The sequence below is a fragment of the Tetrao urogallus genome (genome assembly GCF_951394365.1).
Source record: "Tetrao urogallus genome assembly, chromosome: 5".
In the NCBI taxonomy this organism is placed as follows: Eukaryota; Metazoa; Chordata; class Aves; order Galliformes; family Phasianidae; genus Tetrao; species Tetrao urogallus.
The window spans coordinates 17,606,781-17,678,869 of NC_136818.1; the positions used below are offsets into that span (position 1 = coordinate 17,606,781).

Sequence of the window (72,089 nt, forward strand, 5' to 3'; positions counted from 1 at the left end):
AAAAGAATCTCTTGGTAATCTTATAAATCAGATATTTAAAAAAATGTAAATTTGCTACCATGCAAAAATGAGTGAGAATTTCTTTTAAATCTACACACAGAGATCATTAGTACCTTGGACCCTAGAAAGCTATACTAATAAGAGAAGGGTAGGTGTGCCTAACGTGGTGATACAAACTTTGGACCTACTACAATTTTGTAAACACAACTGGTAGCCTAATAAAGGTGGATTTTCAATCACCTAAGTAACACCATTGTAGCTAAGGGCTCTATTCTACGACTTTTTTCCCTGCTGATATATTTCTTTATTCTCTAATTCTCAGCTTAGTATGATGACTTCACGGGATACACTGCTCTACTGCACTCAAAGAAGACTTGGCTTTGCCCTGCTTTCCAAGCAATATTTAGGTAGCTGCATTTAGTGAAAAGAGAAGTTAAAATGAAATTGCACGGATAGCTATGCGGGAACGCAATAAAATTCAATATAGAAAAATATACATCCAATTCTACAGTTATGTTTGAAATATCTTCTCCCAATGACTAATGCAGAGGAAATGCAGTGAATTATGGAAAACTTAAGGCCTAGAATTCTGTACTCCTTTCAAGGACCACACTGAACTTCTCTATCTTAAATGTGTCTATAGTGCTAGTGTTACAACTGTGGTTGCCAGAGGAAAACATTCTGGCAGTTAAGAATATCTTCAGCATCTACCATACTTCACTATGAATAGTCAAGTGAGGCTGTCTTTTAAAGGGGAGGCTCAATTTGATTTTTCACAGTGATAACAGCAATATAAGAACACCGTACGAATTTGAAGGAAAAAATCCTGTTAGCAACGCAGAGTCTGACAGAGGATTTGTTGCAAGAACATGGCCCTGAAAAGGAAACAGGGATAGACAGGATTCCTAGAGATAAATTCTGCCTGTCTCAGTCACTCCAGTTGAAGTAAATTAATGCAGCCATTGCTTATTTTCCATAAATGCTCCAAACAGGAGGACAGAAACGTGCACTTTTCCTCACTGTATCAGTGACCCTCTTCCTGTCTTAGCACTCCATTCTCCCAGCATAATATCTGGGTGTATAACAAATTTGAGATGATGCAGGGCTCCTCCAGTAACTTGTTTAAGTGATCTGTGATAGCAGGGCTTCCCATCAGATATGCTGAGCTAAGAATGGAGCTCTTAACCTCTCATGGGATAGCATTAGTAATAAAGAATATATCAATGATCAAAATTTCTATATAATTTTCATTTCTTTAACCTAGATACATATATATCATTCAAGACATTCAAGAGCTACAAATCAACAATTCAACTACAATTATGTCAGGAAAATATCCAAATAAATAAACTTTTAATTATGATACAATACTTATTACAGTAAAAATTGGCATTTTTTTTCTCTTCAAAAGCAGAAGCACCAGTTTTACATATAACATTGTTTGAATGATATCTTACATGGAATACAGCGTAATACAATGTGCAAACAGCATTTTCATACAGAAGGTAATATTTTTTCTAGTTTTTATACACTAAAACTGCTCAAATGGAAACAAATTCATGCTGAATTAAAAATGCAGATTTTAAAAATCAATTTCAAATCAAAGTATGGAGTACTACTGGAATAGGTACATGAACCATTAAAAAACAACAAGAAGCCAAAATAGAGGGTAGTGTCAGATAAAGGTAATTAGTGCTTAGTTCGTCCCATTCCATCAAAAAGTAAACAGTTAATATTTTTGCTAGAAAGTAAAGTGACGTTCTAATATTTAAGAAATCTTCAAAATGTAGGTATCATTTTAACGATGTAAAAATCAAGTCAGAAAGAGGACTTTAAAAATTTCTTGATTTTGTTACACTGCAATTATCGTGAGTGGGCTGTGAAAAGAGATGAAGTCCAATGGAGTGAATATACCTCAGCGTCAACATCATGTGACTTCTGCAAAGGCCGTGATGTGGTTCTACAAGTTAAAGGAAAAACAAAGAAATAAAAACCCAGAAACCACACATGTAGACATCAGTCACCACTGTGAAAACTGTCGCATCTTCTGTGTTAGTGACAGCCTCATACCTGCCATGTATTGCAGACAAAGGTAAATAAAGCTGGGTTTCACTGTAGTGCTCTCACTCAATTCCACAGCAAATTCTTGTCAAATGCTGGATGACTGTATATGTAACTGTACTGAAGAAAGCACTAAGATGTAAGGGTTCAACAATATTTTAGTTTTATATGTATTTTTTAAATAATGTGAAAAATTGAACTTGCTGTAATTTTATTCCTCTCTTACTCGCAGTTCAAAGCAAAATGCCTAGAAATGGACAGTTTCTAGCATAATATTCTATTTTGGTATTAAAACAATTTTAATGCTGTATGTTTTTTAAAAAGATGAATTGCTCCCTGTGAGTTTGATGGCATAGAAGCAAGTAGTGACATGGGAGGGACAATTAAATGGCATTCAGCAGTTGAGAACTTGAGTTCCAAATTTGTTCTTCTGAATCACTAGTGTCCTCTTCACCTGCAATGCTAGCCTCCTGTTTCCTTCACCAGAACAATCCTTATGAACACAAACATGTCTCAGGATACTACACAGAACTCTATGCAGTAAAACTGCAGAATCCTAGAGAATTCTGCTACTTTTTCTTGCTCTAACTTAAGCAAATGCCTCTGTTGACATTTCAGAGGAAGAGACTCGAATGTAATAGAGAAGGTCTGTGCCAGCTGAAGAGAAGGCAGGGACTAGGTAAATCCTAGAGAGTGGGATGCATCTCCATTTTCTTGCTTAAGGGAAGTTGCTCTAAGTCCTTCAGCAACTCTCTTACCACACACCATAGAAAGTGCTGGAGGGAAACAGTGGCCACCACAGAAGTTTGTTTCTTAGTTCTTCTTTAAACTGCCTGGATATTTGTCTGCCTTCAAAGAGCCGGAGGAAAGAAAATGAGCATCTTCAATTTTCACATTACAGAAAGGAATCTCTCCTCCACATACCTTCCCATGGCCGTATAAGTTATAGGATGAGCATTTTTTTTCTTTTTCTTCCTTTGTATTGAGCTCTAGCAACGTCCTTGCTGCATTTTGTGACAGCCTCAATAGGTGAGGAACACCAAACCATATGTATCTATGTACTTTTTTTCCAAAACATAACTTTCCTTTTTTAAAATAAGCAGCAATGATTAAACCATAGCTAGCAGACATTTTTTAAAGTGTGAGGAAAGAAAACAATCAGCATGCAACTTCCTGTGAAAATGTTTTCAGTAAACAATATTAGCCATTAGTCATTGTTTACAGATTTGGATTCTGAAGCATAAAAGCAAATTTAGATTTCCTAATTGGAAAATAAAATACAAGCATCTCAAAGCATTTCAGTTGTTGGTCTGTTTTCAGCAGAGCAAGGAGGATGTACTGGGCAACCTCAATGAGCCTGGAGTTACAGTGAGGCTATTATTAAGTTTGGCATTTTTCATTGTTTAGATCTGAAAATTATCCTGACAACTTAAGTCAGGATCAGACTAAAATTACTCTTCTTTTTTTTAATAAGCAAAATAGTTGAAAAATGTGGAATTGAAGAAAAAATGTGTTTTGGTCATTATTTATTCTAATCAATTATTTCACTTCCTACTACATAATACTCCTTTCTCTAAGCAGCACACGTTTTCCAGTGATGCAGAGAACCAAGTAGTATTTCAAGTGCTATTAACCCAGGGTTTGGTAGCTATTACTTGATAAAGGTGAATGTGGCACTCCTGCCAGCTTTACCTCCAAAATGAGCCGGTCACCATCCTCAGAAGCATATGTAGAACACAGAACAGAATCACACAGGAAAAAAAATCCCCATTCCTCAGTAAATCCTCAGGGAGAAATGCTAAGCTCCCAGTTGGAGAGCAATTGATTTGGACTCTAGTGAAGACTCATGGATTCATTTCCAAGGGATTAAGCAAGACGATGCATAACTAGGTCAAAAGTAATGACTTTCTAATGGTGAGAATCACTGATACTGATTCATGAAACTGTCTGGGTATTCGTGCCTTTTCATATGCTTATACAAAACCATAAACAAACTTTTCTGAGACAATTCACACACATACACACACACACACACACACACACACACACACACACACAAAAAAAACAACAAAATAAAACACCAAGAAAATATCCTTCTTTGAAAAATTTCAGTGTGAGATACTAACCATCACCAGCTGAAGATTCACACAGGTGCAAGAGACAAGCCAAAAAGCATGCACAAGACATTGGGTTCTCAACTCTGTGGTAACCTACAGCACTCAGAAGAAGAGCATGCTGAGGGTCTACTTAGCAGACACAGTTTCACAGACAGACATGTCAGATTTTGTATCGTTTGTTCTAAACCGACAGCATCAGCTTGGTGTCAGCACTGCAAACAAAGCATGCTTCATAACCATGCTCCCTCACCACTAGTAGAAAAATGAAAGTCTAAAAGGCTAAGCCTTAAGTGCAGGTTTCTGGGGGAAGATTATCCATATCCGTATATCTTCTGTTAAAATTTTAATTAATTTCTATTTACAAGCTATTCTAAAATGTTAAAGAATTGAAAAAAAACCCATAGTGAGTTTCTTACTGGTTTGCAACTTTCATAGTATATATTTAATATTTTTAATCTTTTTTTTTTTTTTTTTTTTTCTGTTGTGCACTCATTAATACAATTATAAATATTTGTAACAGTCATCATCTTTAAGATTTTTCCAATTTCAAAAACAGGATTTTGAAAAATTGCCTATAGTCTTTCATACAATGGTGTTTATTAACTCAAAAAATTGTACAGTAGTGCTTCTGGCAAAAAGTAACTATTGATTAGTTACTGCAAAGATCTTCCTGCTCAGTAAAACATATTTTATGCTTTTGCTGAACAAGTCACACTTTTAGAGAAAACAGTGAATTCAAAGTGAAGGTCCTCTTTTAAAAGATTGCAGACCTGCACAGAACGCTGCCAGCGCACTGCATCTGTCTCTGGTTTAAGTCCAGACACAAACACTTCAGTGCGCTCCTTCGCACACACGTTTATTGACTTATGTGCTGGTGGTCTAAACAGTCCATTCCTGAGATCCAGGAGAAGAATCTAATGAGGTGTGCTTTGAGGGAGCTTTGTTGCAAGGGATCTTCTTGGTTGTTACTAACTCTTTGATTCTTTAATCACATGCATATTGGAGGGGTCACTCTGAATATATTGTTCCTTTTTCTATGCTTAAATACAATTCTATTTGAAAGTTAGATATTGTGATCACAGTTTGCATTCAAAAACAAATGCAAAAAAAACCAAAATGCAAACAAAAACAAAAATTTCTTTTATAATCCCCTAATATAAATAGATTGAATCAGAAGAATAGGACATGAATGCCAACTGAAGTGTTTAACACTGGAACAAAATTGTTTAGAGTCTTTTTGTGTTGAAACACAACATTGTCTCCTTTAACACACTCTATTGTTAAAGAGAACCAATATGACCCCAGAAATCAGAAAATCAGCCCACAAGCTCATGTCAGCACATGGGCTCTAGTCAAGCTGTGCTGGAAACACACGCACATACTAAAACACAACCGGTATGGATATCTGTGTACTCTTATGGATGTCAACACAACAGTATTTGGATACTTCTGAACTAAAATATCTTAGATCAGCAGAATTAGACACAAGTCTTCTCCCCAGTTCTCTCCTAGCACAATGACCTAAAACATCTTTGCGTTTTGCATTCAGCCTGCAAGCTTGGTGACAAGGCATCTTATTGGTATGAGAGCCATCAAGAAGGTTGCATTGAAAGAAATTCCAAATACTCACCATCAATAAAACCTGAAACCATGCTTCAGAAAAATGGGAAAAAAGGAAAAAAGGAAAAAAAAAAAAAAAAAAAAAAAAAAAAAAAAAAAAAAAAAAAGGGCAAACTAAACCACCACTACCACAGCTGACCGATCTGTGAAGGTAAAGACTGCAAACTACCTGTTTGCAGTCTCAGTCAGCTAGAGAGCCAGTCCCACCGTTGAAACACAAGCAACCTCACTGCAACAAAGAACTGCGTTTGGGGACATGGCTTGGACATTGCCAATAGAAGAAACAATGCAAAGGAATGCCAGGCAGAGGCTCTGGAGATGAATTCTGCTCAACAGCTAAACAGAGCAGTGTGCAAATAATACTGAGCAGATGCAGAGCCCTGGTGATCAGACATAGAAAACATCCCATAGGAGATGAACTACAGTGCCTATCCTAATTCAACACTTTCTTCTAAAACCTCTATAACCTATTCCATCTACTGCATCAGTTCTTCCTCAAATGCTCCATATTTCCTTTGTATTTGATTTTTCAAAGCTACAATATCTCCATAAATAGTCTAGCAGGGTCAGCAGCCATTACAAGACATGTACCAGCCCTCTGTAAATCCTGCCCAATTTCAGGTGACTTCAAGCATGAAATAATAAGTGTGACTCCCCCTCAAAAGAGGAAAAAAGTCTGTGACTGTATTGGTTGAACTTCAAAGTTTTCTGAGTGCCACCCAGAATATTCTTATTTCCCAGGAACTCTTGCAACAGAAAAAAAAAAAAAAAAAAAAAAAAAAAAGTAAAGAAAGAAAGAAAAAAAAAAACCTTGACTGCCTTGATTGTGGTTGCAAGTGGGCCTCCCATCTGCAGCAGAGTGCCAGCTGACTGAAACACAAATTGCCTTAAAAGAGATGATGAAGGTCAGAGACAGAAGAGAAAAAGGAACAGATGGGTGAGTGATGAGGTTTCTTGGCTTTCACTCTTTTCATTAATTCTAAGGATGAATGTAGTTAAGGTGAAAGTAATAAGTCTGAAGTCTGCACTGCTGAGCCAGCTCTGCCAAGGTACTTCCAGGAGACACTCTGCAACTTTCTTTTATTTGAGTGCATAAGATGTGGGTACCTCTGCAGAACAACTTAATCATCTGCATACACTGCAATTGAACAAGTGGCATGCAAACAGCGATCTACTCTTGTCATTAACCAGCAGAATATAAAATTCAGAATGCTCCAAGTACACGTATTCCTGCTTGAGCGTACTTCATAGATGATTCCTGACCTCCTCCAGAACTCAGACAGTGAAAGCACAGAGAGCATACCAAGCACATTCATTCTTCAGCAGGAAAACAGCACTGCAACAGATGAGTAGCAGACCTTGAAACACAAAATGAGGTGCTTCCAGGTCTGTTTGATGGACCATGTGCTTATTCATTTATGAGTGATTTTCAAACAAAATAGCAAAGAGAGAGGTCCCATCTGGTATGCATTTCTAATGAAGTTACTGTTTAGGGCAGCAACTTTGAATTGCTAACTCCCAAATGCCCATATTGTTATTTTAAAATACTGGTAAGAGAGGAGCAGCTCTGCTTCATCCCAAAACTGTTTTAGCCTGTGACTTCAGCCCTAACTTTGGTTAGTCTTAACTCTTAGTAGCTAATTTATGATAGGCTAATATAGTATTAATATAGCTAATAGTAGCTAATTTATGAAGGCTGTTTTTAATATTGGCACAGAAGCTCTCAGACTGAGAATAGAGAAAAGCAAATATAAAATAAGCCAAATAGAACTGTTTATGAATTCAGGCTCTATAACTAGAACAGCACCAGCTGAGAAGCAGCAAAAAGTAATTTGCACATGGTTAGAGTAGGTAAAAGACAAGTAGCACGCAAATCATCCAGCGCCTCTCTCCAGAGGAAAATAAAGAACAAAAATAAGAATACAGTTAAAAAGCAAAGACCAACTTATGAATTCTTGAAGTGGCAGCAGTTAATTGAGATGGCTCAGTTTAGACTCTACTTCCACATAAGTATTATTCCTAGTGCCTTTTATTTAATAGGTTCTGGCTTCTGTACAAATCTTTAGACCAGACATTTAAACAAATAAACATCTCACCACCTGCAGCACTCAGATAAGAGCAGATTTTTCATCAATTATTTGCTAATTCCAGTTCAAGCTTTCCGTAGGCGGAAACAGAAGAAAAGCATTTCTGAAATAGTGCACATACTCATCCTCCCATTTCATCTTCTCGGTCTGGAGAGAACAAAGACTTTGCAACAGAAGGAAAGATGAATCTATACACTAAGATCTCATCAACTATAACACCTTGCTGGCACTTCCCTCCCTGATTTAAGTGAGAAGTCCCATGACAGCAAAGAGCTATCCTCCGCTATCACAGGAGCCAAGAGAGTTCAGAAGGAAAGACTCCCATTCATATAGTAAGAGTTCTGGCAAGTTCACAAACGTTATTTTTGCAGCCTCCCTCCCATTGCTTTCCCCACATTATTTCAGCTTTCCTGGACCTAGGATTTGGAAAAGAAAACAGTTTGTCATGGATGAGAAAGTGTCAGATTAGGTAGAAACACTGAGGTTTTAATTCTCAGGATAAAAATAAAATAAATTTCAGCAGCCAAACACTAGAGCTCTTATAAGCAGAATTTGCAGAGAATGTACACTTTTGATCTATGATGGCTTTTGAGCTACACAAACGGTTTTTACTGTAGGAAAGCCTAGCACATAAATAAGACATGCTTATTAACATGGTATGTCCTAAGCCAACTGACATCTTGTTTGTTCTGACATTTTACAGAGAGTTTACTGAATGGATTATTTTGAAGATACACATTCATCATCTAAATGCTTGTTCTTGTTCAAGCAAATGATACTGTGACCTCCTTGTGACAAAACATCAGTAGAAGTAGCTTAGACACATTTGGTTCAAAAAGACATGTTGGATTATCCTGAAAAGAAATCTTTCCCCCCAAGCAAATAAATAAAAAACCTACTGCTGGCAGCAATTTCAGTAAAAGACAACTTCTGCCCATTTCAAGTGACAAGCATAGACTAGGAAGTGGTTAAAAACATTTATTCTTACAATTGGTAGGAGAAAATGTCAGCAGTAACACCAATTTAAAAGAATGCCATAGAAACACACTTTTGGTAACTTAAAATGTTTAGGATTGTTTACTATCTTCAAGCATGGGTATAACAAAAGAGATTTTAATAAGTAATGATGGAAAGTGATTATAAATTAACACTGCTTTAAAACTTTGCTTGTAGTTCTAACTTTACTTCCGGTAAAAATGCCTGAAATGTTCTCTTTATTTGGATATTACCTTTTTTCAGTGACTGCTTGCTCTCAGTATTATTTAGACAGAACCTTGCCTAACACTTACATCATCTTTGCAAAGCCATTTTTTTTTACTAGTAGAAACAAAAACAAAACATTTAATCACACGGCAGTAGTTACTCATGCCTAAGAGACTACTGCTAGCATGCTGAAGTACAAAATCATATTTTTTTATAACATTTTTAAGAAAGTGAGACATTACCTTTTCTAAAGGGCTTTCTACTCGAGGTATGCTGATCATGGGCATCTGGGCCAGATTATCCGTATGAGAATGTTCATGTTCTGGCTGACGTCCCCTGAAATTATTTACCACGCAAACAACCTAGAAGGGATTAGAAGACAAACAGAATTGCTAAGGAACAACTGAGCTTTGATCCTGACACCCACAATTAGGCAGAACTGACACTAGCTTTAGTCACTGCTTACAGCAAAAATATACAAATGTGAAGTTCATGTTTTATAGGAAACAATTAATATGACAAAACAAAAGATTTTTAAGCAGTTTTTTTATACATGCATCATCCAAGAACAAGAAAGCTCTCTTATCTAAAAGCAAATCCATTACCCAATCTAAATAATATAATACTAATTATCATCAGTGTCATGAATCAATGCCACAGAAGCAGAGAATCAGGGGCTGGACAGGACCTCTAGAAATCATCCTGCAGGTTCCCTACAGTAGGTCACACAGGTAGGCATCCAGGCAGGTTTTGAATATCTCCAAAAAGAAACCCCACAACCTCTCTAGGCAACCTGTTCCAGTGCTCCATCACCCTCAGAGTAAAGACTTGTTTCAGTTTGGGTCCATTATCCTCGTCCTGTCACTAGGTAGCACCAGAAAGAGCCTGGCCCCATCCAATTCACTGCATCTTTTTGTTATTTATCAGCATTAATAAGATCCCCACTCAATCTTCTCTTCTGCAGGCTGAACAGCCCCAGGACTCAGTCTTTCCTTATAAGGGAATGATGTCCATGGTATGTATGAAATATGTGACAATCTTATGCTTCTAGAAAGGGCTAATGCCATGTAAGTTTTGACCAGCAAAGAATTTCTCAAGCAGAGTAAGAAAGGGAGGACAAGAAGGCAAGAATTGTGCCCAGGTTTGAACTAAACTAAACTTGCTCAGGCCAGCAGCAGTGTAGCAGTGAGACTCACACAGGCATTTAGGAAAGTGGCATACAATGTTCTTTTGCTTGGGGAGGGGAAGGGGGTTCTACTAATTAAGACACTCAACTAAGGCAGTTTTTTCCAATTATATTGTCTTTAAAACACAACTAAATTTGATGCCATTCTACTTAGAGAAGTTTATGCAGAACACACCAAAAAATATAAGAAAAAGTTCTGGAACAGACTTCTTGTCTACTCTCTTTTCTTTCATGACTTTAGGACAAAAACATAATACAAAAAACTTAAGAGCACGCAACCAAATACTACACCAGGACACCTTGTGTGGAAAGGAACGTTTGGAAACACAAGCAAGTGTGTTTTAAAAGAGACTTAAAGCTGCCTTCACATTTATCAGATGAGTGAAAAAGTCCACCTCAGCCATCCCTGTGCAAGCTTGAGATTTAAGATCTTGAGATCCCAGAATCAATATCAAAAGTATTTTCACAGGGAAAAAAATCAGTTATTTTTAGTACTAATACAAGCTGCCAGGCAGACAAACTAGAGACAGTAAACAGCAACGACTACATTATGCTGCAGTTTTACACTGAAGTTATTGGTGAAGGTGATTAATACATTAGTGGCAGCCTTCTGACGCAGACACTGGTCATTAATAATTAGGATTACAGATTCAGTACTGGAACACGACTCCAGAAAAATGAGAAGACTAAACAAGAATTTTTGACTGGATAAAATGGAATTTCAATTTAAACTTGAATTACTATGAAAAAAAAAATAATAAATAAATCAGAGGGGGCTACTTTAAAGCCAGAAAATAAACGCTACTCATTCTTTGATCAGTGTAGGCATCCCTCTACTGCATGTAATGCTTTAAAATATGAATAGTTATTATTCTAAGAAATATGCGCTTGTTTAATGTGGGGCTTAATGTAAAATAAATTAGTGGATGAAGCTCTACAGTTTGGCTTATAAGGGAATCAAAATAGACAATCTGATCAATTCTTTTTTTGATTCAACATTTCTGAGTGTACATAAATATACCTAAGGAAACTGATAATTAAACAAAACAGAAACACCTCATGGACATTCGAAAAGTCAAGTCTACCAACATGGGTTAGGAGATACAAACTAATATATTGATATTTTTCAAAAAATAAAGTGACAAATACACACTTACCAAAAACACTGCTATAGATATTCCAATTATAAATCCTGCTATTACATCTGACCAGTGATTTCGATACTCTGCTACTCTGTTGATTCCAGTAAGGAAAGCCAAGCACATTAGGCCCAAACACAGAACAGGTTTTGCAAGCCTTGTTCCTCTGGCTTTTACCGTGCTGGTGATGTACATCTGAAAATCAGAAAAGAAGCAAGTTTAATACCAATGTATAATACATCCCACTAACTGGTGAACAGAATATTAGAGAAATATTAGAGATTTAAATAGACTATGCATCTTGGGGTTTGTATTTATTTATTTATTCGACAACCCTATCATATCAAGCTATTTATTTATGCAGAGATGTAAATAGAGGGACTAATTTTTCACTGCCTAGTGTTGGCAGTAATAGAAAAAACCCTGTCCTGACAGGGGCTACATCAGACCCTTAGTTTTATTAGTAAATATCTTTCCTCCTCACATGTAGCTTCTCCATGTGATTAGCTTGAGACTTACCAAATGTAGTGAAAAGTGAACTAGATGTCAATATCTGCTTTTAAAAATGAAATGTGGCACTTTCAACAAGTGCTTGACCAATACGTCCCCATACTTCTCAGAGGCTATCTGAGGATATTTAGTACCAATTCCCCACAGTACCCAAAACCAATCCTAGTGTAGGAGTTTTTTATACATCCTCCAAGAAACTGAGATCTCTACCTCTGCCCTGCTTGCAGTCTTATGGTCTACAAGTACTACTGGATTAAATGCAATGCATGGAGGTGCAGCAGCTCTTCTGCGACACGGTTAGGTGCACAAGCTCTGACAGGCCAATGGAGGAAATGAATTTCAAAACTCTGAACTTCCATTCTCTTGTTTATATTCAATATTGACATTAAGGGTGCTTTAAAATTCCACCCTGAAAAATAGCACTTCAACTGAATAGGCTTTTGAGGAAAATTAGTATTTACATTCCACAGCATCTGCAGCTAACCCACTGAAGTCCTTAAGCTTCATGTTTAGGTAAAGTACTATCGTTCTAAAAAATGAAGAACTGAAGTTTCTTCGTGAGGTTTCCCTTGAAACTCACAGTCTGTAGTGTCACCATTTTGAACCTGAAAGGTGAAACAGATGAGTCTGCACTAACTGGTAGCTCCTTGGTTAACAGGCAACCCTTTGTACTGTCTGAAATTTCACCTGAATTTGCTCAGCAACAAGTTATGCATTAGTGCAATAATTTAGTGAAGGATTAGCTACACTCACAGTAAATCAATCAAATGAAATGAAGGAAGCACCGGTCAGAGCATGCCTGCAAAGAACATCTGCCAGCTGTTTTGTTCAAAACACTAAAGAAATATTCATGGCAGAAAGAAAGAATCACAGTGTAACCAGGTAACTTGAAATCACAGCAGCATACTGCAACACATCACCAATGTACCTCATGCAATGAACACCTTTCCAATAGTGCAGACAGAGCAAGGTTTTAAAAAGAGAGATTAATTCTTTATTTCCAACACATATTTCTCCTTTCTCTTACTAGCTCATTTAAGACACAGTATTTCTCCCATTGCTTTTACCTTTGCTCCTTACAGTTTAGCAAACTCTTCTCGGTGAGTTACATGGAATGCTGACAAGATGAATTCAAATCTCACTTCCACTGTTTTAGTCCACTTTTTTTTTTTTCAAGCTACAGAGCAGCCTGTGCTGAGTTTACTCAGCAGCTTTCCGTGCCAATGTCCTTCCAGATACTACCACCATTACACTCATTAATGCTATATGTTAGAACATCTGGTGCTCAATAAAACATTTTGAATAGGCAGCAAGATCATCAAGTCTGACACACTGTTTGGGTGAAGGTGACTGTCAGTGGCAGTAGGCTATCCTGCATGAAATCCTGTTTTAGGGTAAGCAAAATCAAAATGAATATTGAGAAGGAAAAATCAACTGATAAGAAATTGTTAGTTTATTTCAGGCAGGTAGTAGCAATGTGTCTCAGTTATTTATAACAACTAGTCATCACCTAAGATGCTAAATTTTTATGAAGTTAAAATGCATTGCAATGCAAACACTAGTAATTGATTCTTCAATATTTCAGTCAAACTTCAACATTTTTAATACAAAACTAAACTGAAGAGTACTCTGCAGAAAATTCTTTGAACCATTTTTTAGAGTCAAGATCATCCTTCAAATCCTTATTTAAACAAAGCACTCAGAAAGCAGAAACAACTGCAGAAACTCCTGCTGCTGACTAACAAAGACTCCCATGTGCCAAGTCCCTTCCTATACACATAGTCAAGATTGCCATGTTCAGTTCATTATTAACAATAATCAGAGGGTTCTGACAGCATAGATTACTTTTTAATTTTTTCTTTAAAGAACAGCCATTGAGATATTAAGGACAGTATTCCACTAAAGGGTCAAGAGAAGTACAGCAAAACTTCTGGAAAAATGTAGCCTGTACTCTTGAAAAGCTCTGCATAAGAAACAGAATTCTGCTAGTCAGGACTTACAGACATCCATTTTTAAACTTACAGCTCAAGTACTATATTAATGCAGTCAGTTGAGTTGAAGTTCTGCACTGCGTTGAAAATGAAATATAATAAAACAGTTTTCTTCTTGATTCTAGAGGAAAAGCAATGCACATACATGCACACATTCAGGAAGTCCCAGAGTCCCATCTTGGTTAGAGTGGAGCTAGTCATCAGGCTGGACACACCAACTAGGAGGAAGGTTAGTTTTCCTATCTGGTTCATTAGACTGAGTTCCCAGGGTATGGGGAGGAAGATGTCCTCCATGCTTGCTGTTTTGGTCCTCCATGAAGCAGATGGTTGGGGGAAACTGACAAAGGGACAAACCAGTCTGTTAGTGGGCAGAGAACAATGACTCATGAAGTGGCAAGTGGAAAGGAGATTGGTGCCTGTATACTGATTCCTCCCAGGCAGAGCTCCAAATACACATTTCCAAGTTTTGTTTTGCTTGTATAATTTAGTAGCAAGAAATATAAGTCGTAACTTATACACCTTCCACCTTAGAAGTGCACAGATTTCAACATCCCTCATCATAGGTACAGGAAAAGAGATATTCAGAGATCAAAAAGATGAAAAAGTAGGAGGTGTAGTGGACTGCAGATTACAAGCAAATTAAATCTTTAGTCAGAATCCTGCCTGACATTGTAAAAGCTCTTCAGGTCCCTTAATTAGTAACTATTGGGTAAATTATTACCAGAGCAAAGAACAGTCCTATTCTCATTTTATTTGAGCCATACTGCAACCAAAAATGCTCACTGATGATTTATTTGTTGTTCTTTTGAGGCTTTCTCCTTTTTCTTTCATATGTTTTGCAGTAACTATTGATAACATCAAGCAAACTTGGGTTTCAAAGTCAAGACTGTGGATTGGAAAAAGGAAAAAAAACTTTTAGAAATGCTGGAATTCACTGTAAATTGTCCCACAAAGAGTTTTTTACAGATGCAACTTGAAACAACTGGAGGAGACAGAGATTCTCCGATGTATCAAGACCGTAAGATCATCAAACTATTACCAAGAACTGATTCAGGCTACAGAGGTTATTATCTTGAGCAACTGAATTGTTACAAAGAACTGATTGACAAGAAATCTCCAGTGGTCTTTAGGTAAATCTCTGGAACAAAATTTTAATGTTTATTTGCTATCCAATCCGAAGCAATCAATGCATCCATTAGATGAAGACCATTATATATGCTGTACAATCAGTGTCAGTGGATACTTTTGCTCACTGAGACACAGACAGTGAAAAGAAAATCCCTGAAAAGCAGCCAAAAGAATTCTTTAATCTTTAACTTATTAAAACAAAAAACAAAAAAACAACAAAGCAAATTCTATACGATGATTCTCTCAAGTCTCAACACTCAAAGCCTATCAAGAGAGACTCACCACGCCACTGTCACCTACCCACTGAGTGGGACCCATAAAGAAGCTTCAAGAACAAGGTCTTCACAGATTACATGAAACCTCAAGACTCAAAGACCGGATCAAGGAGAGACACTAGGCAGTGGCATGTTACCAACACTGTGACCCAGAATGCCTTGATGTCTTTTCCCAGTGACTTAGAAACACACTGAACAGCAAGGGTGATACAGCAGCATGCTAGAAGACAGAACCTTGCCAAGCAGAAGATCAAGATCTCAACAAAAGCTCTGCATATAGGGAGGTATTATTTGTCAGCTGTATTTGCTAGCCCTGCTTGAGATTGTAATTGCAGCCTGCACATCTAAGGACTATGTTAATTATCAAAACATAAAACCTTCTCCTCTATCATTACAAATCTAAAGCAAGTCTAAAATGTATTTGATAGAACCAAGTTCAAAAGCTGCGCTTCAGATAGGTCAGCTGTCAATTCTTCTTATCCAACGCAGCAAGAAAATGCAAAGTTTTGTATGATTAATTAGAATTTATTTTAAACTACAGCTAGCAATGAACAATCCCCTATATTTGTAACATCAAAGGACAACTGTTAGTCACTAGTCTCATATTGAATCCATGGGAATAGATTGACTACATCTTCACAGATCACTTTGAAATCCTACCAATAGAAAGACTCATGACTTCTCATTTCTGAGTGTTCGTTGTTGGGGAAAAGACAAACAAAACCATTCATGCAAATATATACACAATTTCCTAAATTCAAAATGTATCTCTAATCATCCAGGCTATGTTAGCTTATGCATCTTGAAATGTAGCTTATACAGTTATATCAATTTAATGAATTTGGAGTATCTGCCTTAATATCCACATCAGCAGATGCTGTACCAACTGAGAAACTGCAATGCTGATAAGAAGTGAATGCTGATTGCACTGAATTTAGTAATCCAACTCTAGCTCATTCACACACAAAGGAGACTTAAGATTAGCTGAATAATCAGCTAAGGAGATATCCAGATAACAGCCATTTTGGGTAGAGATTTTGAAACATATTTATGGTAGTTCATTTTGAAGTTTCAGGTATGCAAGGGATAAATTAACCTGCAAGTCTTAAGAAAATAAGTTATGAATCATTGGAAGCATTCACATTTGGATAGGGTAGAGAAAAAAACCTAAGCACATTGCTGCCATTTATCATTTCAGTTGTTAAGCCTTTCTTGATAGGTACTCAGAAAAGCAATGGAAGCAAATGCTAGAGAGGTCTAAATATTAGCAGTATAATTGTTCACAAAAGCCTGTACTTCCAGCAGGAAGGGAATTCAGAGTTACCATAGCAGCCACCCACTCACAAAAGAGGGGAGGAGTGAAAAAGGAAGGCTTAAGAACTTAGATGAAAAAGCTGTTGCTAACAAGATGCTGGGTGCACATCGCCTATTTGTATCTTTAAGCTGGTTTTGGTGTGTGCACAGCTGGCTGAAATGTCCAAGAAAGATTCTGTAAAAATCTCACCCTCTCACCCAAACATTTCTGTTAAACAAAATGAAAGCACACTTTGTATCAGAAATTATATGCTTATGAAGTACTAGCTGAGTAGTATATGAAGGTCTTTATGTCCATGCTCTCAATAACTTTTGTACCAGTGTTCATACAAAGACTGGGCTACTGTTTAAACATTCTACTTCAGTGAATAATGATGAGAAAGTTGTTATTCAGAGCCAACTTTCCCAATAAACATCATGACACTGTAAGGACATGACCCTAGATAATGGAACATTGCATTTCTCTGCCTGGTGTGTAACAAACAATATTTTTAGCAGCAACAGTGCAACTGGATTTGAAAAAAAAACAAAAAAAGACTGCCAATATTGCATCAAGGACCTAAATGTGTAGGCTAGCAGTCAGCAGATACATCACAGTAATTAGTTCTTCAGGCAGCCTACAAGAACAACTCATCAGTCCTGTCAGCAGTTTACAGTGCTTTAGTTAAATGATGACACTGTCATGCATCACAGTGATACACTAATGATACAGGATATATCCTTTTCTGCTGTTACTGAAAGACTATAAAGTCATGAAACAGATCACACCAGCTTCCAGTTTTGATGTTAACTGATTATTGATCACAGACAACGTAAGTTTTGCATAAAGCACTGTAGCTGTAACAAAAGCCACGACACTAGGTATTAAGTCTTAGTAATTGCCTACTTGTTCTTTTTAAAATGTGTCAATACTGTTTTCCTTTCTGCTCTGCAGTGCTGAACAGTTGGCTTCCTTCAGTTTTCTGTGACTCATGGCAACAGTGGAAATCCAACTTTACAGATGGATGAGAAAAATAGGAACAATTAAAATGTAGAATGCTGAACATTTTCTAAAATAGTTTGCACCAAATTTGGATGTACAGTTCAGCGAAGCAAAGCCTCAAATATCTGCCAAATAAAGATGATACTATTAGCAGTCTTACATTTACCACAAGTTAGAACAGAATACTATTGCTCGTCTCTAATTTGCAGCTAACACCTTCCTGAGCTAATTGTTAATCTAAATCTCCAAGAAAGCATTGCCCACAAGGAACTTAAAGTAAACGCTACTATCAGGGATGCAGATTTTAAGCACTGGCACTGAAACCATACCCAGAAGCATGGTGTTGGTGCACTGCCACATATCAAGTATCAGCTGGCATGTATCAGTTTCCAGATCAAACAAAGATTAAAAGTCAGCTCATTAAATATGTATGTTAAAAACTGATGAACACTCACATGTGTCTACATACATATGCAGGCACACACACACCACTATTCACATGCAGAAGGAATTGAAGGGCTGACTCCTGAAATTACCAGAGGCATACACTTGCCCTACTCCCCACTGACACCATGAAGGAAACCTTGGGCCCTTCCAGTGGGCTATAAAGACCTGTGGATGCAGGCCCAGGTCAGCTGGAAAATTTCCACAAGGGTGCTCCAAGGAAAATTTGGTAAAGAACACGTGCTGCTGCTTGCAGATGGAACAACCTGCACTCCAGACTAAGCCAGAGAACACTGCACCAAGCTACCTGAGCAAGGTTCATTCCTACTGCTCTCACTTCTGAACTACCTCAGCAGCAGCTCTCATGCCACCCAGCAAACAGCAGTTTATCCCAGCCCTACTCATCAGTCATTGTGACAAAGAAGAGAGGGAAGAAAGGTTGGATTGTCTTGTAGCCCACTTAAATGCAGAATCAGAGCCAAACTCACTGCAAGAGAACTGCAGTACCTATAGATATCAGTTCTGGTATCTGTGGATATACATGGTTCCTCAGGAAACTTGTAGAGATCAGACATTTGCGTATGCCCAGTCTTCTGCTTTACCCCACCAACAAATACTGCCACATGCAATTCCACTAATTTGAACTGGGTTAAAACAGAGGAAGAGACTACTACCAGTTGGTTACAGACAATCTTTTCCCCCTTCCCTTTGCCATACAACAGAGCCTTCTCCTTCTCCCTGGAAACAAGGAAAAATAAACTGAAAACCTGGTTATCCTAAGTTTATAACCGTTCCTGAACAATTTATCCTCTCTCAGCATGGCCCTAAACCTTTTTTTTTTTTTTTTTTTTTTTAAGCTTTTAAGGCTTACTACACCTGCAAAGATAAGTACACATGTAATTGTCAGAATTAAGTCCAATGAACCAAATTCTCAAAGCTTTCACAGTAACACATAGAAGGATTATATGCATAAAATTGGTCAATAGCTGTCTTACCTTCCCTCCATTCTTCCCCTTCCAAATAGTTTGAGTCAATATTCTCTCAAAAATACAGTGGTATTAAACAGTACAATATACTTACAGCCAGATACATAGCTGCATATATGCTTAGAGCTGCTTCTTTGGATGGGAATGTCTTTCTGGCTTTCATGATAAGGTCTGGGTTTCCAGTACAGGCATGTGCACTACTGATGAACTGTGTGTACTGTTTACATCCAAGTGCTGTATAGTTGGGTTTACAAAGTGCAAGAAAATGTGGTGCAAGATTCCCTGTTACTACTTGTCCAGCATTTACAAAGATGTCCGTAGCAAACAGTCCAAACGCGTAAATTCCTAAAGAGGGAAACAAAGAGTTAAATTTCCTGACAATTTCAGTCCAGGACAACATATTATATTATTTATCACAGTAATAAATCAGCTCCCTTCATTTAAGAATGTGAGCCATCCTCAAGCACAAGACAAGACTATACCCTCAGGATCCTTGATGATTTTGGAGATGATATCTTCCTATCCAATGGCAGAAGCAACACTGCAATATACCCACACTCTTGATTCTGTCTCCATTCTTCAGAGGAGTACACTCATCTTTCATGAAAAAGCCTGCTTTCCTGGTCCCTTAGCCATGCATGCCCAGCTATCTGGGGCAGTTAGCCAAACATCTAGCCTTTGTCCATGTTCACCTAACAGAAATAACAGAGGTAAATTCTCCACCCTATAGCCCTGTTTCAAAGCCAAAGAAGTCAAGCACACTGAATGGTGAAGTAACTTGAAAAGTCATTGCACATACCGGACAAACATTTTCCTTTCTCTCTCAGCTGTAAGTTTGAGTACTGAATAATTTAATATTGCCATGCACAAGTTGTCTTTATCTGTCTGCTATTGGGTGCATCTCTATGCATGACACGTTAATCATAATATCAACACAGTGAGTTAAAGATCCTTATATTCAAGGAGCTACTTATACTAACTCTCTTTTTTTTATAAGACATATCAGCAAAGCATTAAGCATGTGTATTTGTTCATAAGAATAAAAATGCATTTATCTGATTAGTGGGAAAAAAAAAGCAAAAATAGATACATCCTATTTTGATGTCTCTTTCTATTTTTTTGGAAGCAGAAATCAAACTCTGGAAGAAAATACAACCACAGCAACCACCATGACTGGGAAGCCAAATCAGCAGACACATTCAAACTCCACCTTAGCTACAGGATTCCTGGATTCCATAGGCAGATCAGTTTGCCTTTTCCCTAGTTCAACTCTACAGCTAGCTGTGAGTATAATGTGAATTCTGTCAGCTCCCAATTCCTGTAGCACCATGAGGATAAGGACATTAATGGATGCACACCACAGCAGATGTGATACCGCAGAAGCACGTGCATCTTTCAAGGCCAGTTTTTCTCCATCTGCAAAGCTGGAGGCCCAAGAATGGTTCCTGGGATTCTGTCTGATCAGCAATGTCACACTGGTTGATTCACCATAAGTAGCTCGACAGTAATGAGCACTGGCCTGTACCCAGCCCAGGTGCTGTGCAGGATGGCCCTCCAGCAAGCCCCAGAGTGTATGCAGACGCACAACAGGCAGCCACATCAGTTCTGTGAGAGTAACATGAAGCGACACCTCGGCTGGTGCAACAGTGCAGAAGCCCTACTCATCCCTGCTCTACCCTAGCTTCACTTTTGTGAGCAAGGAGAGCCCACCAGGTGGACTCTGGCCACACACAAGCCCTGTACAGAGAAATAGGAGCAGGAGGAGCTCCTCAGTACGACTGCCCACATAACTCCAGCTCTATGCAGGGCAGTTTCCCACTCAGTGACTCCAGAACTCCCGTGTGACAGTAAGCTACTGCACTGGCAGACAGCATCACGGCTATGGCACACGCACAGCACGCACAGACCCAGCTGCAGCCCTCCCTCCCCCGCACGGGGGCACACGGGATGAGCTGCCCTGCAGCTTTGCTCCCCAGCTGCTGCCCTCAGATACAGCCAACAGGGAGAAACACACAGCAGACAAATGGAGTCTGGCTGCGACATCCTTGCACATACTAAAAAGCAGCATCTGTGAGTATTTAGCAGACATTCTGAGAGGTGGTACTTCCCCCTCCAAAATACATTTACTATGAAATAAGTAGAAAGCACAACATCTCAAATTTAGTGAAGTCAGGGGAGGTGGGTTTTACAGCTGACCTCAGTGGTTTTCATACAGTTATCTATTATAGATTACAATACATGCTCCAGGCTAAGAAAGTACCTAAACTAGGCAGGCTTTGAAAACACACAATTATACACTGATGTCCTCAGCTTTGGCTGCTGTATGTGTGCACAGCCAAAAGAGAACTGTTAACCATATATTTGGTGTAAAGATACTTCCCCTCTCCATCTCCCACTAGTCAAGGCCTGCTGGTTGCTTTTTTTTTTTCCCCCTCTCTTGTGATCCCAAGTTTTTCCGTTCTTAGTACTGTTTCTGCAAAGTGATTTTTGTTTCTTCCAAGACATTTAATTCGCTGTCCAAAAGGAAAGAATTCATTGCACCCAAGTTAGGACTATACATGAAACACTGTAGTGTTATCTGAATAGTTTCTCCAGGTCAAACTTAAGACATATTTAATCACCTTCAGCATTCAGAAAATGAAAACATTAATTTTGCTCATACCAAGGAATCTGATGGTTCTGCGCACCAGTGGATTTATATAACAACAGTCTCCAGTTAATATTGTTTTTTCTTGATTTTCAAAATCCTTTGTAGCTAACTGTAGACAAAACACTGCGGTTTCTCCAACGATAATCTTAGGGGGAGGAGAAAAAGGGGAGAGAAATGGTACATCAGATTACAGTAAATAAAATATACTAACATTACAGAGTTGTCTATCTCATCTTAAGGAAACAAACCAAAACAAAACAAAAGACAACATAAGTGAACCAAGTTCTGTATGATAATCTTCTTATGAGGCAAATAGGTCATATGACCCTCTTTACTTTATTTGCACTAAGAGAGCTTGAAATCAACATAACATAGCCTAGTTTTCAGGATGAGAAGAAAAACAAAGAAAGGTATTAGTTCAAGAAAAACAAACTGCATAACACACAGGATGGGAATGAAAGTAAGGGCCAATCCTGGAAGATGCTCAGCACTTCCCCTCATAGCTCTCACTGACATTCAGCATTTCACAAAGGTGGACTCTAGATTTTGGAACACAGAGAAAACATTCACAGCAGAGCTCATGCCCACGCTGAAGGAATGCTTTGCCAGAAAGTACTCTACAGGGTTTGATTCATAGTTTGCTAACTAAATTTATTAAGTCTGACTTTAATTATTTTGTCTATAGCTCATACATGTTACACTTAGGGAAAATTAAAAGGGCTCACAAATAAGAAAACAAAAATGTAGATAGTGAATGTAAAATACTCCCTATAAGACATGTATTTACCTGTGGAAGAAAATGTGACTCCTAATTTACTTACGACAGTTATTCTATTCAGCTCTAATACCAACTACAAACTGTAAACATGTATTAAGTCAATGATGTTGAAGCTTTAGTGCAAGTAGAACATGTATGATTGAAAGTGGCATAGAAGAATCACTGTATTTCAACATTCATTCACTGCAGAACTTAAAAGAAAGGTATTTTCTCTCTTCAATATGAAAAGTAGCAAATATTATTGATACATAAGGTACGTAACACTTGGATAATCAGGAACGACAACCAGCAAATTAAAGCCTTGAACAAACTCAAGAAATTACACAAACTCAAGAAATATTGTTGTCAAATCAGACAACCACCTAGGTCTTCCTAAACTTTTTACTAAAAAGAAATTATAAAATTTGCCATGTATTACTATAGATCTGAACAGTTCTACACACAGCACCGCACAAAACAAAGAACACACAGTAAAACAGTTTAAGGAAAATGGCTTCGGCTCATATACACATTTTGTTGTCAACAAGAAGAATGCAAATTAATGGCCTTACTTAAATATTATTAGGTCTATGCAGATGACTTTCAGCTAAATTATGACATACAGAGCAAGGAAGTGTTTCCCATAAATAATGTGGCACAAATAACAAAATAATTCTGCAGTTATGTGTAATGGGCAAAATTCAGTTTGTCACAAAAACACTCATCTATTTCTTCGGACTGGTTTCAGATCACTGTGGCCTCTTTAGATAAAACAGAAATGTGAGCAGCTGATCCAATAAGTAACCACTTTACTACAATGAAAGAAAATTTTCAGCATACTGAAGTACAATTCCTTCATCTGTTTTTAATTAACAGACTCTCAGCATGCTTATGAAACATCACCCAATCTTGAATTCAAGTTTATCAAAGTTGTGACAACAATAAGGAGTCAGCTCGATGACTCCCACAGGTCTCATGAGAAATGCAACAAAACAAAACTAAAAAACAATTCAAATGCAATTTATAAAGATGAAGAACACATAGGTTTTTCTGGTGAGTCACACCAACTCCATTCTTTCTTCTGGAATAATTAAACATCCAGGCCTAGGTAACCCGAACATTCTGTATTTATCTGATTTTTTTTTTTTCCCAAATCTAATAATTTCAGTAAAATTACTGCTTATTTCCAGACTCGAGGAAAAAGCAGAATCCAGCATATATATGTGATTTGTAAGGGCTGCTCCAAAGCTAATGTCTCCTATTTTATTATGTTGGACCACAAAATCATAGGCAGAAGTTGGTGGGATGGCTTCAAAGATGGAATCTTCCCACCAATATTCTACATTTTGTTGTCATGTGACAGATGACAACAGAGGGGTAGAGTTGGAACATGAAGCAAAGCTGTGCCACTGAATTCCTCCATGCACAAAAAATGGCCATCACCATTCATGTATGCCTGCTGAACATTTACAGAGATCAAACAGTAAATGTGAGCACAGTGAAGCAGTGGGTGCTGCGTTTCAGCAGTGGCAACAGTGATGTGAAAAATGAGCTGTGTTCCAGATGGCCATGCACAGCTGTCACACCATTAAATGAAGAGCATCTCAATCAGTTCATCTGGGCAAATCAGAGGATTATAGCCAGGCAACCATGCACAGAGCTGAATATCAGTTTTAATGTGTTGGAAACAATGGTGGAAACATTGGAATATCACAAATGTTCACAAAGGAACAGAAAGAACACAGTATACAAATAGGTCAGGACCTATTGAACCAACATCAGGCTGAAGGTGACAGTTTCCTGGATTGCATCATTTCCAGCAACAAGATGTGGTGTCACCATGAGCTGGAGTTAAAATGGCAGTTCTATGGAGTGGTAAATATGGATTCCCCATCAAAGTTGAAGACGCAGCCCTCAGTGGATAAAGTGACGTGCACTGTCTTTTGGAATGGGAAAGGCGTGATCTGTCTGGATTTTCTGTAATCCTGACAAACCATTAACTCTGCTACATCGCAACACTGACTAAGCTGAAAACTCAACGTTCCAGAGTCAGGCCAGAGAAGACAACTCATCTCTTGTGACTTAATGCCAGGCCCCATAACAGTTTGAAGGACATGGAGTACATCATCAATCGATTGTCTTGCTATACCCACTGTATAGTCTCAAATTGGCACCTTTTGACTTCATCAGTTTGGGCTGATGAAAGACAGACTGTGGGAAAGATTTTCCTAACAACGAAGCTGTCCCAAAAGCTGTTCAAACAGAGAATCACCTCTGCTGGTGCAGATTAGTAAATGGTAGCAACTGTGTTGAAAAATAGGGTTTTGTAGCTGAGAATTTGCTCTATTAAACAGCATTGTGGTGTTCTTTGTATCTATTGTATTTGCCATAGAAATAAATGAGGCGTTAATTTTGGAATGACCTATGTTCAAATGCTCAATCTCTTGCAAGAACATAAACAGAAAATACTCCAGCAAGCTGAACACTCCAGTTTTGGGAAGACTCCCTGAACCTGCTGATCACAAACAAAGGCTCTTATTTCCGGCTTCCATAGAAGCTGGGATAGCAAATAAGACAGCTGCTCATTCAGTTATACAAAAGGAGACCTTCCCTTCCAAAACCTTGCCTTCATCAGCTTCATCTGGGCCCTTGCTGCTAGCAACCATTTCTACTTGTTACATTCCCCGCTTTTGATGATGACCTGGACGAGGAAAACCCACTACTCCAAAAATTGCAGGGAGCAGCATTCACATTCTCAGCTGAATGAAAATGCTCTTAGAGTGGGTACATAGGTGCAAGGGTCAGAACGATGAAGAATTCAGCAGTGACTAAATATTTGATATAATGGGCTAGTGCTCTATCCTCAGAAGTAATGTGAGTTGGATACGCCGCTGAGAACAACAGGCATTTATCTTTATGCTTCTGTGGTTTTCTTTTGATAGAATCCCTCTGGAATTTGGCAATAAATACAGATTCTGTGTTTTTCTGTACTGGCAGCTCAGAAAAGCAATTCTCCCTTCCTCCATCCTTCTGCATAAGTGCTGCTCATCTCAGTAATCAGCCTAATGATATTTCAGAAATGGAAGGAAAATCTTCAGCTTCCGTAGGTCCAAGGGGACCTTTCTCCTCCTTCTCTCCGGCACCATTTTTCTCAATAGCATAAAGAAAAGGAACAGCTCTCTCATTCTTGCATTTTACCAAGACTTGTATACCTGGTATATTTCAGGAGAGAATAATTTCTGTATCTTGACTGCAGAGACCATCACTGTCCCTTGCATTCCATGTGTGAGTAACAACAAGTAAACAAATGGCATTTAAGGCAACAGAATTACTTGTGTGTTTTTTCATTAAGTCTTTCCCCTGAACAGTAACAATACAAAATGCAGTACTGGATATGTACTGAAACAGGCTGCCCAAAGTGGCTGTAGAATCTCCTTCTCTGGGGGGATATTCAAACCCTACCCAGATGCTTTTCTGTGCAACTACTCTAGGGAACCTGCTTTAGCAGGGAGTTGGACTAGATGACCCGCAGGGGTCTCTTCCAACCCCTATGATTCCATACATATGTTTATACAAATAATTTTCCCAGTCCTTAGATAAAAATGCAGTGTACATAGCTGCTACAAAAACAACAAAAACAAAAACAACAACAACAACAAAACAGCAAGACAAGAAGGACCAACCAATGGGCACTGGTCTAAACGCTGATAGGCAGAGGCCACCTCCCGATCCTACTGCAGCTTCACTGTGTGACTGTGGAGAACACCTTTAGACTCGGTTCACAGTATGAAGAGTAATAGAAAGAATACAAATCATCCTAGATGAAGATACTTTAATATATGCTACATTACTAGCATTCAGATTATCCTCTCTTTTTACGGAAGCGTGGAAAATAAGAGCTACGCAGAGGCCAAACGGAAAATCTAAAACATGGGCAAAGTTCTCCTAATCATCTCCATGGCAATCGTACCCATTTTGTGATGTGCTAACCCTTTCAACAGACAGGAATTCAGTCTGGAAGGAGTGAGGTCTGATATCTAAAAGTAATACTTCTTTCACCTCCGGCTCCTGATTAACTAACTTATTAACTGATTTTTTCCATGATGTTTTTGGATTAGCAGTATTTGTCCCTTTTCTTGTTTACTGCATAGGATGCTTGCAGCATTTAGCACACATTTCTACACCAATTTCTTCCTCCCAAATACGTTCATATTTTTTCTGTATTAGTTATTTTTAATCCAGGCAAACTGTTCCCAGTTTTAGCACTGCATGTCAATTTAAAAATCTGATTTCTCCTTCCCAAAATCATCCTTCCAATATAGTCTTAACTTGGTTCTACACAGCCTGAGCTTTCTCAACGTGAAATGTCAAGCCTGACTCATTCCAAACATTAGAGCTGCAGCAGCTCTGACCTTGTTGATTTTCCACTAAACTGACTCCACAAAAACCTTTCCTATATCACATATTGTTTATAACAGTATCTACCTATGCAAATTAATGACCTCCAATCAGCACTAATAAGATACTAATGAGTTTTATTTTATGGAATTACTCTCTCATATATGGCGTAACTTTCTATGAAACCCCAAGGTTCAAATTAGGATTAAATATGCATTTGATGACAAGATATTTGGAGACATATTAAATTACTTAAACAAGAAAGCTTGAAACAAGGTTGATAATAGTGACCACTTTTAATTGGGATTAGGACAGAAATTTATGTGTACATATTCATTGGCATTTCCTGCTAACATCTGCTTTAGAATCTACAATTATTCATCAGATATTTAATGCAGGCCAGGGAACGTGGTAGAATACACGGTTCACTTTCTGCCAACTCCCAGGGTTGCACTGTAGCTACAGCAACCGCTCAGATAAGATGAGTAACACTGAAAAGCAGTTATTGCATTATAAAGACTACTAAATATTCATCCATGTTTTGATGTGTTTGAGTTGAGAACTGTTGACAATATTGTACATTCTAATTTCTCTTCTTACTTCCTTTTTTCACGCATTGTACTTCACTCATTCAGGCAAGACTCAATCCCCAACCAAGGCTTCTGTGAGACCATCTGCAAGAAATAGCATGACGAGGTTTTCTCCATAACGAGAATGGGCATCTCACTCAGCCCACAGATCCTCCTTTTGATCTAAAACAAACTTCCCCACACAACCTTCGCAAAAGGGAAAAGGGAAGTTAGAAATCCAAACTGAAACAATACAAACTGACAGTTATCTCTGGATCTCTACACAAATTGTTATCATTTAAATTGCATGATCTTCCCATTATTTCACTTATGAGATTTCCACTTGAAAAGTTGGGGTGAGATTTTTTCAAAAATACGACTTTAATAGGGTTTCTTGCTCCTGTTCATTATCCTTTCTTCTTACCATTTAGCAATATGCCACACAGCATAGTGGTCTCTAGAGTTTGGAGCATCAAGCCACATAAAACCTTGATCATCAGATAAGCTCCACTCCCCGCTCTAAGCTAAAATTTCTGTGAGGTGACAGCCCTGGCAAGAAAAAGCAGCAACAGTATTTCTAGCAGTAGCAATTTCAAGTTAATTATGCAGAGCTTTCCCTTGAGGCCATTTTCTTTGTGTTTTTCTTGTTCTCATTTCTTCTTGCTTCCTTAAACTGACAGTAAATGCCTGGGTTGATTTCCACAGGAGCACATTTTCTGCAGTAAAAAATGACCAGTAGTTTTGAAGAAAATGAAATAATAAATCTTAGATAAGTCTGCCTGCTATTGATTAAATACAAAACATCCCTCTTGCATTTAGCATGATGGTGTAGTACCATATTGCATAGCAACTTCTGCAGACATAGGGAAAAGGTATGGGGCAAACACTGCTTTTGTAGAGAAAAAATGGTGGGGGTAACAGCAATTCTTTTTCCAGTAAATTTTGTTTTAAAACAATATGCCCTTCTTTTTTTTTTTTTTTTTTTTTAAAGTAGAGTATCAAAATTTTAATAAGGTTTTCAGCATTCATGGCCATTTACAAAAGAAAAATATCAGTATGCCTAGTGGTCCAATAAACTGGGGAGCTTCAAGGTAAGCCTGGGAGCATGCAACCACAGATACCTCGCCAGCTTCATCACTCACTTCTCAGCATCTCCATTCATTATTTTATTGTATAACAGAAAAAATTGAATATGTAACTATAGTGTCTCTAAAGCATCCTTTTTTTTCCCCCTTTCTCTTTTTCCCTAACTGAGCAATTGATTGTATATTTAAATCTCTCCTCCTCTAGAGTATGCATGCGTCATCTGGCAGGCAGCGCCTGCATGTCAGCACCGTCACCGTCGCTGGAATCATACACACAGCACCGTGCAAAGCTTGGTTATGTAAGAGATCTTTCTGAGAAACAGTCACCAAACACCGCTGAGTGAGCAGCCTTGTGCCACTGCATAGAAGGCCCAGCTCGGCTATGCTGGGGATGCTGCAGCAAGGAAAGCAAGTAGCACCAGGAGAGTGCCAGCACTGCCTGCATCCCCTGCTCTCATCTGAGTGCCTTCTGTCGCTGGGACATAAACAGTGATCAGATGCTCTCTCCTGCAGTTCTCAAGAGGATTGGATGTGGCCAGGAACTAGGAAAGCTCAGTAGTGGTAACACAGCAGTTGGAGAGCCAACTGTCTGGCACCTGGCTCCAGAACTAACTTACCACTGCCATGGTTTCACAGTACTGAGACAATTTCTTGAAGAACACATCCTAAATAGTAGCAGATAACAGACTTAGGTGAGAATTGTTCTATTCCCCACGTGACAAAGCTTTTCCATTTAAAAATAAAAAACATCCATAAAAGCAAGGATAATTTAGAGAAAATCATTCACATCTAAAATTTTGATCTGAAAACACTGATGGAGAAAGGAAAGAATGAATTCAAAACTGCCTTCTAAAAACAAACAGAGCAAGTAAGTAGTTATTTCAAAAAGTAATTATTTCAGGATGAAATACTCCAGATAAAGTTATATAAAACTTAAATGACTTCCTCATCTAAGTTCACATCTTCTTTTTGGAAACAAACAAACAAACAAAAACCCTGAAGGAGCAATTATCCAAACTTTCCAAGCTCCATACTTCCTTTAACTGACACAGTTAGGAAAATGACTTTTAATCTGATAAAAAAACCAATTAATTTCAGTTTCTGGATCTACAAGTGGTTACTAGAAAAAAGTTGTTAGTACATGTAATTATTTCATTTGGGATTTTGAACAGCAGCTTTATGTCAAATTTTTCCACATCTTTTTTTTCCCAAGTGCTTTGCTTCAACATTTAATATGTAGTATTTGTAAAGGAAAAACAAAAATGTTCAAAATCCAACCAATTCTCCTCATTATGAGAATATAAATTCCATGCAGCATCGCTGTAATGTTTTCAGCCCTGAACCAACTGCAGAAATAATGTCTTCTATTCAACTTTAAGTGAAATATGAAAAAAAAAACCTGTAGCTCCTTATGGCATGGTCTTGGTAAAACACTCTCACTGTCTTGATATCCAAAAAAACAATTAAAAAAAGTTTTTTTTTCATCTTGAAAGAAGTTTGTTTCTTAATCCATCTTTGCACATTGAGAACATTATTCCAAGGTGAACACAATACTAATGGCAACAATCCCATACCAATGATCATTTCCAGCAGCTATGTTACTTCTTGCTTTAAAGCCTAGGTGGTCTACACAACTACGGTTTCCTATTCAGAATGAATATCCAACGCAAAATTCAACATAAATGCTCTTTCATCTCCATTTGAATGAAAACTGATCACGTAAAAAGGCATCTCTTAAAGATTCTGGTCACAGACTGGTGGTTTTACAGTCAGTATATGACTAGAGCCAACTGTTCTCAGAGGCTCAGAGGAAGGAGACCATCTGAATTTTCTGCTTTTCACACTGTCTTTCTACTCAAGGCCAGCTACACCATACAGATGTTATTCTGAGACCAGCTCAAGGAAATCCATTTTCACTGAAATTCGATAGACATCAAGCAACTGAAACTAAAGGACCAACTACCCTATCAACATAAGCACTCTAGTGTTTTAATATACTTATCATGCAAACAGGCTGTTTGTATGAGTAATACATGTAAGATTCCACAAAAATTGTATTCTGGTTTACTGTGACAAAATACACATCTGCAAGAAATATATCTATAATTGTTCTCGACTTCTCTGTTACTGTCCATTACCATTTGACCTATAATGATAAATTCAAGTAGATAACCCAATAAAACAATTTTATGTTTTTTTAAATTAAAAATTATCTTCACAATCAAAGAGTTTTGAAAGCACGACTAGCTCCACTTGAGTTATAACAGCCTCTGTATAACTTTATCCTCCTCAATCCTAATCTTGAGGATACAACATAATTGCCAGCCAAAAACATACAGGTCATTAGCTTTTTCCAGCTGAAATCAAAAGTAAAAAAAAACCCACTAAATTTAATAGGATTAGTTGCGAAAACTTACGGCACTGTAGATAAAAAACAATATATCAAAATGGAAGATATATTTTAGGCTATAAATGACATACCAGGAAGATAATAAAACCAACAAAACCTATAATTTTTACAAGGGGGTGGTACTACCTGTTTCAAAATTAGTATTTTAAATCATGCAAGTTAGAAAGAGAAGTCCAGAATCGTAGTGCTCACAGATAAGCATATTATCTAAAAATAACTCTTCTTAAAAAAAAAAAAGCCTTCACACAGCGAGTAACAATTCCAGAAGATCCAGATGTCATTAAAAATGAGTTAAAAACACTCAAAAAACTACTGCATGCAAAAACTTTGATCCAGAACTATGAGAACTTTATTCTGATTTGTCTCATTTCAGTTGTACAAAATATTAAGTGTAGAAACAGCACTAGAAACACTGAGCAGAAAACCCACACTTCTACTGCCCAAGAAAGCAGAAAGAAAAAAAAAAAAAAGAAAACCCAGAAAAAAAACGACACAAAAACAACAGCCATCAAACTAACACAAATGAACAAATGAATGCTTTCATGGAAGAGGGGACTACAACTTGTATGGACAATTCTGTCATGGAATCTAAATGAATGGAACCATTTCACATCTGAATTATCTTCCAGGAGACCCACAGTGTAATTCCAGGTGTACTCACTAGAGATGCTGAGCAATGAGAAAGGATCAGAAAGGAAAGGAGATAAGACCCTCACTCAGGTGGTCCCCTAACAGCTGGTAAGCATAGGTAAAAAAGCCTGTGGTCACCATTCACCTGCCTCTCTGTTCTCAGTCTTGAGAGCTGTAATTTGACAGCATGCAATTATTTCTCTTTAATAATGATATCATAATAAATGAATATGCTCAAGTGATGTTTATTAATGAAGGCATAGAAGTGGGAGCAGAGAGTTGTTTGATTATCAGAGGTTTTAATGTTTACTTAAATCTCCTTGCAAAAATGCAATGGCAAGGAATGAGCCAACAAGCTTTTTTTAGAGCACATCCCATCGCTCTTTATTTGATACATACGTATGCAAATGCAACGTCTCAATAACGATTCTGTACGTACTGCAGATCAAACATTGGGCATTTACTTTAGGGTTTTGTGCAAATATGACTTACATTGCTCTTGTCTCTCTTTCAACTCTGCTACACCATGTCTATTTTAGCGCTCCTGCCACAAATCCAGATGGCTGCAGATGTGCAGCTGGCAACACTATGTTGTCTGACCCTGTTTAGGAGTTTATACAATGCAATGCTTGAATTAAGAGGAAGTCCCAAGTGCCCTCATTAGCACAGCAGCCAATGAGCTGAAACAGAAGCAGCAAGAGTGGGAAATTTCAGCAAAAAATTCCTAGTACAGGAAATGCCTACAAAACAGAGGGGAGATTGTATACTTTGCTGTGAAGACAGCAGAGCATAAAAACGGCTCTTTTAGGCAGGCTACGGTACTCTGAAAACTAATTGCAAAGTCTGTAAGCCAAAAAAAATCCCAGCTACTATTCTCCAACATGTGCCTCTATTTCCTTCCACTCATATAATCACGCATGTTGGTTTCCTCAGCAAAGCTCACCTTCTCTGCACAGAACTACACAGTAAGCTAACAAGTTGCTGTCTTTATCAAACAATTTCAAAAGAGGCTCAACTGGTGAGAGACATGTTTGAGGGATAAATTAATCTATTTCACATCTATTTCGCGAAGTTCTGACACTGTCTTTGTGGTAGACTTTATAGGACTTGGCATTTGGTCTTCTCTGTGAAGACAATATATGAGTATTTGACAAAGTATATAATTGTTACATAAATATATTTATACATATTCTGCTTTTAATCAGGGTTGAATGTAATCTTTCATTACTTGAGCAATTTAAGCTCAAAGTATGCTGCGTTGAAAGGTGCTTTTACACACTCTGCAATATGCTAACCTTCTTGGGTTAGCATATGCTGGTACTCTTAGGTATTCTGGTGTGGTGAACTAATTTCTTCAGGCTTCTTTTCCACTGTTTTTGACATTCAAGGTTAAAAAGTATGTGAATTCAATTATAAAATAAATCAACCCTCTAAACCTGGCTGTTTCTGGCTGCACATTTTACACACACATGTAGGTAAATATATCAAAGATTTGAGTTTGTTTTTGTCATTGTTGTTTGTTTTTCTTAATGATTTTTTTCTTTTTTTTTTTTTCTTTTTTTTTTTTTTAAGAAATAGCCTCTGCTTTATGATTTCTTCCACTGTAGAAGTCACAGAGCCATCGCAATTCAATTCAGAAACACAAGAAATTCCTAGAAAAACCACAATACTGACTCGTTAAATGGCTCAATGAAAAGGTGCTATCAGCACCACACTCATTCATACATGTCACTCCTCTCAGGAAAGCCTTTCTGTTCAAGGCAGCACTGAGTCACATGATGAAATCCCACCAATGCTAAGATATTTAATTAATAAATAGTACAATTCTTTCTACGCAGAAATCTCAAAGCTTTACAGAGAAGCCCAGTTTCACAGTTACCATTTCACACCCAGGTAGCAAAGGCGACATCCTGCTTGGGTGCCCAGACCCTTTCATTACTGCACAGCCTGACACAGTTCACAGCCTACTCCTATTCTGCCAGCTGCAAACATCCACAAACTACTCACATACCCTAAGGTCAGCCCGCCTACATATCTCATCTGCCTTTGCTAAATATTCTGGAAGATTCCCCATGAGTCACCCAAGTGCTGATGTGAGCCGAGCATGAGCATTTGGCACAGAGGGCCCCCAGCAGGCAGGATGTCCCTCTCACTGCCACGTGCATATCTATGGCATGGTGCAGCACAAGCCCCTGCTACCTCCCTGGGCCTCTCAGGCACTCAGGCTCACACCCGTGAGATGCTCAGCAGCTGCAGCCTGAGAGCAGCCTCAGCAGAGCATGGGGCACCCTGACATTGCCGAGGGCACACACCACAGAAAACCACGGTGCTGGGAGGCTCTGGACACCACGTTCCACCTATGTAAACGTGATCATACTGCTAAAACTCATGCATGTCCACATACTGCTCTGCATAGAGATGAACATGGCTGTGAACAGGGAGGGCAGACAGCAGGCAGCAGCAGGCCAACCACACTAGAGCCAGTTATGAGCAGAGCTGTGTGTGCAGGCAGCCTGTGCACCCGCACTACAACATCCAACAAGGTAGCTTGTATTGGTTGGTCTTAAATTAAAACTGATCAAGCTAAAATCCTTTATCTCATTCTCCCCAAAGGCTGTAGGTAGGTATGTGGCTGGTCACAGCAGCTCAGCTGACCCATAATTAACAAATCTTTAAGCAGAATTAATTCAGTCATGTCCATTGACCAATAAGAGCATTAAATTGGTACGGACATGTCACAGAAATCTCTTTTACTATCCAAAATAACTACACTGTGAAGCTGAGTTCCACCTTGACTCTAATTCTTAATTCTTGATTTACAAAGAGACAAGATATAAATTGACAAAAGAAAATCCTCATAATATCATTCACAGATTGAATGACAATTAATGACTTCCCTTCTAGAGACAACAAGAAAACAACAAGAAAAGTTCCAACATAAAACAACAGGTGTTTTAATATGTTTTGTAAAAAAGAATCAGAACAGCAGAACAGTTGGCTGGCTTTTTTTTTTTTTTTTTTTTTAATTATTTTTTTTCTGAAAGTCCCTAACCATATGCGTGTAAGAGGCAACAAGTCATATTTGCAGAGGAAAAAATGCTATTCATAAAGAATAAACCCCTTTGAACACATAACTGGTTGTACATGAATGCAAATATATAAGTTATTAATGAATCACCATATTATAATTGTATAGAGAGCATTCAGAATATTAATAAAATGCATGCAAAATTGCAAGTAACAGTGTATGTTGTCCAAAATAGCAAGCAGAAGTGGAATTCATAGCTTACTGCTTTCATTAGAGTTCAACAAGACAGTGGTTTGTTTTTCTTTTTTAGCTTTATGGTGCCTCCTATCCAGGAAATAGAATACAGGATCAAGATCCAATTTTAAAGAGGTACTGAACAAATTTTGAATTACTAGTAGATTTAAATTTATAAAAACTAATATATCCAGTAATTTTTTTTTACTGCAGATTTGTTACTGCTTTACGCTGGATATAATTATGTAGGTTCCATTGCTCCAAAAGCAATGCCTCCTATTTCTCCATGGAAAACACAACAAAGAGTAAAATAACACTGTTCAATAAAGCAAATTCTCAGCTACAAAATATTGTTTTTCAACATAGTCACCACCATTAACTATGTGTGTTCGCCAGCCTGCATGCTGCATTTGTGCAGATCTTCACCAGTGGAGGTAAACCACTATTGCCACAGCTGAAACACGTACCTCACTGCCTCACTGAGCTCACACCCCTCTTTCATCTTCATACATGTTCAGCAAGCATCACTGAATGTTAGTGGGTATCATTTTTCCTGCATGGAGGAATACAATGACACACCTTTGCTTCATGCACACTCCCACATCAGACACCATTTGTCAGACTGTCCCTGTGCTGCTGCCTGTCACACAGTCACAAAACGTAACAAAATATTGGTGGGAAGGTTCAACCTTCACTGCCAGACCCACATCCACCTCTAGCATCACAGGTCAACATAATAAAATAGGAAGCATTACTTTTGAGGTGGCCCTTGTATATAAACGCTTGCAGGAGAGGTGAAGCAATATGAACAAAACCAGACTTCTCATCAGAAGTAGAAAGTGTCAGAACTTTTGCCTTCCTTTTCCAAAGCCAGATTTGCTGTACCATAAAACAAACATTAACACTAGTATATTCACAAAGGATATTCATCATCGGAACACCATGTCCCAGGATACTTTCTGAATAATGGTGATGTGGTATATCCACCGCAGATATAATCTATGAGGTATTTGCACCTTAGATAAATAAGACCCATTTATGGTGAAAGCAAGGCCACCAAGCACTTCAACGTATCTGAGAGAAGCTACAAGAATACGGTAAAGATTTTTAAACATCACAGTGCTGAAGGTTGAAAACCACTGCTAAAACTACTTAAATTTCTACTTTGGTGGTCTGTTATTTTGCATCATATGGACACTCATCTCTTCAATCCTGTACAATGCATAATGGACATGAACTGCTTGATATAGCAGCTGATTATTACTTTGAGCCTACTATTTCAGATTACAAACTGTGCATACAAATTCCCTACTCGTATGGTGCAGGATCAGTTGGATTAACAATTTCTCACTTACATGTAAGTGCATCATTTATAGGACAAGCAGCCATTCAGCAGCTGCAAACAGCACCCTGTCTGCCTTGCTCACATCTGCTTGCCACTTTCCATCCAGAGAGCCCATCAAGGGATGAAGCATATGGCCTCAAGATGGATCACGTTTGTAAATGGTAATTGTTTGTAAATTCAAGCACAGCAGAAATTATAAATTCAATTGGAAGTACACACATGACTAGTTGGCATCATTCATGTAGCCGATCACAGAATAAGAGGAAGACAGACAAAGAACTGCGACAAAGCCCACAATGGTAGCGAATCTTTTTTTGTATCTCCTGGTTACAGTTCTGTTCAATTAGTGGTTTCACTCTTGGATAAAAACAGCATCAGACTATCAAACTATGTATCTGTCTTGCTAAGTGCCCCAAAAGGTCAGTACTGACATCTGGTACACAAGGTTACTGCAGACCTTAACTGTGTGATGTAGGTTTTGTTCTTAAGTAAAGTCACAATGCAATTGCCCCTTCACAAAGGAAGAGGATGAGGTAAATAGCCTCAATGCTTCAGCATTGCCCTCTGCCAAAAAAAAAAAAAAAAAAAAGGTTTTGTGAAGGGAAAAAAAAGTGAGAACAGAGGAAGAAGAAATAAAAGAAGTTGCACCTGTGTATGCAGGTTGAGTGAAGAGTTATGAAGACAGAGAGTAAAAAGTCCCTTCAGGAACAACTCGATCACAGAGTAAACAAAGGATTCTGGCAATTGCTTCTTCATGCAAAGCCTAAACAGCTGTCTGTCAAATGTGCCAGCAAGAAAAGAGCACACACATAAGCTCTCAAAGATATTCCAGGACTGTTGAAACACCCCACACAGTAAGAAGCAGAAGACAATTTCTGATATAATTAACAATACTTCTATTTGCTTTCAGAGGATAAAACTGATCTACTAATAATCTCCAGCTGCATTATCATTACTATTTTCAAGACAGGACACAGAGACACTCAGATATTGGAGGTCAGTACCTACCAAGGCAACTCATTGCTTCTGAGAAGAGTGTTAGGGTAGGCTGAGCACTTTGCTGGTCAGTTCCTCGCGTTTGCCTTAGAAAATGTGTATGAAAACAAGCATTTGAAAACCTCACTATGCACTCTTAGATTTTTTTTTTTTTTTTTTGCCCTTTTGCACAGAGCTGCTGACAAGTACAGTAACAGCCAAGAAGGAGGAAAAAAAAATGCTCAAAATAGACAGAGGAAATATTTGTGAAGGTGGTGCTTTCTTCTGACTGAGGCCCAGGAATGAAAATCATTTGAAGCTCTCAGGTGTGAGGGGAATTCATAAACTCCTGGCACAACAAATTTCCAGAAATATTCCTTTTTCAGAACTCTCAAGTTGTGGGGTTTTTTCTTCCTAAAGTTGTAAGAGATAACAGAGTACTTTCATGTCCCAGAAATGGATCACAAGCCAGCACTCTTTTTTATGTGCAGCACTAAGTTATATCAGAGTAAAATCATTTCAGAGTGAACTGCAGCTTAACTAAGGCGACTCTGACAAGAACATTTTGAAAACTCAGTCTGACAAAATCAGCTCAGCCCTGGTATCACACTCCATGGAATTGTAGGTGTAAGAAGGAAAATAGAAACTAGCAGATTCAAAAGGAAGGGAGACAGGCACATGCCCAACCACATCAGCTCTATGTGCTGGAAACAAGCAGTGCATCCCCTTCAGGTCTTTGCCCATCCTTCATCTATTCTTGACCTGCCCTGGACTGGAATTACTGAGAGATCAGCAAAGGCACCAGAGATGAGAGACTTCTGACATTTGTGCTGTGCCTTCAAAAGATGGCTCCTTTCTCTCTTTATTCCCAGTTACCTTGTTGTTTCTTAAAGAATCAAGATACCCTACATCCTATAGGTGAACAATGTTTCCCTTTTCCCTTCTCAGTTTTTTTGTTTGTTTGTTTTGGACAGGTTTCAAAATTCCTCAAAATTCAGTAAGAAGAAAGTTACTCGCCAAACCTAACCTGAAGGCCAGAACATCTGTTTTTTGTTGTTGTCCTTGTTTTTACACTAATTCCTTGTCTGAAATATGTCAATTTAAAAATTCATCTGATCTAAAAAGTACAACACTTTGTCTAAATTGAAGATATTGTTTTCAATGATGCTATTAAGAGGATTATGCTAAAACAAATCAGTCTTTAATTGGTTTATAGAGAATACATGAGTATCTAGGCAAATAAAAGTGTATGTTTTATGAGTAAGTACTGTAATTATCTGCTTGTTACTTGGAAATAAAAACAAACAACATTAGCATAATAAAACTGTTTGCACATCCTAATGAAAATGTGTCATTATCTCCTCCTGACTTTAACAAGCAGTCAGCGTACATCATCAGTCCGATACACTGAATTTTACACCAGGTGTTAGATGAATTTTTATTTTTATTTCAGGTGATGCATATTACCATTTGGACTCACTGAAAGAGTCCTTGAGCACGGTTAACGGTATCATAGAGAGGTCAAAATTAATAAGATCTACTAGAAAGAAGCAGTGCAGAATTGATTGCTCTCTAGATTCTGAGAAGAATTTTACAATCATTTCTATCTGGAAGCTGAAGGATTAGCCTGACGTAAATTTCCCAAGCTACATCTGTCATAAGAAGACTAAAAAAGCAACCGGCCCACTGAGCAAGAACTGGCATTTTAGGAAATGGCTTAAATAGCACACAGCTCTCAACTAATACATCTACACTCACTGCATATTTGAGTAGAATCAAATCAAGAACACATTGCTTGTCACCTTTACACCTGACTCAAGTGCTGAAAGAAAATAAAAAGGTATTGGGCATTCCAGCTGTCATTGCTACAGACAGTAGAAGCACAGGCATGCCCAGCCAGTGTTCACTCTTTCAACTTGTGTCACCAAGACAAGCGGGAAGTCGCAAGCACGTGGCAAGTGCTGCCTCTATGGGAGTCTCATCCTCTCTTCCTGGAATCTCCTACATTGGATTTCCACACACTTCTGACAGCAACAGCAACCTCATCAACATTACATAGGACATTCTACTGTTTATCTGCCTTATGCTTCTGATATAAACACATCAGCTCACCCAAAGAATTACTTTACCTATGCCCAAAGGTGACTTTGTAAACCTTCCATAAATATTAGTATTAGATTGGAATGGAGCATGTTTTGTTACATAGGAAGTTGCAGCTGTATACAGCCATTAAAAGAAAGAGAAAAAAGACATCATTCAGGTCATTGCAGTGGAAGAACTTACAGCAACAGAGTTAACAAATACATACAACCGTTAGAAATAATCCACACAACATAGACTGAAAACCAACAATATATATGTGTTCTGCTCAAGAGACTGGAAATCAACTGAAAAGAGGGAGATGAAATTCTCATTCTACAGAATAACTGCTGGATTCCTCCAACTGCTGTTATGCCTATGAAGTTACAGGCACTTTGAACAGTAACCTCTATATATGGACAGTAAATTGTCCACCAAAGTGAATAGCACAATTTAACTTCTCGCTAGCTGCAACATGATATAGGAGACATTTGAAATACTTGACATAAGACCAGAAATTCAAATTCAGCAAATACTAAGTGCAGAGTATGAGACCCAGTTTCAGATCCCTATATTGCAGCAGTGCAAGCCAAGTGTTGCTCAGCAAGCAGCCTCTGCTTCTGGGCAAGGGCTCCATTTGCCAGATCCAAACCCTGCAGACCTGTGACCTGACAACCAGCTGTGGCTGTCCTGGAATGACCTGGGACTGGCAGGCGAGAGAAGCAGCAGAATTGAGAACAGAAGTGTGGCAGTGATGTGGCACTAGAGCTGCAGGAACGTGTTACTAGGAAGCACCATCTGAAAGACTAACCTGAGAACTTCCAGGATTAGCACAGTGCTCACAGGTACAACCCTGTCAAATGACCCAGATCCTGACTGATGCTTCAGCAAATGCCTGCGCCCTGTGAGCAGACACTGCATGTCTGCTTCTGCAGCTCTGGTTTGGCACAAGAGCAGTGGAGAAGCAGCTGTGTCACAGCTCACAGCACCCACTGCTGATGAGGTGCTCACCAGGACAGACCAGCTACTCGTACTTTACTTTTTCAGATTTTGGACAGCAAGTATGTGGAAAGAGCAAAGTCACTTGGAAAATCCAATTTTTCTCATTTTAGAGCAACTTAAAGAAAATTCAATGCAATGGAGCCCTTTATGGAGTCACATTAGGGAAATCTGGATTGAAGCACTCGTAGCTCCAATGGAAGAAGTGCCAATCCTAGAAAAGAAATAAATAAATAAAATAAAATTAATTGTTAGCCTGAACACCAAGGTAAGGAACCTCCAGTGATCTATCTCAAAACTCCAGAAAAAGCATTAATTCCACAAGCCAAGCTAGTAGGCATTAAAAAAATAAGCGTTACACTAGAGAGTGCAGCTAGTTAGAAGCTTTGGACTAACAGAATACTGTGACAAAAAAATGCAACAGAAGAGAAAAATTCAGAAAACAGCAGTGAATTTTCCATAAATCATAGTACTTTTTCATTCATTCAAATCCATATTTTTCATAGGTCTGTGTTTGCATCCTTACAGGCAGAAATATAAAAACAAATCATGCAACAAGTACATATTTCATTTATTAAGAAAAAATACACAGAGCACCTATGTTCAAAATACCTTTAGACAAAACAGAAAGAAAATGGAACAGAACACAATTAATCCTTGTGAAACCTTAACAAGGGAGTTTTACTACCGCTAAAAGCATACAAGCAGCTTTCAGTAGAAATATTGCCCTCATCACTGCTTTCGGTGAAAGACAATTTTCATCTCATGCATGATAGAGCAGCTGTCCTATGAAGCACTAAACCTAGGAAGACTGCCCAAGGAAAATCAGAACAGAATTGTGTCTGTGGCTGAAAGATTTTGCCTTTATTTAATAATGTTAATGATTAGATTTGGTGCTGCTGAAGTCATAAGGTTGACATTCTCAGAGGCTGAAGTCTCCATTTGGTAAAATAAAAGTTAAAATTAAAAAGTGCAACAGTCACCTGCAATGTGACTTTCCATGCCCCGACCCACCAGTGCATCTCATTTGCCTGAGACAGTTAAGATAGCAAGAGGAAGAATAGTTAAATACCATTACATTCCATTACTAAGCATCTACTGAGGCTAATTACAAAACTGGCAAACCAAAATGCCATGGTGATTTCTCTGATGTAATCACCTAACACCCAGGAAATGAATGGAAACAACCAATCCATTTTGCTGACACACATTAGGAAAGAGCGAGCTCCTCGTGAGCATCTGACAAAATCTTCATGATATCTGGAGTCAAACATAAGAAATAATTAAAAGCAAACCAAACATTACACACAACACCAACAAAATAACCTTCAAAATCTCAACAGCATTTAAGGGTTCAAAAGACCAAACAAGCAGACAAACAAAATAGTCAACTAATTGATATTAAAACAAAGAACAGTAAAACAAACAGCTGTACAGCATATTTTGCTAAAGATTGTTCATTCTCTAGAATGAAGAAGTTCATTCTGTAGAAGAAAAAAAGAACAAATCCACTGTAAATGACTGCAGTCTGATATCTTAAACAGTAAAGCTGACCCCAACCATGTGATTTTGTTGGATGCTACCTCAGTGCTCAACAGAATGCTGTCTGCAGTTACAGCAGCATCAGCTTCATGAAGTTTTTCTGTTCCCAGATTTTATTTTTATAGTTCACTGAAAAAGTACACAGCCATTAAAGCTACTGCCTTAAGAGGCCTCCTCCTCCTGTGAAGGTGTGTTGCTTTTTCTACTGACAACAGTCCACTAAAATGAACTCTTTACAGGGAGTTTGTGTCCATGTAACTGTGTGTGCACCCAGTAACACTGCATCTAATCCAGCCCTGATGGCTGCATACTCCCATCTCATTCCTTCCCAGTCAGGGATCTTTGAATGACGCTGATGCCCTCGTTCTCTGACAACACAAACAGTGCATGCAACAATTCCCTCCTAGCTTTTTTTCCCCAAACCAAAAAAAAAAACAGTGAAATAAACTTCTTTTTTGATGCATTCATTTAAACCTGACCGACAGGTCACAGTGCATTAGAGACACAGGTTCAGCTTGCATGCACATCGGTAGTTGTAACATATGGAGATCACCGAATTGAGCAAAAGCGATTTAATCCATTGACAACGCAGTTCATTTCCATGATAAATAAATACGCTGTCAGAGGGATTGGTATTTAATTAATACCAGGTGAAGTGTTCGTTGTGGTAGCCAACAACCAGAAGTCCCTGCAGGTAGCCATCTGCCTGCACCTGACACACGCTTCAAAGAGAAACAAAACCACCCAAATAATATTTTTTTTAAAAAAACCCCAAAGCCAGCCAAACAGGACCGCCAATACACGATCCGGTGCTTATATAAAGCGATGCTAAAAATAAACTTCCGAGGCGCAGGCCAGGCACAGCAGCTCCCTACTGCCGTGCCCCGGGCAGCCCGCGGCGGTCCCCCTGCTTACCACCAGCACGGGCACGCCTGCGGTCAGCGAGTAGAGGAGCACCGGGGGCACGGCGCTGCTGTCCTCCGGGCCCGGGTACGGTTTGCGGTACGCGCCCTCGTAGCAGAAGAAGCCTTGCACGTTGACCGCGAAGGTGTCCGTGTATTCGAAATAGTAAGCCAGCATCACGGTCCCTGCCATGATCACCATCTGGAAGTAAAGCATGCTGGTGAGCGGAGAGGGCACTCGCATGTACGGGGGCTCCGGCGGCCGCGGCGGCCCCGCTCCCCGGCGGCATCCACCGCGGACGCCGGCGGGGCGGGGAGCGCGGCGGGGCGGGGTAGGGCAGGGCAGGGCTGGCGGGGGCCCGGCCCGCCGCTTCGGTACCGGCTCCAGCGAGGCGCCGGCTCGAGCAGCGGGCGGGCGGGCGGAGCGCGGCGGCGAGGGGGCGGCTTCGCCCCGCCTCACCCCGCCCCGCCCCGCCCGGGGAGCACCGCGGCGCCGGACCTCAGCCCTCCCGGGAGCAAAGAAGTCGAATCCAGAGCCCCGGCTGCCGCGGTAGAGGGGCTGCCCTCGCCCCCGGAACGCATCGCGGCTGCCCCGGCCCCGCCTGGTAGCTGTGTGTGCCGGCGTTAAAAGCCTCAAACGGGCAATATATGCTCTTCCGTATACGGATAACTTCTAAAGGAATTCATGCTGAAAGCTTTCATTTAGCAGCTAACGGATAGCTGCCATAGCCCAAGTAGCACCTCCAAATAAAACGTGAGCCTGTTTCAGTGCCAGAAAAAAAAAATCACACAGACTCAAACCTCAAAGTGTTCCACTTAAAAATACCTATCTACACATCCAAAGAATGAACAACTGCGCCCTGTGCTTGCACAGAATCACCCATGTGCAGGCTCTGGTCCACATGCTGAACATCAACAGGCAAGAAGTTCCTTCCAGACACCCCCATCCCTGCACCGCACCATGCTACCACCGGCAGCAGCCTGTAAGAGACTCTTTAGCATCAAAGATTGCACTTGGCCTACTGAATCACAACTGTTAGAAATAACAAATTGCATTGGATAGCCCTGCTTTTCTAACGTGCAATCATTCTTCTCGCATTGCACTTTGGGTTTAACTGTTTGCTTTCTTCTCCTTTCTGGAGAGATTTGTTCATCTTCAGCGCTGTCAGTTCCCATGTATTTATTTTTAATTGGCCCTTGAAGAACATGCTTTTCCCTTCTGGATTCCACATCCAGTCTATTTTTGTATGCTCTTAACATACCCCCCAGAATAATCTGAATCATGCCATTTGCATTGCAGTCTGCTCTGCATAGTTGCGTACCTTTGTGAATAATGCATAGTGAGACATGAGACATCTTGTGGTGAATTCTGCCTAGCACAGACTTCATTTTCCCCATTTCCTTAGTGTGGAGTCTAATATCCATTATCAAACACACATACATCTTAATTTCCCCCTATAGGTCACAAACAGATAGCTACATTGTGAAGGCATAAGGCCCAAATCCAGTAGCAAGACTGCAGTGTGCTCAGCTCTTCAGCTGCAGCCGAGCAGATGCCCCAGAGGAACACCGGGAGCTCCTCATGTACATCTGTGACTATGGCACAGTATGCTGCTGCATGATGAAGTTCCACTATCCAGCTAATAAAATATTTCCAAGTTTTGCTATTAGGAGTCTAAATCTGTGTTACAGATACACCTGGAGTGCCATAGGAATGAGAGGACAGAAGTGCTTTATAAGCATTGTGAAGCTGCTGTCAAAATCCCTGAAGGATTTTGGAAAGAATCTCTAGAGGTTACAAAGCCCAACCACCTTGTCAGCACAGCTCCGGGCAGAGGCTTTTTGGGGCCACGCCATCAGCTGTTAAATATCTCAAAAGCCAGAGATTCCAGAACCACACTGGACAAACCATGCCAGTGTCCAACCCTTGACAATATTTCCATTCATTAAACCAGAACATCCTGCGTTCTGTCCCAGCCTCAGACTCTGCTCCTATTACTGGGAACCCAAAGACAAGAATCTGACTCCATCTTCACCACATCCTTTCAGTCTAAGCTAAATTACTAACACTTCTGGCTGTATGTATATCCATATTCTCAATGCTCTGCCTTTTCTGATGTTACACAAATGACAGCAAGTAGATATTGACTGCCATTAGATGAAACATAGATTCTCCTCATTGTCATGCCTCTCAATTTCTTTAATAGTCTTCTCCATGCTTCTCTAATTTTACAGCAGTGATGCTATTGTAGCTCTAAGGTCTGGCTTCCAGGCATTTAAACATACCGTATGCAACAGGAAGGGATAAATCTACTAGATGCAGTATTCACTTGTATTATTGGCTAAATCTAGTGCTTCAAATACTACAAGTGAATTTGCCATTGTAAACTAGAAAGCACAAGATTTAAGTTGCAGAGAAGCTTTAAAGTTACCAATTGATTTAAAATCTTCATTGATACAAGACTCTGATCACAATGAAAAAAATTAAAGAAAAAAAAAACACCCTATAAGTGTTGCACAATCACCACAACAATCCCAACAGCACTACTAATACACGTTAGAACCTGAGAAAGATTTCTTGCTCCACTGTTGTCCTTGGTATTTTTAATAGCACATTGATTTGTTTGCATGTTGCCAAAGGATTGGTTCAGAGCACTCTGAAAGGCTTAGTTTCTTGCAGCTGGTACAGTGTGGTTTAGTTTCTGTCTCACTTGCAGACATTTAAAAAAAATCCATGTAATTGATGGTTGCTACAGTTCTGCCTATATAAGTTGACTGCTGCAGTAGCTGAATACAATCTGTTACAAAATGAATTTTTAAAATGCTTAAAAATGCATAGGCAAGGCAAGTCCAAGCTCCAGACAACACTACAACACTGAAAGCATTATGAAAGGCAGAAATATAATAATAGCAAATACTTTAATAGTCACAAACAAATTCCCATTGTTGCAAACAGCCTGCAAAGCATGGCATGCACATCACTGGCTTGCTTTTGTAAATATGCATTTAGCTGATCAAGTGAAACCAGAGCTATACTTTTTATTATAATGAACACGATATTCATTGGTTGCCCAGTTAAATACGTAAGCATGTATTAGATGGAACAAATAGAAGTGAAAGAACACATTAGCCTTCGGTGACTAACACAGGCAGCTAAATATATTCTGCAATTACAGCATTCCCTGCTGATTTATATCAGTGATATGCAGTGGCAGCAGAATGGCAGAAAAAAGCCCAGAACCAATGATTTTAGTTTCAGAAGGGTACTGGTAAAATTGCCGGTTGACCTTTGACGACAGACAGACTGGTTTTGAAACTTTCTTGGGAATAATTCCTCTGATCTTAGAGCAGGGGTTTCTCCTCAGAGTTGTCATAGATCCATCTTGTTATTTTCATTTGCTACTTAATTTTAAGTGAAATATCATCTCAAGAGATACAATGGAGAGCAATGCAGACAAAAAGAAACCTTAGCTCCAGTGATTTGTAATACTCTGAAATCACAACCCCCATAACTAGGACATATTTCCAATTCAAAAACAAATTCATTAATCCTTCATGTGTTCTATATCATCATTTCTTTTTAAAAGAATTTTCTAGTTATAAATCAATTCTATGGCAAAAGGCAGTAAAGATACACAGTCAACGCAACAAAGCTTTCCTAATGGGAAAACTTGATATGAAGTCATCCAGCTGTTTTTACTTTTCTCTTTCATGCTTTATCAGAATGATAAAGATGCATTTAGCAACCCCATGGAAGTTTCCCTGTTACATCTTCACATTACACTAAACCAGCCTGTTCAGAGGGGAATATTGCATCTATTTTGATGATACAACAGCAATGAAGAGAAAGAACAAACTGAATTGTTAGAGACCTCCTGGCTTATCAAGGCAAATTCAGCAAATAGATGGAGAGAGACCTGCATAAAAACTTATCCACAAACTAACTTAAGAAGCAAAGGGTATCTCTGATGTATGAAAAGCTTTTCAGAAACTTCATCCAATGGTTATTAAAATCCTAAAGGCTGGGGCTTTTGCCAAGTTGGATGCCACCCTAGACAGACTGATCTAGTGGCTGACAATCCTCTCCACAGCAGAGAAGCTGGAACCAAAATTATGTTCATAGGAGCATCATAATGCAAGAGAAAAATAATTTTCTAGCAAGTGGAGCACAGTGAAGAATCAGAAGTGGAATCTAATTCCCAAAACACCCACAATATGATTCAGACAAATTAGACATCTAATGTAAGTTTTTCATATGGTCCTAGCATGGAGTTCACATAGAGAGACAGCTCCAGCAGGTGACTAAGCTGTACTACATTAGAGCAGGATGAATCATTCCCTCAAAGTGCCATTCATCCCATCCTGAGAAATACCAATGCCTGATGATACCACTTAGAACAATAAATCAAGCTCTGATGACTAGCTTAGACTACCACCCATCTTTTAAAGGACTGCAGTGAGATGTGATCTATTTTACTCTTAACTTTCACCTCCACATCACTAAGTTAGTTCCAAAATAGGAATTATACTTCTCCTGAATCACACAGGGAGGGAAAAAAAAGTAGTAAAATTAATAGTAGCATAAGCATTAATACTGTATTTGCCTTGCAGTGTCACGTAGAGCTAGACCCTGTTTCCACAGAAGGCAAAATTTTGCCCCAGTAATCTTGGGCACCTCATACAGTGCAGTACAAGTAAATGAAAGAATGAACAGATGGAGATAAAACAAATGAGGAGGAGGACAACGCAACAATGAAATGACTGAGTTGGATATAATGAGTAGTAGCCACAGCAAATTAGTTGCCTAGTCAGTGTTTACATCAATAAGATATTAAGTCTTCATAAAACTGCTTGCTATCTTCAAATTAAGGAGAAGTATTATTACTTACAAGTTCTTCACGGGCTAGAACAGAATATTTGGGATGCCAGAGGCACATTAAGTACCACCAGCCAGCACATCCTGAGAACTAAAGCCTGCATTAGCACTTCTACTACTATACTACCATGCTGTCAACTTAAAATACTAAAAAGTAATAATTTTTAAAAACAAAAATTAAAATTTAAAAAAAAAAAAAAGAACATGCTTTTGTCAATACAAAAATGAAACATTGGCATCTGAATGTCCTTAGAAAAAATATTTAATCTAAGCTAAGATAATCTTAGGAAAAACCCTCCTACTTAGAAAATTGTTACCACAACTATGAAGTTGTGATGGTTTCTAAATACGTTTTCAGTAACTGCAGAATTTTACAAAATGTCTGCAAACCTGTTAATCTTTAGAATAATTGGTTCAATAAAAACAATACAAATTAGGAATAAGCATCCTCATCTCATTCACCCAGAATATCATCCTCTTTAACAACTCTTTGATGGTGGAACCTCCCATTCAAATGCAACCAGTAATACCTTGAATTACCGATGCAGCAGATTATGGAATCAGTAGCTGATATAAGCAGAGCACGCACTTACTCTGGTGCAGTAATCAAGAGGACAGAAGTCACATGGGCCTACCCTATGCAATGTACTGTATGCATCTGTACAGTTAGAATTTATATATAATTCAAAATTAGTTCAGACGTTTGCACAATGCCTGAAGGTTTTATAGACCAATTCAAAAAATTCCCTCTACATATTACTGAATTTCACTCATTTGAATATGGCAGTCTTGCCATTCTACAATTTGTCTTCTTTTGTACCTTTTTTTTTTTTTACTGTAAATAGTGAGGCCAATTAATACAGCTTCTCAGTTAAATATTCTGTATATCCACACTACAAGGATGTGCTTAAAGTAAATGTTTACCCACTCATCAAGATTCTGTATTGTATGAAAATTTTGTCCAAAAGCACATAAGAATGAAGAAAAGAAATCCTCAATACATTCAGCCTCCTTTTTGTGGTTATGCTCTCACCCACAGTTTAGCCACCTGTAGTATAGTAGCATGCAGTGCTTTTAAGCAGGCAATGAACATATTGCTCGGAGATGTGTGAGCAACAGCCAAAGTTGCTAGAGAGGTTGCAGCACTTCTGGATTAAGTAACGGAGATCTGGTTTATCTGCAGGAAAATTCACATGAAATATCATCCTCTGTGTGCTTGTAAGATTGATGTCTTATAACTTGGACTCTACATGGACGAATCCAAGCTCTGATTTTTAAATCCCATTCTTAAATAGCATCCAAGAACTGCATAAAATAGTTAGACTGTCACACTGGCAAGTCAGTACACAAGTATGAGGTCATCCTTCCGACACTGTGGATTCATCAGTTCAGAGGCAGGTGCATAGTAAAACTTGCACAGATATCTCACACCATAACCAGGCTTGGCCCTCCGCAATAGTATCATGAACAGGTAAATTATAAAGGACTACAATGATACTTTCAAGCACAAGCTTGTGTGTTAGATTAAATCAACCCACTTTCTAACTCTCTCTCAAAAGGGAAAGACAAATAGACTAATATCATAAATCATGCACAATAATCACTGCATACTTCCAGATCTCGTTATCGTTAAGTGTATGCAGGTCGTCCTGGCAGACATCCAATACACTCTTCATTGTAGTTTCTACTGGGTAAGCTCGCAAGCAGTTGTGTGATAGAACGAATTATGTTCTTACAAATTATACTAGACACTTCTCGTTAGCATTACACCTGAAATCACATCCCCAAGTTCCATCCCTTCATAAAATTAAAAGCATATGAAAAGCACAGAAAGAGGAATTTCAGGATATGTGTACTGTGTTTTAGCGGAGAAAGAAAAAGCCCACAGAATTTATTAAACAATTAAACACAAAATTCACTGCTACCAGATGTCTGTCCAATCATGCTAGTAATAGAGATTATGATTTTCTTCAATTATTCTGAAACTTTACAATATCAAAAATACTTGAAGACCAATTCAAAATACTCATTGTTCAGGACACAGCTCATTTACACCCTCATATAGCCCTCACCACTCATGATCCTGAGAGCTACAAGAAACAAAGGTATTGCACGTTTCCATTCAACATGAGAACACTCACTCTACGTTCATGTTTTCATGAATCTCTGCTCTAAAAAACACCTTTTATAGCTTGCTCTTGAGCATCCAGAAAAGGCTGAAAACTCAAGGAAGATGGAAACTTGAGATTGAATGACAAATACAGCTTCAAAGGCACAAAACATTCATATAACCCCGGAGTGCCACTGTCACCATGCCAAGGATACCATTTCCCACAGTGTTTTTTCCACCAAGCTACTGCTCATGCCTACTGCAGGACAGGCACTTCGGTACTTTGGGGAGCTCCCCCCTGCAGAATGCCATTTCCACAACATCCCTTTGGGCTCTGTGGCTAAACTCAGAGAAGGACTTACAGGGCAACCTCTACAAGGCATTAGGCCTGCCCATGCTGCAGGTAGTCAGAGAGCTTCTCTGAATTACTAGACTCTACACAACAACTGTTGCAGAAACCATCCATTTCCAGACATCCTTATACTTTCGTTCTACAGGGTATCTTCATTCTTGGAGATATTCCAGACCGTGCAAGGCTTGGAGCACCCTGATCTAATGTTGAAGTCAGCCCTGCTCTGAACAAGTGGATTACATGACCCCTAGGAATCCCCCAAGATCTATTTCTGGTATGATTCTCTGATAGCAAATTTACTACAACCTACAAATTTGTAATCTTTAGTCTTAATGACTACAATCCACTCTAGTGGTGATTCACTGCAATTAATGTAATTCATTTGATCATTATATTTCAAATCTAAAAATAGAACCATATTTCTTCTAACTTGGTGTCATGGTGTTATGATTTTTGTTACTGATATTCCTCATAACGTCATATAACGAACTGGGATTAAAGAGTTAATGCTTCAGCTCTACGGATCATCAACACTTCCAGATATACCTGTCTCAGAAGACAAGGAGAACTATATATCCCTCTGGACTTCTTGTTTCCATTTTCCATTCAGAAGGAAAGATAAAACTGTTCACAAGTCACAAGACATCCCTTTCCGCTCGTCAGCAAATTTGACAAGAGTATCACGAGTTCAAATTACAGGTTTATCATGAGGAAACGCAGTAAGTGGGTATTCTGTAGGCTCCTATCAGAGCAGGATTAAAAGACAGCACCTCAACAGCTCACACAGCAGATAGCATCAGGCATGAGAGTAGGGCACTACAAAGAGAACTGGATTATGAGCAGACAGTATGACTTGGCACATTCAAGACCCTAGGCTGGGCAGTGGGCAAGCCCCACTGGGCTGAGGGATGGGAAGGCCAGATTGCAGGAACAGAATCAAGGAACATAAAATATCTTCAGTATTTCTTTTTAGAGGCTCAATTGCTACCTGCCAGAACTATTCCAAATATTTCTTTTCATATGTCTATCTAGTGACTTTATTCTAATGGTCTTAAGGTATTATGCGGTTCTTCCTCACTTCACACTGCCAGAAGTTATCAATCGTAGAAGAATCTAAGGTCCATTTACTTTGAATAGACTGGAATGTGGTAAAGCAGTAAATGTGAAGTACACCTCAAAAAAAGAGCGACATTAAAATATTCTTAGCATTTGGTCTTTCACTCCAATAAGACTTCTGTTAATTTAGAGAAATTAAAAGCAGTTGGAGATGTAAGGACAGAACATAAGGGCTACGGATCAGATTCCCACTAACACAGCACAAAAACTGAGATAGAGTGAAATGAAGTGGGTAGTTGCTAAAAAGATACAACCATCTTAGGACACATCGTTTTTATAGCATTAACCTCTTCATAGAGCAATGTTAATATCCAGCATACTAAATACTGCTTCTAAAGTAATCAGGACAGTATCCAAATGGGATTTAAGCAAGATATTTAGCTTATAAGGCATCCTGGTGTCCAGCATTTAATTTCATTAGGAGCACTGCAGTTAACGTTTCAGTTAGCAGATAAAAAGAAAAATTACCCTGGAGAAATTGCACAATTTCAAATTTGTCCCAGTTGACATTGGCATGAGCTACACAGCTGACATTAAAAGTAATTTTAGAAAAAAGTCCACCTGATGATAACACAAAAACATGCGTATCTTCCACACAAGTTTTAATCATACACTCACTATTCAATATCACAGCTCTCCTGCAATCATGTTGCAATAAGCAACCTCAGAAACAAGGGTAATGACAGTGTTGACACAGAGATTCTGTCATAAACTCTTACCCAAAACAGAAAAAAATAAAATAAAATGGAGGGACAAACAATCATTGCTTTTAATACACACCAATTTATTCCTACGTTGATAACTGTGTCCTACTAGATTTGTGTAATGAATAGATACTCCTTGATAATCTTTTCATTTCAGTTTTCACAAAAAACATCACTAGTGTGGGAGTTATGAAGAAATACAGAGCATTAAAACTTAAACCAACGGGAATAGTTATGACAGACAAGTTCTTTAAAAATACCAACACTGTCTGAAAATATCCCTACTTATACAAAAATATCCTCAAAACAAAGGAATGTTCCTGTCCTACAAACACACAACTCCTGGTTCCATCCCTTCTTCTGGCCAGAAGGAGTATTAAACCAAAGTACATTCACTCAATGCTAAGAATTTTCTTCTTCCTGTATTTCTCATGGTCAAGGCTGGAAAAAACACTGCATCAGGGAGAAGAGCATCTGGAAGAATCTGGAAATTTCTTCAGACTTCAAGACAATTCTGAATAAATTCATTCATGGATTAATTTCCCCTAAGATTACCTCCCGTGGATGCTGCTCTTCTTATCATCCCTTCTTTCTGCCCTCTTGTGCTTTGATTTACTTCTTCAAAGTAAAAGAGGCATTAAAAGAAACAGGAGAAATTGCACCCTCTTTATTTTATTGACTACTCCAATTGCATTCATTACCAGCAGGTGAGGATTAATACAGAAGGGGAGCTAGCTCATTTCTGCATCACCTGGGGTGACTAACACAATCCACACATGCAGGACATTTACTTGCATCTGGTTCCCTGTTACACAAGTATTTAACAACATAAACAATGTCTACAGTGAAGTTGCTTAGTAGGGTATTACTTTTTCATTGGAGCCAAGCTCAGAAATTGCCTGAGAATAAAGAACACTTACTGATTTACTGCGTTTTATCCATTTGGAAGAAGCACTAGCTTTTCAATGTTTATCTTGTCAGTAGAAGATACTGAAAAGTTTTATTAGCTCAATTAGTGCTTTTCATAAGCATCACTTCTTTCTCCTACACTTGCATTGCGCCCAGTGAATGACGGGTGTTAAAATGCCCTTCTCTGAATGTTTACCATCCTGTTAGATATGGTTAAAAGTTTATTTGATAGTGGCCCCAAAGGATTAAAATGTGTTGCTTTTCTTGAAAAGAAAATACTACACAAATAGCCAAACCTTTCCTGCAGACTATTTCTAACAGTGCACTACTGCTGCCTACAAATATGGAACCAATGCATACTGTGGTACACACATATTTCATAGTAAAATGTTACTAAAGTGAGCTACAGAAATTAGCAATTTAAAGGAAGTTGTGCAAGAATAACTCACATGAAGTAATTTCTACTCAAGAGCAATTTTAACAAACTGCAGTAAATACAGTCTGATCAACATTTGTCAATAACATACACAAGGCTCTCTGTGAAGGAAACTTTTCTGTTTCTGCAAAGGAAGAGAGTCTGTTGGAATGGAGGACTAACAAATTCTACAGAGGCATTACCCTACAAGCACTTCATTAAACAAGCTGTATACAAAATTCAGCAAAATTTTAAAAGGTCAAAAAACTTTTGTTTATTTGGTTTTGGCAGGGGGTTATAGGAGGCAGTCAGTCATAAATCTATAGTGTCCTGGAAAAATTTAATGATAGAATGCCAGAGCAATTCACTTACTCCCTCCTTCAAAACTCATGCATTCCGCCAACACCACTTTGAAGAACTACCTATAAAAGTCACTGAAAGCTATATTTTATAAGAGGGGTTTTCAGCTGCTTTTTTTTTTTTTTTTTTTTTACTTTCTTCTTCCTATTAAGTGTCTGTACAATTTCAATTCCATCAAAGATTCTGTATATTTAATCCTGTTCTGGTAGTTCTCATATGTGTACGGTACTCAAAGCTCTGCATAGCTTTGTAACAGTTTTCATTTCCTTAAAACATCAAAAACCTGCTTTTTTATTACTATCAATGGGGTAGAGATGCTAACAGAATCTTGGTTCTTTGTGCAATTCCTTTCAGGATCTACATTTTGCATCCAAGTGGCTATGCAGAACATTAAGAGCTAAACTGTGGAGAAGAGAGCAAAAATAACAGTATTATTAGAACCAAATCTGCATGCCATTTTAAGATTGTACTTCCTTGTTTATGTGCAGTTTCATTTCACATTGAAGCATAATGATACCAAGTATCTTGCTCCATATGAAAAATGGATTGCAAGTCTTTGAATGGAAATAAATAAACACCAACAAATACACTTAAATTCAGAAACGACACTATGACCTTGATTGTCTAAATGCAGGTTTTAGTATACATATTTAGTGAAACATGTCAAGGATCCAATGGGGAAAGAAAAAAAAAAATTAAAGATTTAAAGAGAAGATATATTTGAAGGTTAAAAAATAAAGATGCTTGATAAGTGATGGCTCTTAAGCCTGTACTTCAATGGAAGATGTGAAATGCTTTTTACTTCTTCCTTTTGTGGCATTTCAACATCACCACAAATTCATACAACTGCAGTTTACCTATTCATATGCAACTACTTTCTGCATCTTTCGCTAAGTATGTTACTGGCTGTAACTTTTAAGACTGTTGACAAGCTACTTAGGTATTGGAAGCCAGGAGAAGAAAGAAGAAATTTGTAGACTGTGAAAATTACACAAGAGAGATATGATACATAATGCTCTTCTTAGGCAGAAAATAAATCCTTAGAACCCAAAGGGTAAAGGAGAAACTCAGATTGACCTCCTACTGTTGAATCAGCCATAAATTGTCTGAGTCATCTTTATTCTCAGCTATGAGAAAGCTCACAGTTCAATGGGGAATAAATTGCATAAAGAGCCCTGCAGAGTGCATAACCAAGACAAAGAGAAATGTCTGCCAGGATCAGGATCATTTCAGAAGCATTAAAAAAAAGCCACAAAAAAACCCCAAACACTGCTGTATTGCCACTTCTCCAGTAAAGACTGAAAAAAAGACAAAGCCACAAAACCTATCAGTATAGCTAAGCACAGTTCAGGGCTGCATGCTAAGAATGTGGAAGTCCATTATGCAATAAGGTAAGTTTTTCACAAAATTTAGAGTGGTAGTTTATGAATGCAGCTCTGCTATCTGAAGTACAGACGTCAGTAACAGTCTCACAGATGCATACATTAAAGGATCTGCCCACTGCCAGAATTAGAGACATTCTAACCCATGTTCAAAAAGGCAATTTTGGTAATTTCTAGAGGTGAATACAGGATGAAAGAATTACATCTCTTAAAATTTCAGTAAGTACATCTATATGCATAACTGGAGGTGGAAAAAGAAAACAAAAGATAATATCAATTGTCATATTGTGCAATTCTGTTTAAATAGCACCACTTAATGTTTTTCATAGAATACCTAAATCTAAAACCACAGAGGTTTACAAGAACAGCAGTCTTTTAAGAAGGAAAAAAAACCTGGTCTCAAAGTAAAATTGAAAAGTGAGTGCTCTTGGACAGTAACTGGCCTTAGGAATCTACATTTATAGTCTGTCATCAATTGGTATTGCTGGGGAAACTAACTTTCGATACTGCAAGGATTTGAGGAGATTATTTTCAAAATCTGATGCTTTTTTAAATGGGAAAATTGCTAGAAAGAAAAAAATAATGAAGCAACATCATAGGAATTCAACATCTGATAGAAAAAAATAAGAACAAGAGAAACTGCATAAATAATGCCTTAAACTAGCAGAAGCTCTTGACAATAACAGGAAATAACAAATGTTTACACAGCTCGGGTTCTGCCATACACATTCAGCTTTTGAGCTTTCAAAGTCTTACAGAATGTATATTTTTTCCTCCAGCTTAGGTAGTTGGATTGAGACTCCAAATCCCATCCACTAGGATCAAGCAATAAAAGCAGGGTTCATTGCTTTGAATAGTGCTAATGAAGGTATCTGGAAAAGATGACAGAATACCCAGGTGCACGTTCTCAATAAATTTGTGAGTTGAAGAGGACAGATGTTTTCTGAACGGTTGACAGCAGTAGCTTATGAGACTGCTCTGCAGAGAAAAGCTAACATTTTGAAAGCTATAGAGCTTAATATCACCAGAAGAATGAAGTCTGTTGAGACTGCTTTTCATACTACTAGAAGTTTCTGTACATCTTTAGATCATTTTTCTCATTAGGTTAGAAATAAGTTAGAAACAAGTTAGGGGAAAAAATCTGTATGAAGTAACCTTTGCTAGAAAGACCAAGTGAATAGAAACTAGCTCCAACAAGTACATTATCATCCGTTAGTCTGCTAACTATCAACTACTGAAATCCGTTGAAATGCCACTGCTTAGCAGAGTTGAGCCAGTGATTGAGAGCAAGCTCTAAGTGTAAAAAAACTTACTCTTCTTTGTTGCAAGAGAAACACTACACTTGGCATTCCTCTAATGTTAATCACTCTGATCTTCACCTTTTCTTTTACTTCTAACCTGCAGGCTGCTCATGAAAAAGTCATGTTCTCTGCAAAGAGAACCTGGCTAACATGTAATGTAAATATTCCCTGCTGCTGTTTCCAGCCAGCATCTTCAAGTCTTCTAGGGCTGAGGTACTGACTTTCACTTAGCCTTCAGCCAGGGCTTGGCCAGGCAGAGAAGTGAGCATGGGCAAAACTGTGCAGAGCATGCAGCTGAGACTAACTCCCTGTCACTACCAGCGAGCTCAGGAGAGTGTGCTGCCAAGACACAAAAGGCACAGAGAGCAACAGCACTTCAGATGTTCCAGTGAAAAGTAAGATAGAATTTGCATACAGTCTTGCGTTATATTCGGTATCCCCTTAAGACCTGCTCAAATACCTAAGAAATAAAGGCTAACAGCTTTCCAGGAAAAGTAATTTTTACTTTTTCTCACACAAAACAAACTCTTGAAGTACAGGCTGGGAAGTTACACACAGCTTAGCTGTTAATGCGTCCCTGCAAATAAACGTTCTCTGTGCCAGTCAGTCCAGTCTTACAAAAACATTACAGGCATCAGGTCTCCACAAGGAGACAATCACCACCAAAGGACAGTCACTACCACTGGCACCTGGTGGTTGCTGTTCCCTTGTATCAGCAGAGAGGATTTGGTTGCATGGTTGTGGATACTTGAATCCTCATTCAACACCTTGTTTTGCTCTCCAGCTACCACATAAGCAAAAGTACAATTGCTTTTTTACTATGTTTTTGATGCATGCAGTTTGGCTAACTTCTGCTATAGAAGTAAAGAACATACCATGAGACTTTAAAAGAAAAGCTAAGACATCTCACAGACCTTCCTTCTCATCACCCAAATGCCTTGACTTAGGTGCTCAGATGATACTACATACTTAGCTTATCCAGATGCTTTAAGAAAAAACTGTAGCTAATACATATCTGGAGCACCTTTTCTACCCTGGGTAGCCATGCTAATAAATGATTATAAAGTACTGCTACTGCATACCTGTTCTTCTCTTCTATCTGTGTATTTTACCAGAAGTGGGCATAGAACTGTTCTTTAGACTTTACAGCTGATGAAGCAGAACATAAATAAGGTTGAATGCTCCCTCCAACATTCAAGAATGGAAATCATGTCACCTTGATGCCCATTTATAGATTTGGATGTTCTTTACTGTCTTCCCAGTGACTTCTATGACATAAACTTATGTAATAGTACCATGACAACATCAGGCTTTTGGATCTTTTAATGCAGTTAAATTTCATATAGAAATCATCCGCTCTGATGCTGTCTCAGTGTGACATAGCACAGGCAAAAAAAGCCAGTGGATCCACAGTGATTTGTGTCACAGTGGATCACAAACATTACTTGAAAAGAGTGAACATAAATTGCCAAGCTACAATATTAGCTGAAGTGATGTGACAGAAATAATACCATGCAATGAAGCAATTTCCTATTCACATGGAAGCAACTTCTACTTCCAAAATGTGCAGATAAAAAGAAATAATCCAACATTTCATGAGTTTAACTTAAGTCACAATTTCTATGCCTCTCACTTTTCCACGGCATGTTGCTATATTGTTATTGATATCATCCTTTCTCTGATTACCAGATGTCTCTAAGTGTATTATCAGGGCATCCCACAGTAACCAGTGCTGGCTTCCCAGAACTAGTTGTAGATGTCTTGCTGCCCTTCTCCTTACCTCATATCACAGAACTTGTGTGACTATAGTATAATAATAAACTCACATCTAAATGCTTGCATAAGATTTTTCACTGGGGCTGAAGGGCTATATCAGCCATCATCACATAGATGTTTGCAAGCAGCGTGCTCTTGGCCACACTCACAGCTATGGCTGTGCAGCATCCTGATCCATATCTTTGCGGGATCTAACCCAACTAAGCTAGTTTTAGCACAGTTTGGTTAGCAGTTGTCATTCAGTCATGGAAGCCACTCTGAAAAACCGCACACGTGGCAAGTTCTACTGAATTCTTGGCGGGGCTGAGTGATCCATCCTAAAGTGGCTCAAAGAGTGCCCAACAGACCTGTGCCATGCTGCAGCTCCAGCTCCACTGCAGGGCAGGTGTAACTGGAGCAGTGTCTGCTTTAATTAATTACATTGATGAATGAGTTCTTCACCTCGGTCTTCACTGGTGGCCAGGACTCTAGTCTTTTTCACGTCCCTGAGCCCTGCATCCCCAAACCTCTACGTAGGGACCAAGGAGGTAAATCCCTCCCCACTGTAAGGGCAGAGCAAGTCCGACAGTGCCTCCTTAGACTGAATGAATACAAGTCTATGGGGCTGGATGGCGTGCATCCCAGGGTCCTGAAGGAGCTGGCTGAGGTGGTTGCCGAGCCGCTCTCCATCATATTTGAGAAGTCGTGGCTGTCAGGTGAGGTCCCGGACGACTGGAGGAAGGGTCACGTCACTCCCATATACAAGAAGGGGAGCAGGGAGGACCCGGGGAACTACAGGCCGGTGAGTCTCACCTCCGTGCCTGGGAAGATCATGGAACAGATCCTCCTGGACAACATGCTCGATCACATAAAGAATGAGCATGTGATCCGAGACAGCCAGCACGGCTTCACCAAAGGAAGGTCATGCCTAACTAATCTTGTGGCCTTCTATGATGGAGTGACGGCATTGGTGGACGTAGGGAAGGCGACCGATGTCATTTACCTGGACCTGAGCAAGGCCTTTGACATGGTCCCCCACCACATCCTCATCTCCAAATTGGAGGGAAGTGGATTTGATGGGTGGACGACCCAATGGATAAGCAATTGGTTGAAAGGCCGCAGACAGAGGGTGGTGGTCAATGGCTCTACGTCCAGGTGGAGGCCGGTAACAAGTGGTGCCCCCTAAGGGTCTGTCTTGGGACCGGTGCTCTTTAACATCTTTATTAATGACATCGATGAGGGAATTGAGTGCACCCTCAGCAAGTTTGCTGACGACACCAAGCTGAGTGGTGCGGTTGATACAGTGGAAGGAAGGGATGCCATTCAGAGGGACCTCGACAGCCTGGAAAGCTGGGCTCGGGTGAACCTAATGAGGTTCAACACGGCAAAGTGCAAGGTTTTGCATTTGGGCCGGAAGAACCCCAGGCACCTGTACAGGCTGGGAGGAGTGGTCCTTGAGAGCAGCTCGGCAGAGAAGGACCTGGGGGTCCTGATGGACGAGAGACTTAACATGAGGCAGCAGTGTGCTCTGGCAGCTCGAAAGGCAAATGGGATCCTGGGCTCCATCAGGAGAGGGGTGGTCAGCAGGGACAGGGAGGTGATTGTCCCTCTTTACTCGGCTCTTGTGAGGCCCCATCTGCAGTCCTGTGTCCAGGTGTGGAGCCCTCAGTACAAGAAAGACATGGAGATTTTGGAAAGGGTCCAGAGGAGGGCGACTAAGGTGATCAGGGGGCTGGAGCACCTCCCCTGTGAGGACAGGCTGAGGGAGTTGGGCTTGTTCAGCCTGGAGAAGAGAAGGCTGCAGGGTGACCTCATTGCAGCCTATCAATACCTGAAGGGAACCTACACCCAGGAGGGGAGTAAACTCTTCAAAAGGGCTGACAATAGCAGGACTAGGGGAAATGGATCCAAGTTGAAGGAGGGAAGATTTAGGTTGGATGGTAGGGGGAAGTTCTTTACAAGGAGAGTGGTTAGGCCCTGGAACGGGCTGCCCAGGGAGGTTGTGGATGCCCCATCCTTGGACGTGTTCAAGGCCAGGTTGGACGGGGTCCTGGGCAACCTGATCTAAATGTGTATGTTTGGTGGCCCTGCTAGGCAGGGGGGTTGGAACTACATGATCCTTGAGGTTCCTTCCAACCCGGGTGATTCTGTGATTGAGAATAGTCTCAAAAATACGATCAAGATTAAAGGAAAGTGTTTCAAATGGAGCTCAATACTCAATATGCATTATTCCCAAATGTCTCTGTAACACTGCAATGCGATGGGAAGCACAGTAATGACAGCAGAGTAGCAAAGCCCTAGGCAGCAACAAGAGAGGACTTCCTCAAACACAATAGCCGTAGGCACAGAAACAAAGAAGCTGTTCACCTTCAGAAGGCTTCACATACACAAGGATGTCCAGCAAGACGCCCTTACCTCCATTGCCAGTCCTTAAATGACATCTGGAAAGGGGCAAATCCTGGCTCCATCCCTTCTAGTCATTCAGGGGCATTGCATGCACCTGAGCTCCCCTGGATTGGCCCTGCCTTCCCACCAGGTGCTCAATCACTGCTTCAAGTTGTGACTTAGCATTTCTGCTATAGTCTCCCATTCCTTACATACTGAAAGACTTTGAACAACCACTATAACATTCTGTTCTACCGCTCCTCATCTTTAAGACTGATAAATGAAACATCCTCCATACTGAGTATTATTAACAAGCCCTTTCCACCAATATCCGTAAGAGTCCAGCTCAGAGGTACTTCACTCTGTTGGATTCTGGAACTTCAGAACGTTAAATCCACATAAAATTAAATTGTAGAGTTAAAGACCCCTTTTCACACGGCCTCTCATGAAAGCACTGAGAAACAGTTACAGGGACTACAATTTTATTCACAACTGCAAAAAAAGAGATTGACAACTAACAGATAACAGTCCATATTGAAATAAACATAAATACATTGATAAATATAAATCAGTTGCTACTAATAGCATTTCCTTCAAAAACACACCCCAAATACTTAGCAATTTATCTACAGTTTGTTTTACCTCCAGTAGCGTGAAGCATGGCAATGCCGTGTGGTTTCTCTGAGATGCATGCCTGCTGTTTGTAATCATGTTCATCTGTGAAGAGAACAAAACTATATTACATCCACCTGTAAGAAGCCAGCACTGCTGAGAATAGCGTGCTCGCAACAGACTATAATAGGCCTAAATAGAACATAAGCATATCAAAATAAGAAATGGTGAGAAATACAGCAGAGTAAAGGACTGCACATATCGTTCTTTTTTTCTGGTATGAGGGAGCTTCAAGTTAACTTAGATTTTACTATTATACTAAACTGATTCCAGCCATTTTTCTCCTAAATAAGAGTACCTATGCAATGATTTGCACATAAAATTTTTTATTCACATCCCTACTTAATTCGACCTCTTCTATTTCCAAACAGATATTTTATCTCTTTTCAGCAGAGTTTTTCTAGGTTTCATTGACTTCAAAGAAATTGAAGTATGCTCTTAAAGTTTATGTTACAGGGTTTTGTTGAGGCGCATTAACTGAATGAAGGCTTAAAAGTTTTCAGTCTACCAAGCTTCTACAGAAGCATGAGAACACAGGACTACAGTGAATTACCAAGCTGTGAAGTCACGTCTCACAATCACAACACAGTAGATTTCTGGTTCTAGAGGATCCACACACTATTTATTCTTAATATCACAAATACAAACAATGTCATAGTTCCTTAAAAACGAAACAACAACAACAAAAACAAACCTAACCTGCAGTCAAAGAAAGAGGAAAAAAAAAAAAAAAAAAAAAAAAGCTATGACTGCCTAGAAGAAAATCCTGCAGAGCTACTCTCTGCTGCAGAAAAAGATGAGCAGAAGCCACACATTGTAAATATGATGCTCCTAGGAGCCAGCCCATGAGTCCAGTAGTAAGTTAACTTAAAATCTCAGGAGGAGTTAGCATCTTTGAGAACTAAAAACATGCTTTTATGTGCTAGGCAGCCCTTTGAGATCTCTCTTTCTTAAAATAAATAATTGCTTTGATTAAAATTGGTGCTTTAAATATTAAATAAAAATAAATTCTCTCTCCTGTCTTCCCAAGGATACAAAAAGAATCATACAAAAAGAATCATTTAGCTTTCTCTTGTTTTTCTCAGCTGTTACCCATTACTGTTCATTCCCATCTAATCACTCTTTTCTATGATCTCTTCTTCCTGTCTCCCTGCGTTTCTCCTCCAGTTTCTTTTCTCTTAAACTTTTTCCTCATTCTTCTTCCCTCACATAGCACATCCATCTCCCTGCTTCTCCATTTCTCTCTTCTGTGCCTCTCCCAAATCCCTCTTTGATTTCCCTTCTTCTGATGCATCAGTCAGCCGCAACCAACTCCTCTTTAACTTCTGCCTCTGGACTTCCCTCATCTTGTGCTCTGCCTGTATTTCATACAGGTCTCAGCCATATAGGCTGATGCTTCCAAGCAACACTGGGAAAACACACAGTGTTGTGTGTGTACAGTCCAGCCCTAGCAGTGTGCTGAGCAAGGAGGATGCCCCCTCCTCTCACAAATACAGCTGGGGAGCATGACACAGGGCTTCCATCCCATCCATCAGTAAAATGTGGAGACAGAGATACTGTTCTGCTCAGTGAGAGTTGTGCTTGCACCAACTGGGGTCTCCTTGGGAGCTGTTAACTTATCAGCTGGTTCCTGTCACTCCAAACATTTTTAGCACAGTCTTTGGTGCTATCAAACACAGCAGTAATTTTCTGTATTCAACTTGTGTTTACTCAAAGCAACAAAAAAGAAAATGTTCCATAAACAAGCAAGTATGGCACATCTTGAAATCGCTCAGACTGTTAAAGGCTGAACTTATTTATCAAGCAAATAGAAGACGATGGCTCTGCTATTAATCAATTTATTTGTATGTATCCCAGGGCAAACTCCATGGTCATATTCCACTGGATTTAAGTTTTCACTTGGTGAGTCCCAGGGACTTACTGATGCTCATAACACTTAATGCTTATATTATATAAGCATTAATACTGTATACAGAGATGTGCATGCACAGCTATGTAGATTGGGCTACAGGCTCAGCTCAATAAAGAGATGTCAACATAGCAGTTATTTATTACTTATTGAGTGGTTGAGAGCACACTGAAGAGACTAGAACAAGCTCTGGGCATTAAGGACCAATAGGTAGCTGCTCTTCAGCTGTTACCTGAGGAATAAGAATAAACAAAGATTCCTCTTCTCCAACACACTACCACAAGAGAGAGACATTTTTGCTCATGTCACTTAAGTACTGCAGGTCTGTGTTAGCCAATGCCTAAAACTCTCAACGCACCAAAACGAGGATGAACTGTAGACCCTGTGGTGTATCCCAAAGCTTCCTTTTCTGTAACATGGAGGCAGACACTTGCTGAAACACACACATACCATATGTGAAATTGCCTTTCCACAGTTTGTTGCTATGGATCTGGAGGAAGATGAGTAAACCCAAATGAGACATCAATAAGCCACCTGTGAAAGCATGGCAGAAATGCTACAAGCATCCCTATAAATAGATCTCAGAAAAGAGCTCCTTCTGTTTTAGTAATAGGAAATCTCTTCTTGTAACTAGTTACTAGGCAGCCTATGAAACAATTACTCTGGCAGTAACCCACTGTATGCATTAGCATGCCTGCCTCCATCTGCTGTTCTGGGGAAGATGCCTAACCACAGTCTACAGGATCAGTTCCCCAGACAAGCCTGCCCTTGCCATATGCCATAACCAGTCTGCCTTGCTGCTAGACAAGGGAGTCATACTCATACCTGTGCTCTCTCTCCCTTTTTTGGAAAAAATACTGTGGGCACACGCCCTCAGGAGGAGCTCAGGACAGTAGAGTGTGGCTGAGGGACAGCATCTCTGCAACTTGGAATGAAGGCTGCTTATGAGCCACCACTAAGTTTCCCACATAAAATGAACTCAAGCATCTTCCACTCTGAAAAGAAGTCCCCAAATTTACTCAAATCTTTATTACTTGTTTTATCCATTTACTGCCATTTGTATGAATGTTTTCTCCCACGTCCCTCTTCTGGTGAAAGTCAGCCTGAAGACAATTTGGAAACCTGGTATTGCCCACCTTGCACAGCTTGTTATACATGTGCCAAAAGTTGGAAGAGACCCACAAAAATAAAAATAAAAATCACCAAATCCAACCCCTGGTTCCACACAGGACCACCCATTATTTGAAGCCTATGTCAAGGACCAATGCCAAATGCTTCTTGAATTCTAGCAGCTTAGTACTGTGACCACTGCCCTGGGGAGTCCTTTTCAGTGCCCAGTATTATAGTTGTATATTCCTTCCTTCCTGTAACTCTTCCTCCTCTTACTGGGAGTTTTTGTTTTGGTTTCATTTTCAGGTCTGTTCCCCCACCTCCCCACAAAGGTTTCACCTACTTTCCTAATCTTCCAGCTGGTAGTTTCAGTAAGACAGCACCAGAAGATATCATGATCAAATACCTGGGAAATATATATATGGCAGTAACCTCCTGAATGATAGCATGAAAACAGGATATTTTCACCCTCAGATAATTGTTCCATCTGAAGGAAGGCAATATGCTCTGCATAACTGCCTAGAGCTCTGGCTGCAGAGGTGTTTAAAATGAAAGAGACAGGGTCTTATTGTATCTGGAGTCAATAATGAAACAAAAATGCTACACAAACATGGCTTCTGTGCTGTGTTTGGTCTGTTACTTATCTATTTTCAGTTTTATAAATGGTACTTGTCAGTATAAATCTTATGTCTTCTACTTTTTTTTTTTATAAAAGGCAATTTGTGCACACTTTTAAGAATGTTTTAATGGTAGGAAATACCACTGGATTCTGACATGCAGCAAGATAGTGGTATGAGTGTGCTAAAGGAGATTGCAATCTAATGATGCAATTTGCAGACCTTTATGCACATACCTAGCATTCATTTAAGAACACATTTGGTGCATTTGGACAATTAAGCAAAATTTCCTATTGTTTTGAGACACTGAATCGTGCACAACAACAACAATCAGAATGTTACTAGATTGAAAATAATGCTATAGTCTAATTAGGTTTTACCTTATTCCCAGAAACCATTATTAGTGAACATTAATGAACAATAGGAAGGACAAATGAAGAAATCCTATTAGCTTTATGACGGCAATTTGAAAATAAGGTGCTTAACTGTAATATCTTTGCATCTATGCAACCGCAATATTTCTCACTTTGTTCCACATGAATCGATTCAACTGTGGTTTTGCTTTGCTCTATGTTAATTCCCACCAGTCTAAGTACTTCAGAAATTCATCATTAATACTGCAATTAAATGACAAACTACTACTTGCAGTAAAAAAAAAAAACAAAAAAAAAAACCTTGAATGAATTTGTCAAGTCCCAAAGCAAGTTTCTCCATGGCAAAGCTTCCATAAAATCAGTGCTATCTGCCTGCTCATCCACACAGTAAATGTTGCATATTGAAAAAAAAAAAAAAATATATATATATATATATATATATAGCTCTGGGAAAAGTAGAAACTGTCTTCAGCAAATCTCAGGGACACCTACAGGTCTCCTGGGTTTCCCTGTAACATAGTCTCTCTCTTTTTCAATAGTAAATGCTAAGGAATGTGACTCAGCCAACACATTTTTACAAACCATCTTTCTCTTAAAAAACAATTTCAAAAAAATACAAATGATCTTTCTTTCAGGCTCCAGATCTGCCAGAGTAAGCAAAGAGCCAATTCTCTCCAGTAGAAAAATTTTATTGATCTCCTAAGATTATTGTAGCAAAAATATGTAGAACACAGCTCATACTGACAGTCAAGATGCTGGAGAAATATCTGCTGTTTCAGGTAACTAAGACACAGAACACAAAAATCAAAATCAACATTTCAATGCACATCCAAAAGCGAAGTGTGAAGTGAACGAAATCTAAACTACGTAAAAGTAGGCTGCTATCATCTGAGAGCAAAAAGAACAATTGCAAATCACTGTGGTGAGAGCAAGCAAATGCATGTAACTGTTTTGCTACTTGAAAATTAGTAAGTGCTACTAACTGGTGAATCTTTAGTCATGAACTTCATGACATCTTTCCCTCTGAAGCTTGAGCAATTCCTCTGCCACTTCCTCCAAATACCTTTCCATCTCACAAAAGTATTAATCTATAACCAAAACAATCTATAACCACTGTGTCATCTGTCAGGCCCTCAATGATTACCAAGAGACAGCAAAATCTAGGTGGAAAGTAAATAAAGTGCAGAACAGAACATTATGAGTGTTGGAGGCACAATCACCATCATATTTGCCCCAGTGATTTCTACAAATGTTGTACAAATGTATCCAATTTCTTCATTCACTGCTGGACTTCTGATGAGTGTACATATGTAGCAATACTGAGATCTAAATGATGCACCCTTATCTTGAAATTTATAAGAATGAGTTTAAAAAAAAACAAACAACTGTGAAACAAACAGTTGAAATGGTACTGGGAGGAAATCTTATTACTTCAAGAGATGAAAGCTAAAACTGAGAGAAACTATACCCTTCTGCTTTTTAGATTATATGCTGTTTGAAGATTAATATTAGGAGGACCTATAAGTCTGTCAAACAGCAAATCAAAATCTCCCACAGGACTTTAAATAGTAAGAAGTGTTATCAGGAAGAAGAGGATTCACTGGATTATGTTTTAGTGATAGGTTTTAAGTTTGCCCAACAAGCTGCATTATCAGAAATAACAAGGTCATTTTTATGTTAACAAGATGAAGGAAGAATGTACTTACTTTGCAAACAGGCAAATTAATATGGAATTAACCAACAAAAGAGTTTCATAAATTGACTCATTTGTGAAATCAAGGCAAGTCTTAATCCTGTAGTTTTGCATTTAAAAGAACAAAAATAAAGACTCCTCTACTGAACGAAGGAGCAAAATCCTGTGCTGACATGAAGTTCCAGCTGACATGAATGTAGCAATGACTGCCCACCATAAGAGCAGAAAGTACTTCCCATTCAGAAAGCGTATACAAAAACACCTTCCCACGGTTAGGCAGCTGACTGCAGGAATCTGCAGGGAGACACGACAGAAATAGCTGTAACGTAACCATCTGGAATAATTCCCCATATAGACCCTAGAATAGCTTGTTGTCTTCACCTTTTTCTCTTTTAGAATCAAAATATTCGGATACATAGAACTTTTAAAATAGTCTTGCTGGGCATTCAGGAGCAGATTAAGAGGCAAGACTAAATCAACTACAACCAATGTAGGAGGGATGAATGACAGAGGCCATGATAGAGGGAAGCAACATTGTATCTGCCTTAAACACAGCACAAACGAGTCTTGTGTCCCAAAAGTCCTGAAGAAATAACTAAAAAAATAAAGTAGGTATGAGACTTTAGACCATTTTTCTATTACAAGGTTCAGCTCCACCTTGTACCAAACAGAAATTACTTCACGTACCTCCCTATATGTGATTTTTGCAAGAAAAAAAAAGATCACCTACTCTGATGATCACCAAAAGTACACACAAAGGAGAAGCAAAAGTTGCTACAGTCACACACACGTAAAAATTAATTTGTATTTATTAATGGCTGCGCCTCAAGTTGAGTTGAACCACTGATGGGTAACTTTTGGGAACCTGAGCCTAACAATACTGGTTTTCTTCCCAGTGTTTAACTGCTGCTATTCTTTAAACTTATCTTAAAATGTGTTGAGTACTTTCCTCTTGTGAATATGTAAGCAAATTCTGTACTGACAAGAGGATGTGATGCTATTGCAGATGGGAGAAGATGCAGTTTTTCTAAATTAAAGAGATGCACCACATCACCAATGAGAGTCTCTATGTCACTGCCGCAATCTGATTATCATGTTTTTCTCATTTTGATCAGCATGATAGAACTTAGCACCTATAAGTCTCTATAAACTATTCCTTTACATTCCATTCAGTTTTTCTGTTTCCTTCCAGCCAAATAAGTCAGTTCATCTCATGCAACATTTTAGACTTGGCATTATTTCTGAATAGATAAAATTCACTGACAATTCTCAACTCTTGAATAAGACCTACTTTATGCATAACACCATGTGTAAAGAGACAAACTTCAAAGATCATAACCATGAAAATCATTTTTATACTTCATTAAAACAGAGCAATTCTGGAGAACTTAAAATTTTACTGCACAACTAAAAGATCCCACTTAGCTTATTAATAGCTTTTCTCTTTTTTTTCTTCCTCTGAATCACCATCATTCATTAAATAAACACATATATACATACAAACTCACAGTAAAAATCTTAAGGAATGAAAGAAAAAAAACATGGACTTTTTTCACAGGGAAAATGTAATTGCAGACCAGTAGGTGGAGGTGTATGAGCCAACTAGCAAGGTGTTCTAGGCCTGCCTGAGCACTGCCTCCACAGCCCTTCACTGCAGACTTTTACAGACTCCTCAAATAAATTCACAGATTTCACATACAAAGATGAAATAGAAACTGTATGGTGAGTTTGTGTTTTTCAGTAACATCATGTATTTGGGCAACTGGGATACCTCAGTAGGGACAGGTGCAAGTCACAAGATACAATGCCTTCTAAATAACAAAATGCTCACAGGAGAATACGGCCATACTGTAACTTTAGACCTAGTAAACAGAAAACATAACTACAGCACGTGTATAAGAAGGTCATCGCAGTTTTGTGCCGTGGATCTATCCATGAAAGATTCATTTTCTAAGTATGTCATTGCAGCTAGTGATTCAGAAGTAGAACACTTCCATCTGGCAACAGATGGTCAAGATACAGCTTATTTGTAGGGGAGTACTCTGCTAAGAGAACTAGTCCTCTCCACAATCTGCACAATCAGAAAAGCAAATTCTTTCTAATATTACTAATGTGAGAAAACACACTAGCAGCTTTCTCATGAGATTAATCAATCCCATACACACTTACACCCCTGCTTAACTATTAAGCAACTTTCTACCTGTAGTCATTTCTGCTTTCCACTCCTACTTCCACAGTTGATACTGTCTATGCTACGTGTGTAACACCTATGTAGTTACCAGGATGTGCTGGCTGGTACTCTGAATTTACACAGCATTCAATCATATATTGTCATGAGCTGCTCAGTAGCTCTTACTACCAACACTCACCACTGCCTTCCTACACTCACTGGAGCAAGCTGTTCTTATTGACTGAAGAATGCTCATACCTTCTTAGGAGTATTTGACAAGGGTATGCAAAGCCACCCCTTCAGAGCAAACCTGCTGCATTGTTTCATGTTTTTAACCACTCAGGCACAAGGCAGCAGTTTCTGTGGGAGTAACAGATGGTTGGTAACAAATTCAATTTACTTTTTCCTCCCTCACCATCCCAGATACACGTTGCCTATTCCTGGCTTTCTTCTCTAAACGTTCTGGGAAGAATACCCCCAAAGCTCAGTGTATCCTAAACAAATATTCAACATCTACTTTCCAGAGAGCCCATCCTCTGACAATGTGGTGGTATATCTGTCTATTTTATTTGGAAACAGAAGTGGGAAAAAATAGTAATGCTGACCAAAAAAATTCACCATACAAACCCACACCATTTTGGAAATGCCAAATGCAATTCAACTCAGCATATTTATACCTTATTTTACTCTTGGAAACACATGAATAGAGGGTAGATCTGTGAACGCATTTCTGAACTGTAATTAATGCTGGTCAAAATAGAATTTATGACCATTTCAGGGTATAAAAGGAAAGTCTTTTACAACAAAGAGTCAGGAAATAGGCCAAATATCACATTCTGATGGAATATCAAATTGGGGATATTCCAAGACATGTCAAGAAGCAACTCAGATCTTCTCCTAGAAAAACATTGATAAATAACCCCTATTTGTGAAAGAATTTGTAAAAATCTAACATTGTCTGACAATAACAGAGAAATAAAAATAATAATAAAAAAAGGAATATACCCACTAAGTTTTCCTTAAAAGGTCTTAACACGGGTCTTAGAAAAAGGGCTCCGTTTTAGAGGAGAGTCATCAGATATGAAAATTTAGTTACCCCATTTGTATGTGACTTGATAAACAAGAAAAGCACTGAGGAATTAATTCAGCACTTGCTTTGGTTACAGAATCCGAAGTGACTGTTGCCATGGGTACATGGAATCAAGTTTATAAAGGGGATTTAAGGACATGACAGAGAATAAGATAAAATATAGCGTGAAAAAGTCAAGAACTGTAGATCCCTGAAGAAAATGAGGATCTAAAACACAAAGTCTCAAAAGGAAAGTGGTCACTCATGCCATGAAAACAAGGCAGTAGAAAATGACAGCCAGTCGAAAGAGCACTGTGAAGAAAGAAAGGGAAGAAACTGGAAGACACTGAGTGGAAAAGAAGAGCAGTTAGCTCTATAAGAAGAGAGTAAGAGACAATGCAAATAAGCACAACTGGATCATAAGACCAACCACATGATGCAGTAGATTAGGACAGATCAGAAAAGGACAAGAATTGTGTTTGAAGAAATAACAGCTAAGGGAAAAGTGAAGATGCACATTTACAGAATGAAAAACAGATGCAGATGATTAGAAATTCTTAATAAGAGGGGTCAATAGGTAAGTAATCAGATGATCCCGAGGAAAGATATGTAGTGTGACAGAAGCAAGAATAGACGTTTCAGACTACAAAAAGAAATCACGTGAGGAGAATCTACTAATCCTACTTCATGTTGAAAAATTTCACTGAAGAATTACACCAAGAAAAGGATCCCAGATGCCTCTGTCAGCTGTGAAAGACTAGTTTATCTGTTCTTTAATGGAATTCTTCCAGCCCCAAGAGAAAGAACATTTATAAAATAAAAGATTAAATTGAACTGCTAGATGCCTCAGGTCTTTGAAAGAAGGTTTTATGCTGTTTGGCCATATTAATAGGCACTTTTTCTGATGAGAGGACTTTTAAAAAGAGGTGACAGTAAGGAGAAAAAAGATAATATTAAAGACAGCATCTCGCAAGTGAATGACATGGCTAAAGAAATCTGACTTTCAAGGAAAAAACCATAATCATGTAAAAAACAGATAGTGAGCAATACATGAGATTTGAGTGTGTGAAGAAAAAGAACCTCTACCAGAAAAGTATCTTGAAACAGCAGATGTGACTAGGATACTAGCATCTAAAAAGAATCTGCCGGCCAGGAAAGAGATATAAACCTAAATATAATAAGATATAATCTCATAGAAAGATGTGACAGACTATAGAGAAATTAGAAGAGCTACTGCCAGTGAAACAATCAATCTGGATCAAAATCAGTGTGTGAAAGTAGTCCTACTGAGTAGCGTCAAGAGCGTGTGATCTTCGTTCTGAATTCAGTTGCTAAAAACGTCCATTTAAGTGTTCTTACCTCATGAAAATATAAGGCTACCTGCTCCTCAATGAAGGCTTACTTCCAGTGCAGTTTTCAGCTTGAGAGGTACAGTCTGGCCTTTTCTTCTCTTGCTATCATAGGGCTAAGAAATGAATGACTGGTGGAAAATGGATGTATTGTTTCATAAAGTCTTTTGAGAAAGTTTTAGCTTCTTGCGGAAGCTAAAGCTACGAAAAGGCCCCTGGAGATATTTAGACTCATGAACTGAGGACATGATTAGCTTTTCAATGTGATGATCCAACTGAACTTTCAGATTCTTAATCACTAAATTCAGGGCACCTGAATCACTGAAGTATACTCTCTATTTCTCCTACTTTTCCATTAAGCATCTTGTAATGGTCACAGTCAGAAACCAGAGACAGACTAGATGGCCTTGTGTTTCAACTCTGTGTCTGTGTTTGGAGGCTGACATTGAATCCTGAAACATGCTTTTTTTTTTTTTTTTAAAAACAGAACAAGAATAAAAATAAGAACATTTACAGCCCTGTTACTGATTGCTTGACTGTCCTTTGGAGCATAGACAGGAGAATGCAGTGTTCAGTGAGCTTTCACTCCATAATTCTTCTGCAGATGAAGAACCAGAGGACTTTCCTGATACTAGTAAAAAAGACCATCTGCTTCATATTCTCACAGAAAAAAAAAAAAAGGTTTGAGAGTCAGAAAGCTGCACAGACCTTACAGTGCCATTCATGGCTACTTCTAGGACAATACATTTCTGTACAGTTCCCTTTTCTGGGACACTGTATGAACTGACAGAGCAGTTTAAAGTGACTACCCTAGA

At 38.9% G+C, this 72,089-nt stretch overlaps 1 protein-coding gene across 1 annotated transcript; it reads right to left on the reverse strand.

The window, feature by feature from the left end:
* Nucleotides 1-1,927: 1,927 nt before the first annotated feature.
* Nucleotides 1,928-42,890, reverse strand: PLPPR5 (phospholipid phosphatase related 5; the record flags this gene model as incomplete). Its single annotated transcript, XM_079536122.1, has 6 exons — nucleotides 1,928-1,960; nucleotides 9,331-9,450; nucleotides 11,432-11,608; nucleotides 19,138-19,388; nucleotides 21,706-21,838; nucleotides 42,660-42,890. 6 exons carry the CDS (start codon nucleotides 42,888-42,890, stop codon nucleotides 1,928-1,930), a joined length of 945 nt encoding a protein of 314 aa, XP_079392248.1.
* Between the last annotated feature and the right edge of the window lie 29,199 nt (nucleotides 42,891-72,089).